This window comes from Malus domestica, chromosome 12 (genome assembly GCF_042453785.1).
Source record: "Malus domestica chromosome 12, GDT2T_hap1".
Lineage (NCBI taxonomy): Eukaryota > Viridiplantae > Streptophyta > Magnoliopsida > Rosales > Rosaceae > Malus > Malus domestica.
Window position 1 is genome coordinate 20,186,831 of NC_091672.1, and position 72,089 is coordinate 20,258,919.

The 72,089-nt window shown below is 38.0% G+C and overlaps 4 protein-coding genes, 1 long non-coding RNA gene and 1 pseudogene across 5 annotated transcripts; 1 reads left to right on the forward strand and 5 right to left on the reverse strand.

Annotated features, from left to right (window-relative positions):
- Positions 1 to 8,154: 8,154 nt before the first annotated feature.
- Positions 8,155 to 9,108, reverse strand: LOC139189866 (uncharacterized). Its single transcript, XM_070809113.1, has 2 exons — positions 8,628 to 9,108; positions 8,155 to 8,435 (listed from the first exon to the last, which is right to left on the reverse strand). Exons 1-2 carry the CDS (start codon positions 9,106 to 9,108, stop codon positions 8,155 to 8,157), a joined length of 762 nt encoding a protein of 253 aa, XP_070665214.1.
- Positions 9,109 to 9,812: 704 nt separating this feature from the next.
- On the reverse strand, positions 9,813 to 13,132 carry LOC103423414 (serine/threonine-protein kinase AFC1-like). Its single transcript, XM_029089568.2, has 12 exons — positions 12,757 to 13,132; positions 12,320 to 12,491; positions 12,145 to 12,171; positions 11,914 to 12,067; positions 11,782 to 11,830; positions 11,548 to 11,662; positions 11,297 to 11,388; positions 10,933 to 11,089; positions 10,782 to 10,846; positions 10,541 to 10,638; positions 10,357 to 10,462; positions 9,813 to 10,230 (listed from the first exon to the last, which is right to left on the reverse strand). The coding sequence occupies exons 1-12, from the start codon at positions 12,862 to 12,864 to the stop codon at positions 10,072 to 10,074; spliced, it is 1,302 nt and encodes a 433-aa protein (XP_028945401.2). The 5' UTR covers positions 12,865 to 13,132; the 3' UTR covers positions 9,813 to 10,071.
- A 2,285-nt stretch (positions 13,133 to 15,417) lies between these two features.
- On the reverse strand, positions 15,418 to 17,763 carry LOC103423412 (pentatricopeptide repeat-containing protein At5g42450, mitochondrial). Its single transcript, XM_008361485.4, has one exon. The coding sequence runs from the start codon at positions 17,464 to 17,466 to the stop codon at positions 15,877 to 15,879; it is 1,590 nt and encodes a 529-aa protein (XP_008359707.2). The 5' UTR covers positions 17,467 to 17,763; the 3' UTR covers positions 15,418 to 15,876.
- A 611-nt stretch (positions 17,764 to 18,374) lies between these two features.
- Positions 18,375 to 19,694, reverse strand: LOC114820006 (uncharacterized). The gene is made up of 2 exons (XM_070809835.1): positions 19,533 to 19,694; positions 18,375 to 19,420 (listed from the first exon to the last, which is right to left on the reverse strand). Exons 1-2 carry the CDS (start codon positions 19,557 to 19,559, stop codon positions 18,515 to 18,517), a joined length of 933 nt encoding a protein of 310 aa, XP_070665936.1. The 5' UTR covers positions 19,560 to 19,694; the 3' UTR covers positions 18,375 to 18,514.
- Positions 19,695 to 32,525: 12,831 nt separating this feature from the next.
- On the forward strand, positions 32,526 to 35,920 carry LOC139189765 (uncharacterized). The gene is made up of 3 exons (XR_011573643.1): positions 32,526 to 32,832; positions 32,947 to 35,349; positions 35,660 to 35,920. It is a non-coding gene; the product is annotated as an uncharacterized lncRNA (long non-coding RNA).
- Positions 35,921 to 70,454: 34,534 nt separating this feature from the next.
- Positions 70,455 to 72,089, reverse strand: part of LOC139189867 (uncharacterized) — a 5,079-nt pseudogene continuing 3,444 nt past the window's right edge.

Consider the following 72,089-nt stretch of genomic DNA (forward strand, 5'->3'; position numbering starts at 1 on the left):
AGAAGCTTCTCCTCCTCACCTGGTTCGTAAGTCAAAGCTCCCCCGGCCTCATTTAACTATTAGAAGTGCCGGAATTTCCCATCCTGGAATTGAGAAGGCCAGGGAGACAGAAACTGCCCCATCAGTAGGTACTACTTCATTAGAGGAAACTAGGGTGCAAAATCCTCCTCCTGCTTCTCCATTTTCAAAAACTGCTAAGTTGCCCGAACTTTTTGAAGAATTCGGGCAGCTTGAGACAAGGTTGAAATCTTCAAAGCATTCTTCACCTTCCGGCTTTCCAAAACAGCAACGAGTTTTCCAAGAATAGGCAAGGAAGGACTTCTCAGCTTCATTTAGCCTTAAGGCTCTTTGTGATCTGGAAAAAGGTTACGAGTGAGCTTTTCAAAGCCGATCAACTGTCAAAAACCCAGCATGATTCCTTTATTTCTTTCTTTGAGAATTTGAGGGCTCTCCGGGATCAACATAAGAGAGCTGAAAGACAAGCCAATCGTGTAAGATGTTTCCAGGAGAAAGAATCAAGTACTTCTGCTCAGGTAGAAAGGTTGATGAATGACGGTTCACTGACAAAAGCAAGGATCGGAGTGGTGACTTCTGAAATCCAGAAGCTAGAGGAACAACTGGTTGCTCTCAAAGCCGAGCAAGCAACTCTTCTTGACACCCTCGAAAATCAAATCGAAGAAGTGAAGAAGTCAAACTCGGAGTTAGAGCATTCTAGGTCTCAACTTGCAAATAGCCACACTGTTTTGGCCGAACCTAGTAGGATTTTTGCAATCATGCAGACATATCATTCTCGAATAATCACCCTGAGTGAAGATGTAAAATTATTAGACTAGGATTACTTGTAACCCCTCTTTTAGCATAATGAACATGTATTTTGTCTTTTGCTTGCTTTGCTTCTGGCTCTTGTCTGAACTTATTTCGGGCCACTCTTTGCCCCCTTGTTTATTTTCTTCTTTCTTCTGCTCCCCTCACCAATACCAATTTTGGGACATGATCATGATCCCTTGGTCCCCCTTATGGCACTTTTATTTGAGCGAGGGTGTTGTGACAACTTGGGATCCATCTTTCTCCTCTGTCGTAACAACTGATGACGCTGGCTTCCCCACCCAAATTAGATTGATCGCGTTGATAGGGGCTTCCGAGAAAGGATTGGTATCAACCATCATACCAGCTTGGGGCTTATCAAGTAACAGTTTTCCCTTCACTATAAGGTCTTGTATCCAGTCTCTGAACTGGACACAATTAGTTATAAAATGGTTGAAGGTATAGTGTAACTTACAATACTTTTTTCCCCTCAGCTCTTCTGGTTTGGGCATCTTTTTAGTACTGTCGAGCACAATTACTCTTGCCCCACCAGCTCTTCATAAATCTCAAGTGCTTTGGCCAGATCGAATGAATAGCTCTGGTACTTGGGAGGTTTCATAGGGACAAAGCCTTCATCATTCATCACAATTTTCTGGTCCTTGATGGGTTGAACTAATCCTTTCACCATCAATGGTTTGAAAGGCGTAGTCATCTCAGCAGCACACACCTCAACTTCCTCTCTGTCATAGCCATCTTCATGCTCTGGCCCGATTTCTCCTACCTCCACACAATGAATTGCAGCTTTGTTTTTGTAGAAGGGATGAGCTTTGGAAGTATGCTTCACTTGCTGCTCTTCTAGCAATAACCTTTCATATTTTGTGGCAGCAATTACCAATTCATGTAGCTCGTTAAATTGTGTATCATAAAATCTTTTCTTCAAAGGTAATCTCAGAGCCCTTTGAGCAATTGATATGAGCTGAGCTTGGTTAACAGGGAATTGGCATCTCATCCTTGTCTTCCTGAACCTTATCATGAAGTCCTCTGTGGACTCATGTTCGTATTGTTTGACTTCAACCAGATCATTAATAGTCATTTCTGGTTCTATTCTGTAAAATTGTTCATGGAAGGCCATCTCCATCTGCCCCCAATTGGCAATAGAGTTAGAGGGTAATAGAGAATACCAGTGAGATGCTAGTCCCGCCAATGAATTCCCAAACAACCTTAACTTGTAGTTTGGGTTGTCTTCATATGCCACACAATGATTGGAGAATTTGAAAATATGGTCTCTGGATGACACACTGCTATCTTCACCTGTGAACATTGGGAATGCGGGCATCTTGAAGTTGAGAGGAAATGGATTTTGCTCATCAATGTATTCAGGATAAGGTTTTTGATAAGTAACCCTGAACACTGGGCAAGCCCGTGGTTGAGCATTTTGAACCACTGCCCCCCTTAATTCAGCCAACTCATCCCTTAGTTGTTGAGTAGCTGTATTATTATTCTGGAAGAGAAAGGCAGACTCGTTCTTTGGGCTTCGGTCATTGCCTGTGAATGCTTCTTTCTTTGATTCAGGCTTTCTCCAGTTGGCTCCTCCTCCCTTATGAGCCATCGGGGGTGGCCTATAAGGAAGGGGTTTATCCGAAGTAGTGGAACTTTCTTTTCTGTTGAACTCTCCTGTTGTTATGGGCATCCCATACTTTGTCCTTTCTTGCTCGCTTTGCTTCATATTATTAAATGATAATAATGGGAAGCTAGGAAATTCTTTCTCCAGGACTGGTTCTATCACAGGCTGACTTCCTTCAAGAACTATTTTCTTTTTTCCCCTATCCTTTTCTTCTTCTAACAGTGGAAATAAGGGAATAACTGGTTCACTTCTGATGGTAACCTGGCTCATCCCACTTCCCTAAGCATTTTTTGGAGTGGAAAACTCCAGATCTAACCTTCTTTGTAGATTCCCTGTTAAGGTACACAGTCTACTGACTTCCCCCTTGGTTTCCAAAGAGATTTTTTCCATACTTCTTAATACTTGTATCATAGTGGCCTGTAATTCCTCATTAGTTCCTCTCCCTTCCGACTTTCCGGATGAAGATGGGCTTTCCTGGACCACATGTCCTGATGGGGAAGAAGGATTTCCTGATTGATCTGCCATTTGTAGCAAAGGTTGAGAAGGACCGTCCTTCGTATTTTTTTTCTGCAAAGTTTATGGCTTTTCTTCTTGGACATGCAAGATCAACACAAATGATATCCCACCAGGCGTGCCAAAACTATGTTCGTGGCTAGAATTTCCGTCGAGGATGTCTCCTAGCCGACGAGCACACAGCTCCCCGAGAGGTTGGCGCCGGTTGATGCTTTCTGTCGGGCTTCTGCTTTACTGATGGGCTTGTCGGGCAAAGCTTGTCGGGCAAGGCTTGTCCGGCAAGGCCGAAAGAGAAGGACATAGTTAACTTTAAAAGGTGCCTTTGTGGGGCCTTAGGTGTAGGCCTTGAAACTCACAATCAAGATTAACTTTTAAGTGCTCAGGCATGCCACTGCCATCTTTAGCATGGCAGATGTAAAATGGATGTTGAGTTTAGTTGCACATATACCCGAGAGGCCGTGTTAGTTATGACAGGTGCCTTTGTGGGGCCTTAGGTGTAGGCCTTGAGGCTTCCGATCACGAACTAACCCAGTACCCGAATATACGATGTTTGTTTTATTGTCTGCAGAAGTGTTATAACCATTATACTTCTGATTATCCGAGCCCGCAGAGCAAAATGAACCCAAATAGGTGCCTTTGTAGGGCCTTAGATATAGGCCTTGAGGCTTCCCATCAGAATCCCTTCTATACTCGAACGTTCTACTATAATCATAATATAATAGAAATAAAATTAAGAAATAGATCGATTACTTGCGCCCCAAGTAACTTCGGACTTCTTGTTATCAAAGCTTGTCGTGGATGGGTTAAGTCCATATAAGGTTCTTTTTTATGCCTTGAGGCCAAGGACTTTTAAATGATCAATCTTACATGCCCGAGAGCTTAGAACTTAGATCTGGTTTGAACTATGAAGACATATTCAAATCGAATTCAAGAGCTGAGAGAGTCTTATAATAGTCATCTTACTAGAAATAACTTGAATACAACTTGAAGTATAAAACATATTGCTAGGCTAATGAATGAAAAGACAAAAACAAAGAGAGTCGGGCAAGGCTGATCGTCTTGCAACTTCCTATCTTTGTGGTTTATCAAGGGGTTTGAGAGCTTTTAGAAAGGGGGGGGTAGGGAGATGAGTTTACATAAAGAAATTGATACTACAGCAAGCTTAGGACAAGGTAGCAGAGCTATTACAAAGGGTTTTGGTGAGGGTTTATCCCGAAAGGGATGAAGGCTTGGGCTGACTACAGCTTCGTTTGAAGGCAAATCTAGCTTTGAGCAGAGTTTGTGCTTGTATTTGTTTGTTTGATTGAGTGTGTCCAACTCTGATTTCTCTTTCTTCTTTTATAGACACTTTGGCTTGGCCTTCTGTAGCAGTAATCTTGCCCGAATGCAGTTTGAAGGATAGTGACTCATCAGCTATTTACTTGTACTGCCACTGTAAAGTACTTTTAGGCTGATTAGCTGGCTGGTCTATACCACTTGGTCTTTGGGTAGGTGAGCAAGTGGTGCAAATGATCTGCACCTAGTCGGGAAAGGCCTTTTCTGCCTTCTGGGCTTCGGCTGGGCTTCGGGTTTCTCTCCTCCTTTTGGGCCAACTCCCTTTTGAGCCCAAAGTTTAAGTTTTAACCCAAACAACTGTTCACTTTAATGAAAAACTACATTTTTACATTAAAAAGTTAAACCTGCTACTATTCACTTTACCTTTTATTTTGTCCTTATCGTTAAAACTTAAAGTTTTCAAACTCTTTTCATTAGTTTTCCTTTAATTCTATTATTTCAAATTTAGGTAATTTTTACGAAAATGATAGAGATAAAGACATAAAGCCTAGACTTAAAAGAGTGTACACCACAAGGACAAGCTCTAGACAACAAATTTAAAGAGCAACTATTCATTTACTATTATAGAGAAAACGAAGAGAGAGTAACTGTTCTTTTTCCATTTTAACAACTTTAAGTCACTAGATACTACTGTCTAATAGTATTTCTTTTTACTTGTAAGTGAGAAATTTTAGCTTTGATTCTCGTCAAATGCGAATTTAAACCATATTATTACTAACTCATTATGAAGTTAAAACATCCCTTTCCCATGTAGAAACTTTGAATATTTTATTACTCATTAAAAATTCAAACCAAATCCGCTCTTTATCTAAAACACCTTCTCTCTCTTCCTTTTTTCCATGGTTTACGGGTTTACCATTTAGCATATAACAGTTACTCTATAATTGAAAGAGCTTAACTGTTGCAAAAGATTCATCATGTTTTTTTGCTGAAAAAAAACAATAATCATCGTATTTTATATGCAAAATTTAATCATAATTTTTCGAACTCAAAAATACGTACCATATGTCTTCAATCTGTATATATATTGAACATCAAAAATAAAATGAGTATAATATATTGATAATCCTTATCCCAAAATCGTTTGATATAACTTGGGCAAGAAATTCCTCCTTGTCCCAACAGTGTAAATAATCATCCTTACATGCATAGCACGCCAAACGAAATAATTTTGGCTTTTTATTTAAAATGATTGCTAAACTCATTACTTTGATTTTTTGAGATTTTAAATTGATATAAGTGGTCTATGAAATTGTCGATCATCAAACATTTTAATATGTGAGACATCTCCGTTAAAGGGTATTTTTGTCAAATTAACTTCTCCCATTGAATTGGTGATTTGTTCAATTTAACAGAGATTTTTTAACAGAATAATCAAAATGATTGATGGTGAACATTCTCAGATACGGTTTCTATCGATTTTAAATCTCCAGACCAAACGGGACTATTTTAGCTAAAAATGCAATTATTTTTATCAAATCCCTTCTAAGTCTTATCTTAGAATATGATCCAATATTCCAATGGCATTGTCACATGAGTCGACTTTAATCTTCTATTACAGGATTAATATATCATTTAAGCTACACCGACCTAGTACGATATGATATATTTGTTAGGGCAATTATGATGTTGATTCACGGTTTCTCACTACCAACTCCCTTTTTGTATTTTATTTTATTTTTCTATTATAAACGATATTACTTTTTAAAGTTATTACGATGACAAAAAGTAAATTGAAAACGAAACATTAGAAGCCTACTAATAACCTATTCACAAGTACAATCTACCACTTGTCACTATCAGAATGCAACAAGAGCATATGACGGAATTAAACAAGGATCAAATCATCAAACAATAGGGAAGAGGATCCTCTCCAGATCCACTCTGCGAGGATCCTTTCCAGATCCACTCTGTGAGGATCCTTTCCAGATCCATTTTATGAGGATCCTAAGGATTCTCACATCTTAACTCTTAACTGTTCATCGTATATCATACGGTCAGTTTCGTCAGATACTATTTATGTTAATTTTAAATAAAAAAAGTCAAATAATTTCTGACCGCATGATACATGATGAATAGTTAAGATGTAAAGATCCTTAGGATTCCCACAAAGTGGATCCAGATGGAATCCAATTCGAAACAATAGTTCAATGTGAATTTTTTAATATTCTTTATAATACTGCTACGAAACTATTTATAAGACTATATCGTAGATGTTTGAAAGAGATTAAGGTCATCTCCAACCGAATGATCCAGAGGCCCAAATGGTCGAAAATAGCTAGAAAACCGTCTCCCAAGGGCTAGGCCAAAGGGCTTGTGGGCCCCACTGGACCAAAAAAATGCCAAAGGGCCAACCGGCTAGCCCAAAGCAGCTAGCCAGCCAACCCCGGTTTGGGCCAAAATTTTCACTATTCCTGTCGATTATATCCGACAGCATTGTACTTATTCCTGTCAGTTATATCTGATAGGAATGGTAGGCCAAAATTTCAAATAAAACTGTTAGTTATTGTTGGATTCAATTTTTTTTTTGGGCCAAATTTGTTTTTAAAATTTAATTTGTAGTTTTTAAATTTAAGTTGTAGTTTTTAAATTTAAATTGTTTTTAAATTTAAGTTGTTTTAGTTTTTAAATTTAAATAATAAATTATGTTTGGCCCTATAGCCCTCGACTGGAGACGGTTTTTTATGACAAGGCTAAAACAAACCCTATAACCCTTTGACCCTCGACTAGAGAGGAAGACAAATATGGTCATGTATTGTTTATTAAAATATTAATATCTTAGAGGACCAGAGGGCTTTTAGCCCTTTGGCCAGCCTTCGATTGGAGATGGCCTAAGGGTTTAGGCCATCTCCAACTAAAGGGTCCAGAGGGCCGAAAATTGCCCGAAAATCATCTCCAACTGAGGGCTAGGCCAGAGGGCTCTGGAATCTAGGACAGCCCCACGGAATCGGAGAGGGCTAGCTGCATGCAGCCAGCCCAGGGCTAGCCATTTTTTTTTTAATGTTTTGTTATTTCTGTCGGTTATAGCCAACAGAAATAATATATACTATATTATTAGCGTCGGTTATAACCAACACTAATAGCAATGTTAATATAATAGCAGTTTGAACGGTGTCGGTTTAAACCGTCACTAATTCTAATTTGAATTCCAATTGTGTCGGTTATAACTGACACTAATTTGAATTCTAATTTGAATTCCAACGGCTAGCCAGTCACTAGCCATTATATTCAATTTTTTTTTTATGAATTTAAACCTTTTTTTTTCTATAACTTATATTTTACAAATTTTGGTTCATATTTTTTTTCGTATAACTTCTATTTTACAAAATGTGTTTCATATTTTTTTTAAATTCCATTTTTTTCTATAACTTCTATTTCACAAAATTTGTTTCATGGTTTTTTTAAATTCTATTTTTTTTCCTATAACTTCCTAAGTCATTATACAACATTAAATTAAATAACATTAAACAACATTAAACAATATGAAACAACATTAAATAACATTAACCAACATAAAAATTATACAACATGAAACTTAAACAACATTTTTAAGAACATTTAAAAATATAAAATGTAAATGCCTACTCCATGCTTCTTTGGGCCCGAAGATGTGCAACAAGATCTTGTTGTAGGTATTTGTTTGTGGCACGAGAGCGTATCATTCTATAGCGCCTCATGTACTCATCTATAGAGATACTACCAGTTCTTGGATTGAAAGGCAAATTAGGCTCATCATATATTTTTGCACGAGCCCTTCTTGACCTATTTGGATCTTCTTGGTCATCATCGGACTCTCCATCAATATACCCATCTCGCTCATATTCCACTATCATATTGTGTAATATGATGCAAGACATCATGATGGAGTCCAAATTTTCTCAACTCCACCCTCTTGCCAGTTCGCTAATGATCTTCCACCGTGCTTGTAAAATACCAAAAGCTCTTTCAACATCTTTCTGATATGCCTCTTGGTGTAAGGTAAACAACTTTTCCGCGTCATTCCTAGGGTTTGGAATTGCTTGAACAAGTGTTGCCCACTTGGGGTAGATTTCATCTACCAAGTAATACCCAATATTGTATTGACGATCGTTGATGTAGTAGTCAAGTTGAGGTGCTTTACCTTCCGTCAAGTTATTGAAGAGGGGCGAACGCCCAAGAACTGTAATGTCATTTTGGGATCCAGGGACTCCAAAGAAAGCATGCCAGATCCATGTGTCATATGAGGCAACCGCCTCTAACACAACAGTTGGCTTTCTCGACCTTCCGCTAAAGCCTTCTTGCCATTCGGTGGGACAGTTCTTCCAATCCCAATGCATGCAATCTAATGACCCTATCATGCTTGGAAACCCACGGTCTTCAGCTTTGCAAAGGAGCCGATTCAGATCTTCTTGATTTAGCTCGCGGAGGTACTCGTCTTTGTAAACCTGAACAATTGTGTCACAAAATTCTTCAATAGTATCAAGGCATGTAGACTCAGACATACCATGGGTTTCATCCATCGAATCAGCTAGGGAGCCATAGGCCATCATTCGGAGTGCAACAGTAACCTTCTGATGAGGTGAGAAACTAGGGCGGCCTGCTCTGTCCCGCTTTTGTCGAAAGTACGGATTGACCTGCTGGACATCACGAAGTAAACGCTCGAAGACATGACGCCTCATCTGGAAACAACGTCTAAAATCCTCTTCTGTGTACACCGAGTTAGGGTCGAAGTAGTTGTTTATCAAATTGGCATGCGTTATCGCTCTGTTTCGTGGTTTGTAAGAGCGACTAGCAATAGAACCACCCCGTTGAGGTTGTTCCCCAGTTAGCTGACACACCATGGCCACAGCCATAGCTGCTGCTCTATTTTGTTTGTTGCACCTTACTTGAACTTTTTCATCAGACTCCTCATCTTATCGTCTCATTTGCGCCCATTTTGCTTCTCTTTTGGAATTGGATGAGGACCCCCAGTTGGAATCTGAAGATCCAAAGTTGGAATTCATTGCAAACTTGAATTGAAAGAGACTGAATTGAAATAGATTGAATTCAAAGTTATGTGAATTATATCCCAATATCCACCCTATTTATAGCAAAAAAAAAATTCAAATCCAACGGCTAGCTGACGTCACTTAGCCGTTGGATTTGAATTTAAGTTGTAGTTTTTAAATAATAAATTATATTTAGCCCTATGACCCCTCTGGCCCTCTGGGCCTCGGTTGGAGACGAAGGCTAATATGACCATGTACTGTTCATTAAAATATTAATATCTTGGAGGATCTTGGAGGGCCAAATGGCTAAAACGAGCTCTCTAGCCAACCATCGGTTGGAGATGACCTTACAGCCTAGGAGCTGGTCAGCAACTTGAAAGTCTACATTAGTAAATTTAAATACCAAACCTGCTATCCAAATAGACAGTTTGCCACTGTAACATGTCAAGTAATTACGCATAGCAACAAGTAATTGACTTAATATACCGTCAAATGTTCGTTTATCTCCCAACTGAGAATCCCACTTTTACCGTGAATTTGGGTAAGAATGGCACATCGAACAAAACACAAAAACAACATGCAAGTTATATTTATGTTTTCTGGTCAAGCTGAAAATCATGAAAATGTAAACCAGAAGCGATCGCTTTAGAACAAGCAACCAGTATAAGAAATCGTAGGGAGACAGGTATGGGGTAAGCTTTACTATACATTAACAATCGTAAAAAATCAAAAACTCACAACTGGTTTTTCAACTCATTTGACTCGTTCATATCTTTCAATCTTTTTTGGTAAGCTCGTGCTCATGATCGATATAGATGAGGGCGTTGATTACAAGGGGTAGCCACCCCTTCTCATATCTCTAGTGAAGAAGGGATGTCTTAGAGCTTCCCTAGCCTTGAGGCGCTCTGCCGGGTCGTATCTTAGGAGCCCTTGCAAGAGCTCGATCAAATCACCAGCAGAGTGGTCCACATGCTGCATTATTAGGTTCTGCAACCGATGGGTCAAAACAATGGCAAAGTCAGAAGACTTCATTAACCATCCTACGCAATATGCCTAGCGGCGTTATAATTGGCAGAAATAAGATAAGAGACTTTTCAACTTCTTCAACATTACCGGAAGCCGGGGCAACTTGCAAACTGCTCTCATGCTTTCTCTAGAAGTTGCACCGTCAGGCCAATCTAGTCGTGCTCCCCTTCTAAAATATTTGTCAGCACGACGGCTGCAAAAATCAAGAACAGTTTATGAGCTCCACACAACATACAAAACGATAGGGGACTGTGTGCAGTATGAATCTTACTCGGCTCTGACCACCATATGTTGTGGTAGTGGGCCCAAAACCCTCTCCATCATGGCAAGATGCTCCAAGTTTTCATGTGTTTGAAAAAGGGCCTCACCCTGTTAAACGACAATATTGGAGGAAAAACAAGTGTAAAGAAAAAAGCTCTGGCACTCCATAGGCAGTAAAAACTTATTTTGAACTATAAATAAAACCGACTGAACTATAGATTATCGGCCCATATGAACTCAATGGTACTTACCGAGCAAAGTTCAACAAGTATGCAGCCAATGCTCCATATATCACAAGGATAATTCCATCCAAGTCCTGCAGGTAACATCAGATGACTGTCATCTAAAAGAGTAAAAATATGAAATCAAGATATCGCTTGAGTAGCCTAGAACTGTATTTACCCAAAATGACCTCTGGTGCACGATAATGGCGTGTTGACACCACATAGCTGTGATCCTGATGTTCAAATGTTGTACTCCCAAAATCAATGAGCTTAATGGCACTTGACTTGGGCAGATTCTTGAAATAGGAACCCTCTTTAGTCCAACGTGATAGAAACTTGATTGAAATTAAGGAAAGAAATTAAAGTGTCAGGATTTTGAGCTTTACTAAATTACCAGGCTAAGAGGTACAAGATCTGTAGATGGCTTGGGATGAAAAAATATAACGTAAAATGATGCTGCCAACTTACCAATTAATGTAATGAGGAACAAAAGTAAAATATAGAGAGATGAGAAACAAAAAGCAAGATTTAGGAAATGATACCTTATAGTCTGGCACTTTAATGTAGTCGGAGGACACAAGCAGAATATTCTCTGGCTTCAAATCAGTATGAATAAGGCGTAAATCATGCATAACTGCAAAAACAAACCAGCAACCCATTATTATCATCAAATACATGATATAGATGCATGTCATGCAATAATCTATCATGCCTAGAATTCAGCTTTTATACTTAAATGTTTGAGTAACATGTTGCAAAAATTTAGATAAAATGGCAAGAATTGTCCACACACATGCTACAGACTCCAAAAGTTGTCTGCCAAGCTCCCGAACAAGATCAATGGGAAATGAACGATAGCTGTTTTTGCGAAGAAAATCGTATAAGCTAGGTCCAAGCTTCTCAAACACCTGTTGAAACCATTTCAACCCATCCGCAAGTTTTTTTTAACTCACAGAAAATTCAGGCATAAAGGGACATATACTGCCCCTCCAAACTAATTAAATCAGAAGTATCAATAAATACTTACAATACAAATATGATTACGATAGTCAAACCAATTCCGTATTTGCACACAACTGCAAAGAATAAAACCGCTTATACCACCATCACTTTAAACTTCTACAACCAATAAGGGTGACAGAAATAAAAATATCCTTACCGAGTGCCACCAATATCATGCCTTGCAAGCCTTTGTAGGACATCAATTTCAATCATCGCAGCTTCACGATACTTATGTATGGAGCGGACAATTTTGATTGCCACAAGTTCTTTCTTTTCGTTGTCAATACACTCTAACACTTGCCCAAAAGTCCCTGGAAATTCATAGCCAAAATATTAAAATTTTATTCTGAGTGTAGATTTTTCACCCAAGAAAGCAAGAAATACCAACCCTCTCCCATTTTGCTGAGAATTCTATCTGCAAGTATGATGAGGAAATTGTATCAATACGTGTAATTGATAAGAAAAAAATAAAACTAACCCTATTCAATTCATGATGAGGTAAGGAAAAATCACCTCCTTACATATAACAAGACCTACATTACACAACGGTTAAAGGGACTTACATCGAGGGGTTAGATTTTCTCCGATGCCAAACACGTAATGACCATCTTTATCATCAGGTCTCCATGGAGGGGAAGCATTTCGAGGCACTCCCCCATAAAACATAGACGTATATGTGTAATTCGGGATCGGCCCATTCCCAAACTCCTGCCCGCAATAAAATGCCGGGAGCAGCTGCAAAACATATTAAGCATAATCAGATAACTGCATTACAGATACATATACATAATTCAACAATCTCAATTCTAGAACCTAATTACCCAATTCCTAAAATTCAAATTAATTCCGTCCCTAAAGCACAAAAATATCAAACAATCCCGAATTGAAAATTGCGATTACGTAACAAATTTAATAAAAACTGAAAATTGTGACTACAAAAATTAAAATTTAAAAAAATAAAAAATAAAAAATAAAAAATAAAAGACTACGAGAGACAAACCTCGGGAGGAGGAAGAGGAGGGGGCATATCCCATGCTAATCGAGGTCTCTTTCTCGGCCGCTTATCCATATTCTTGTGAGGAAATTCCATTATCCTCTGCGTTTCCATAATTCCCCTAATTTTTTCGCTTCCTCAGCGAAACACAAATTCTCTCTTGAGAGAGCAAAAATTTCAACGAATAAGAAATTCAGGACCTAATTAGGGTTCCGCGAATTTGAAATTTGAAAATTTGAGATAGGATTTGGGAGAAATTGATATAAGATTTGGGGGAAATTGAGAGGGGATTTTTTTGAGCTCTGAAAACCCTAATCTTGGATCTGAAAGCTCTAAACCATGAGATGGGGACGGAAACTAACCCTGGTTAAGGGGTTGGGCTTCGGGTTAACTGGGGAACCAAGACGATAAGTTAACGCTCCGATTTTCCAACTATGGTTAGATAAATGGGCCCCGCAAATTTTGATTTGCTTAGGCGCGTGCGGTCCCCGCCCGACTGGTTTTATGTGTCGTGCGCGCCTTTCTGTTGCGTTTTTTGACACGTGTCGATAAGTGGTCCCGTGAGAAGTCGCGCATATTCGAATTTTATTGATTTGGGCTTTGTAATTTTTGAACGGCCCGGCATACAATTTGTACCAAGAAGCTCAAATGGGTTTTTTTTTTTTTTTTGAACTTTAACGAAAAAATTTCTAGTATTGTTCATTTTAACGAAAAATTATATTTTTACATTAAAAAGTCAATCTTGGTACTATTTATTTTACCTTTTATTTTATTCTTATCCTTAAAGCTCAAAGTTTTCAAGTCATTTTCATTAGTTTTTTTTTTTTTTTTTTTTGGTTTTTATCACAAATGGTCCCTGAAATTGACTCACCCAATCAAGATGATCTCTGAAATTGAAAATCGATAAATGTAGTCCCTGAAAATGACTATCACAAATCAATGTGATCCTTCAATTAAAAATCTGTCAAATTTTTGTTATGTGCTAATGTGATACATAATTAAGTCTCACAAGTCTAATTAAATATTTTTATAAGAATTACATATATTTAAATAAAAATAATAAATTTTGTTTTTATATAATAAAAAACTTGAAAAATAAAAATGGAAAAACAGAAGAAGAAGATGTATACCTACCCACTCGCAAAAATCAGCTGCATCAAGTGCATAAATTCATGAATACATTTCATCAAGAACACACACAAAACAGACATTAGAACAAAAGCCATTGCAACCTTGTGTCATAAATATAGAAATTTGTGTTCACTCCAAAATTCAAGGTGAATCAAAAATACAAAGGATGATTTTCTAAAACATACAAATTTGAAGAGTTTGTTGAACATTTTGCATTTAGCGTGCATCTTTCATTAGATCTGAATTATGAAACATGGAAGAAGAAGCATGAACAGTTCATCTTCTTTTTTTTAGCTTTTTTTAAGTTTTTAATTGTACAAAAAGAAAATTTGTTTTTTATTAATTAAATATTTTTAATTCTTATAATAATAGTTAATTATACTTAGTGGATGTCACATCAGCATATAATAGACTTTTGGACAGATTTTTAACGGATGGACCACGTTGATTTGCGATGCACATTTTCAGAGACTACATTAATCGATTTCCAATTTCATGAACTATATTGATTGGGTGGGTCAATTTCAAAGACCATTTGTGATAAAAACTTTTCTTTTTTTTTTTGAAGAAACCTAAAGCCTTCAATTGGTGACCTCAAAGTCCAATATGACTGCTTGCAACTTCATGTACCTACATAGGCATTAACATCAATTAGATAACGTTGCAATCTTCAGCTAAGAAATTGCAAAGCCAATCCGGCACATGAAAAACACCCCAGCTATAGGAAGAACCCCCCAAACGGTTAACCAAGGGAAGTGAAAAGGTGAGCAACACGGTTACCAGCTCTCGGGACATAGACATGTAGAGATCGCATCGCCAAAAGCTGAATGTCATACACAATACATGCGATAGCGCCATCTGATCTCCGTGCTTGCCACAATGTATCGACTAGCACCTTCGAATCACTCTCAACCTCGAGTTGTTTCATCTTCTATGATGAAAGAAGTGTTGACACGTGTTCATAAGTGGACCCGTGAGAAGTCACGAGCATATTCGAATTTTATTGATTTGGGCTTTGTAATTTTTGAACGGCTCGACATACCAGTTGTACCAAGAAGCCCAAATGGGCACACCAAAATAGTTGAGTTTTCAATATTATCAAAATACCGTTCCTTTATTTGTCTATTTGCCCATGAACTTCAACAGAGATGTCAATTTCTCCTGAACTTAAATTTTAGCCAGTTATCCCTTGAACTTTAACAATTAGCCAATTTTTCTCTTGAACTTTAATTTTAGTTAATTACCCAATAGCCAAGTTCCCTCTTGACGCTAAATTTTTAAAAATTTCATCCAATTTTTTTATCCATTCTGACCATGCAGACAACATACGATAACTATATGGGCAAAAAGAATGGAATTTTGGATGGATGAAAAATTTAAAATCTAATGCTATAGGGGGAAATTGGCTATTTATAAAATTTTAGGGATAAGTTCCCCTGGGGGGAATTGACTAGTTATAAAAGTTGAAGAGGGTAATCGGCTAAAATTACAGTTCATCGGGGAAATTGGCATCTCTATACAAGTTCAGGGGACAAATCGATAAATACCTCCCCTTTATAAAGATATAGATTGCAAATATATTGTAACATGGGAATCTAGTAATATACATGTTTGCAATATTTACAATTGGATTTATTGATTTGAATCATTGATTGCATTTCTTTACGGTTGTTTTCGAAACGCCAATGCCTCTAATTGTTCGTTGATGGAATCCATGATTTATGACTGATGTGGAAGAATCTGTCCACAAACACACAGATGACCCATCAGGTTACATGTGCGACGGGGTGGGTGGGTCATCTGTGTTTGCTTCAATATAACGATACCACCATCTGGAATCCGTGCTTGGTTCAATATATCGACCAGCACCTTCGAGTCACTCTCAACCTCGAGTTGTTTGCATCCGGCAACACACATGCTTGGATTCAAAAAACCAAAACATGAAAGCATTGTTGAGCATCTTCTATGATGAATTGGATCTATCAATCTGTTGTTTCATTGCAAGAGCTTAGAAGCCTTGTGGCAATTTGACATATCGATTGGAGATGCTGGAGCCTGTCTACATACTTCTCCCTTAAATGCTCTATACAAAATTTTTAACATGGTAAAAATTTCATTCAATTGCGGATGATTCTTATCCCCAGTAACAAATACATGAACTTTGTTCCTAACTTCTATCCAACTGCAGCCTGGAACCCTCTTTAGTCCTTTTTCTTTCATTTCTCTCCGTACTGTTGAGACACTCTGCCATCTCCCAGCTGCAGAATGTGCATTGGATACCATAACATACGATGACACATCTTCTGGATCCAAATCCAGGATTTTCCTAGCCGCAAACTCCCCCAATTCCGTATTCGAGTGGATTTGGCAGCCACCAAGCAATGCCTTCCAAAATCCAATACCCGGTTCAAAAGGTAGATTGCAGATGAACTCCTCAGCTTGTGTGAAACACCCCGAGCGCGAGAGTAAATCAACCATACAAGCATAGTGCTCAGGCTTTAGAATGCTAGAGTCCTCAGTTCTTGCCTGATTGAAATATGAGTAACCTTCATCGACAAGACCAGCATGATTACAAGCCCACAATAAGCCAAGAAGTGTAACGCTATTCGGTCTGCAACCAGAAACCCTCATCCTTTCGAAAAATCCAATGGCTTCCTCTCCTTTACCATTTTGAGCATAACCACATATCACAGCATTCCAAGAAACAATGTTTTTTCCCTCAAGTTTAACGAAAACTAAGAGACTATCTTCCATGCTTCCACACTTTGCATAAAAGCTAATTAATGAATTGCCAATGAAAACATCAAGCTTACCCAAGAACTTGACAGCACAGGCATGAAAGCTCCTGCCCATTCCTAGTGCTGCTATGTTGGCAGCTGCAATGATGGCACATGGAAAAGTAGAATGGGTAGGCACCAATCCATCTCTAAGCATCTCGGCGAAAAGATTTACAGCCTCTTCATTGTGGCCTGTTTGGCTGTAGCCTCCAATCATTGCATTCCACGAAACAACATTCCTCACCGGCATCCCTCGGAAAAGAAGCAGGGCATCTTCAAGCTTCTCCTTTTTCAGGTATGCGCATATCAACGTCGTGTAAGAAACCACATTCGGGTACTGGGTATCTTCGAAAGCTCTTTGAGCATCTTGGCTAACGCTCAACTTGGAATAAAGATCCAAAATTGCACTCCCCACAAAGACGTTCGAACGCAAACCCGTTTTTGTTGCACAGGCATGAAGCTGCTTGCCTATTGATAGGTCTCCGAGTGCGGTCGACGAGTGAATGACAGTGCCGAATGTGAATTCGTTGGGGATAATACTTAAAACAAGCATCCTAGAAAAGAGATAAATAGCTTCTTCGTGACGGTGCTGCCGAGCAAATTGGCCTATTATTGTTGTGGCCGATACCACGCTCAAGGCAGGCGTTTCGTCGAACAGTTGGCGTGCATGCCAGAACGCATCCGAGTTTCTTGCTTGCAGAGAATGGGTATGTGCTTTCTGGGTTTCAGTAAAAAGGGAACAAGCTGAAGTGTGAGATTTCCTCGGTATCAAGTGAGAGAAAGGGGACCTGCAAATTAGGGATTTCATGTGTTTGTGTTTTGGTGGGTAATTTTGGGGATCAAATAGCCATGCGGGAAGGGCATGCTGGATAGCCTCAGAAATGTAACTTCATGCGTTTGAACGCGTTAAAAATTGGCGGGTTCGGTGCAATTTTTGGCCTAATTGTGGGTGCAACACGTAAAAACATACCGTTAAAGAATAGTAAGTGTGCCTCTTGCACTAGAGAAATTCTTGTGTGCGACATCCGTATGCGGACATCCATATAATTTATTTTTACATGGCCATATGTATGTGCAATATCATATTAGACTATTAGTGGGATTACGCATGGGCTTAGGTGTTGAAAATGGTAACGGATATCCTATTTTGTGTATGTGGCCGCATAAACACGTTGTCCATCATTCGTATCTTAAAATTTATGCATGTAAAGGGTACCAAACTCAAACAAAAGAAGGATCCCTCTTTTGTGAGGAGGGTTGGACGACTGATGTGATATGGGTGTCAAGACCAAAGAACTTATCTCTATAACACTCAGGGGATTAATAAGATAGATCGATTGTGAATATTACACACATGATGAGTCAAACAGAAATTATTAAGAGACATGAAAATTTTCCTACTTGTAATGCAACATAGAAGAAATTACATGTTTTCCTTCGAGAAATTATAAGTGAATAAAAAAAAAAAAAAAAAAAAAAGGAAAATCCAATGTTTTAAGCCTAATGATTCCCATTAAAAGAATTTTTTTAAAAACTAAATAGAAATTGATTACAGCTTGAAAAAAAAGTTACTTTTGGTACATAAATTGAAAATTTTAAATTACATTAATGTATGACATACATTGCTAAATATAACGATTAAATACAACCATTTCAACTAACCGTAAAAATAGTCAATAACTGATTGTACTGGAATTCAAACCAAATCCAAAAAGCTACACAGTAATTTATTTTATTCAGAAACCAAGATTTGATTTACAACATTCTCCAAACCCATTATTTTATTCAGAAATTCATATACACTAGTCACAAAAGTCCATCTACAAAAAAGATTGTAGTCTCCTACCACTTCATGTTCAAAACCTTCTTCTTTTACCAGTTGCAACCTGAAACTGCATGGCATCCGCATTGTTGTTCCCAAATTGCAATTCCATCCCATTGCTCAAACATGCCGAACCACGAGCGAAATTCAACACAGAAGAAGATGGTATCTGAGAAAATCCAGGTGAACTCTCAAGGAATGAAGCAGACCCACTTGACGAAATCCACGCCGCAAGAAACGAATCAAACTCCTCTTTCTGATCTACTAATGAGGCACAATGATCACCTCCATTAACGAGCGCTGGCGGATTCTTAAAAGAGGGGAGAGGAGGAGGGTTTCTCCACTTGGGAAGAGGTGCAACAAGAAGTGTTTGTAGTATAGGGCCAGCTTCCATCACAGCCTGCATTAGTCTTCCTTTTTTGGGCAGTGGTCTCACTCTAGCAATGTTGTCAATAAGAACTGAACCAAAATCGATCTTCGAACCCACGGGAACAACATTTTTCGTAAACCCCAAGTTGTCCGAATCCAGAAAGTTTGGATTAGGCTGTAGGCCTGGGAAGGAGATAGGAGAACCCAAGTTGCTCTTTGTGGGATATGAACCAAGGGCATGAAAGTTGTAAGATTGGGAGGGCACAAAATTACTATCTGATTCCTTGAGCATAGGAGGGTCTAGGGTTTTTTGGGGGATCGGGTTTTTGATATTGAGTTGTGGTGAGAGGATTGAAGTTTGATCATCTGGTATGGATGATGGCACTAACTTATTCACAAGTTTCTGCAACTGGGTTCTTGCTTCATCTCTTTCTTGGCAAGTAATCTGCCAGAGTTGAAATAACTGCTTCATGATTTCTTCGTTCTTGCTCACCTCCTCTTTCGCCATCATTTTCACTGTATCTAGTTCGTATATTTTGCAGAGAAGCTTGTGTTTCAGTTCATCAACGCTCTGTCAGACATCAAAAGAGATTGAAGTTCAGAAATATGTAAAAACCCTAATAAACATGCAACCAGATGAAAAAGACCTGAAATCATTGTAAATTTTGAATAAAATCACTCACATTTTGATCACTCGAAATGTAAACCATGCTCCCTCTCTCTCTCTCTCTCTACACACAGACACAATAAGAGAAACAGACTCGCAGAATAATTAAATAGAAGAGGGAAATGCAGAGACACAAAAAGGGTAAAAAATGAAGAGGCAGCAAATGATAGGAAGAGTATATGGTACGTTTAAAACCTTGTTAAAATTAACCATATTTGGATTTGATCAAAAAATTACCAACTGCATTATAATAACATTCTTTGTCTCACTAAAAAAAGCTCACCGTAGTTAAAGGGATTCTGTCTGATCTCAAAACATTAATCTCTCAATCTCTCACTGTCAATCCAATATATGATTTGCTGTTCTAATTAGTGATTAGGTCAAAAAATAGACCCAGTTCTGCTAATGCACCTTGATTAGTGGTATCTTGACACTACTATGTATCAATCTTTTAGCTAGCATTTCTTTAATTTTGGTAAGTTGTATCTCTTTATAATTAACGACAAAATAAAATAGTTGAAAAGGATTACTTTTACAGCAAACAAACTAACCATAACATTTTATATTCAAAATTCTTGTATTCGAGCGGTTGTAATTAGTAATCTAATCCAAATTATGAAGAGCAGAATTCAAACTTAAGTGTATGAGAGAACATGTTGCTCTAACCAATATGGTTGCGCCAAAGCATGTTGCTCTAATTGGTATGACTATGCCTTAACACAACACATCTTAAGGGGTAGCGGCCATGATTAAAAAAAAAGAATTCTCTTATGCGCGCGACCACGTATGGAGATGCTAGTATTCAATAAACTTACCACAGGGTCATGTGGTCAAGTACATTCAGTTTCTCCAACCTTGTTGAATGAAGTTATGGCATGTTTACTTAAAAAAATGGGGGAAGGAAGAAAATGGAGAACCTAGAAATACCAGGAAAGTAAGGAAAAAGAATCAGATCAACTAGAACCCTAGTTGGTCTGATTTTTAAGTAATTAATTATGGATTTTCAGGGAGAGCTCACCAATTTTCGAGTCCGGATGTGTTAATATAAACGCGAAGAATCCAAAAACCAAGATGTTTCAATTATTATTCCATGTTCTTAAACATGTACCATCCATGAAAAACCATTACACTGCTGCATAATTTAGCCATTCCTTGAAGTTGATAGATTGTGATCGCACCAAAATCTAGAAATACCAGAAACCATGAGAATCTAGTTCATGTAATTTAAGGAGTAATACATGAAACATTTGCAGACCAAAAGGTAAGTCTTTCATCATCAGATAAGATATTGTCCCTTGATCACAATTCATAAAGCAAAGCTTAGATTTGAGAAGCAATTGATGTTCTTTCTTTCTAACAAGTAAAACAAAACAGAGTGAATTAATTAATAACTCATCATATGGTTTAGACATATACAGTAAATTTTTATGCAGACTAATACGTATTGCTTTCTGATTCAAGAAATGGACGTTATTGTTATCTTGTTTCAACTGCCATGTGCCACCTAGGCACCTAAGGCAGATAAGGAAGTTGAAAGTCGGTGAGAAATTCATGCATGAAAGGAAAAGTGCCAACTGAAAGTATGACATGGTTGAAAGATTAAATGCTTTGTCATGGCTGATCCATGCCTAAGGTAAAGCGCTATACTTAATTAGCCTATTTCGGCTAAGAAAGTTGCGTTGTGTTAATGGAAAAAGTTGAGCTTTCACCTCAAAATTAATTAGTAATAGGAGGATTGAATCAGCTGCTTATAAATTTTTACAAGGTTTTTTAACTTTTTGATATAAGACAATTTTTTACATCTTCAAAAGCCCCTCACGTGCGGCAAATTTGTAGCATAACACATGAACAATTGATGAAGAAAGTTGATATTTCACCTTAAAACCAATTGTCATTAGACTCATTACAAAGAGTGTGCAACTTCTTATAAACCTTTACAAAATTTCTTAACCTTCCGACCTGAGATTATTTTTCACATTCACCCAATTAGTTCATTTTTCAATTGGAGATACACACACACACACACACATTACAGAGAGTGTGCAACTTCTTATAAACCCTTACATAATTTCTTAACCTTCCGACCTGAGATTATTTTTCACATTCACCCAATTAGGTCATTTTTCAATTATTGGAGATACACACACACACACTAAAATGAGGTTTTAGATCACTTTTCAATTATTGATTTTATCCCTGTTTTACTGTCTTATCCTTTATTTTTTAGAAAAAATAATAAAAATAACTTTAAAACTTTGAAAAACTAATGAAAAGAGATTCAAAACTTTGAATCTTAAAACTTGAATCTTAAAAAATACTTTAATAACTTTATTTTGTGATTAGGATAAAAATAAATAATAAAATATTAACAAAAATACAAATGATTCTGTCTTGGGTTCCCACTTGGTTGGCTGCCTGCTTTGTAATACCAAAAAATAGGTTGTTGCGCTCCTTTTTCAAACCTAATGCCCCCTCTCTTTTCTCTCTCCTCCTCTTCATCCGTATGTGGCGAAGGCTTACCTAATTATCTCTTATCTCTCCTCCTTCACTATATATATTGCATAAATTTTATTATGGAAAACAATTAAGGTTTAAGTACCTAAAACCCCCCAATCTTTTACTGATATTTCAAATTTGTCTCAACTTTTTTATACATTCCAAACAAGTACCCACTTATTGAAAATCTCACATCCGTAAGTCCTAATTCAATTTCTCTTAAATTAACTAGGGCTTACTTTATCTCAAACATCAATAAAATGTCATGGAAGCATGGCCTCCACCAAGTAACAGTCACACCACCCCATTTAGGCCATCACCTCGAAACCCAACGCATAACCATGGATTCCACCCTACAACTCAAGCTGCCAACATCGAGAAGAAGGTCCTAAGGTTGCTGAAATGTTATGGGCTACCATGATACGGGCACAACCATTTTCACCGCCCACAAAGAAGAATTGGAAGTTTTACTATTCAAAAATCGGCGAATGAGGAAATCAATATGAGTAGAAACAAGCTCCTTGAAACCCTATGGCGAATTCTTAACCCTCTTTTTTGTTAGGAGATTTCCGAATCTTCATTTTTGTTTTCCATTTTATTCGTGAATTTATTTATTTATTTTTTTCATCTTTCTATCTTTTTTGGAGTTATTTTATTATTATTTTAGTGCCCAAGTAAAAAATAAGTGTGACCCATTGTTGCCACATGTACATTTCATGAAAAATTAACAGGGAGTTAACGAATCTGACATTTTCAATAGGTTGGGTACTTGCTTGAAATGCTTAACAAGGTTGAGACCAATTTAGAATGACACTAAAATGTTAGGGGGTTTTTGGTACTTAATCCTGTTGGATATTTGATTGCATATTTCAAAATACAACTCATTAGTCAAAGCAATTCATTAGTCATGTTAATATCATTCTTAATGATTTCTTTTAATCTTAATTGCAATTTTATTAATTGACGCATTAAAGGAGTTATAATGTTGAAGCTCTTAAATCACATTTTATGTTTGAAGATTCCAACTTGATTAACCCATTGTGGAGCCAAAAATAATCACAGGCAACACGTGGATTTTGGGTTAAAATGACAAAATTACCCTCGAGGCACACTGGGATTCCTACACACTTACAGTGGGCAATCATCCCTCAACCAAGTCAAAAGTGTCCAAAATAGGTAATAATTCAAAACCTATTTCATTCATCCTCATCAAATCCTCTCCACAAGGTAACTCCCAAATCATTCCTCTTTTTTAATATTAATTAGCTAATCAATTAGGAAATTATTCTATTAATTAGCTAATTAATTGATTTATTATTCAATTATTCCTAATTAGCTACAAATCATGAACCTCACCCAAAATACCAACCAAGTGGCCGGTCATCCTCCTCCTAAAGGGGTCGGCCACACCTCTATAAATACTACATCATTCTATCCAAAACTTAATTCCAATTTTCTTAAACGAGACGTAGCCCCACCGCGACAATCCACAAGGCTCAACACGGTGGCAAGAGGAGCAACTTTACCATCAATGAGCACCACCACCATGGCAGCCACGGGGACTACCATGGTAGTGGGGAGTGGGCCAGCTCCATGGCAGTGAGCCCATGGTGAGCAGAGGGCAGCAAGGCAACCACCAGCTCAGGCCCATGCCATTTTGCAGCAGCAAGCCCAAGCCGTTGCCCTAGCAACGCAAACTCTAGCCTCATATCCACGTGCGCCACACGCTAAGCAGCCCACTCCTGTGGCCTAGCTTGCTTCTATGGTTTAGTCTGCTTCCGTGGCCCAACCATTTCTGGTGGCCCAGCCTGCCCCCGCGGTCCAGCTTTCTCCAGTAGCCTTCTAAGTAGCCCAAATCGGTCCAAGATTAGTTCAACCATCTCGGCTTCAAATTTCTGGGCTGACAATTGAACCGAGGGCATTTTCACCTTATTTCTTTGCGGATTTGACATTTCCCAACTCAAATCTCGCACCCAAAGTCCATTACACTTCCGCTACTCAAGGAGACGCATTCTGCCCCAGCTTTTCTAAGCCATATGAAGAACAACACTTGTCTTGACAAGTTATAGAGTTGACGAGCGCCATAGTACAACAAACGACCTTGGTGAATTAGCTCTTGTAATGCACTGAGATGCAACGTGCCCCTAACGAGGTGTCCCGAAGTAGGACAAGGGCAGACAAATAACCTCTCTAGCAGCATCCTGGCAAGCAGCCACTCGACCAACCACGAACCGAGTGTTCCGGCAATGTACACTTTCGACCTGGCCCCCGAGATAGCGTATACTCTCGTCTTAGCGCGCGGAGGAGCGTGAACTCTCGGTTAAGCCCATGGACGAGCATACACTCATGGTTAGCGTCACACTCTGATAATCAACATGAGCAACCTTCCAAGCGAAGTGTTCATTCGCGGCAATGCCCACAAATGAGCATCCTCCATTTCACATCAGAGTAGGTAGCACAGCGGACGAAAAGAAGCAATCATTCAATCCTGCTCAAGTTCAACCAGCAGCTTGCGAGTTACCCGCTCGCCTGCTAGGAACATACCACATGCACCGTAGCCGCGACATAGAGGAGCCAAACATATAGAAGAGCAACCTATACCAGTAGGTCACGACCGGGGGCAGCCGAAAGTTCCGCTACCCAACAAAGACAACTTCAGGAAGAAGTTGAAAGGCTTCTGACCGAACGATTGCACGATTTCCAACGTAACGAAGCTACTAATGAGATGCTTCGACGAGACATGACCAACATAAGCGAGTCATCTTTCCATGACAAGATCTAGCAGACGGGACTATCCCACATAGATTGTCGAATACAAAGATTATTTTTGTTTTTACAAAGGTAGCAACTTAGCCTAATGGCGTGCCGGGGGTAAACGAGTACCAGAATGACACACTAGCCCAACTACTAAGAACCAGAGGCAGTCATGTTCTCAACACTCCAGACGATTTAATACTAAAGTAGCACATCATTAGTAGCCAAGCATTACGGACCTAGTGGTCCAATTCTTATTGCTACACACAACCTGGCCCAAGCTAGCCTCAACTTTGCTTTCACAGCTGTGCCTACCTATTCCACGACTCCCGACATCCATTGATCTATCACCATAGCTCATAACTGTGCCAATCTTACACCATGACTCCCAGCCATGCCGATCTTGCCTTGTGGCTCGCGCTAACCAAGCTTCAAAATGACACACAACGAAACATCTAATGATGGCATAATAATTCTGGGAGCAGCTCACTGCACGTACACCCTTATGTGGGTTCTACAAGAAGTTTGAAGTCTCAAACAGATCACCAAACAAGACCTCACAGGCTGAGGATTACTTCAGTTATCCAGCAGTCCAGCTTTCTTTAACTATACTCACGACAACGACTTCCAATCTCTCCAGTGCGAGAGGGTAAACTAATAGCTCTCCAGTGCGAAAAGGTAAACTAATTGCTCTTCAGTGCGAGAAGGTAAACTAATTGCTCTTCAGTGCGAGAAGGTAAACTAATAGCTCTCTAGTGTGAGAGGGTAAACTAATTATTCTTTAGTGCGAGAGGGTAAACTAATTACTCTCAAATGTGAAAGGGTAAACTAATAGATCTCCAGTGCGAGAAGGTAAACTAATTGCTCTTCATTATGATAGGGTAAACTAATTGTTCTCAAGTGCAAGAGGGTAAACTAATTCCTTGACACCCATCTGGGTAAGCTCTTCAGTGCGAGAAGGCCACATAGCTCAAAAGATCGAATGCTTAAAGACTAACTAGGTAGCGAATGATCAAGGGGCAGCAACCACTTTGCACTCAACAGTTCGCTCAGCCGACACTTTATCTTTAGCAGCTCCATCCTTGATTAGTCCATCTACGGCATCTGAGAAATCAAACTCAAGCAGTTTCCTCATTTTTAGCAAGTAGCCCAAACAGTGGCCCATGCCATGCCACTTCCTCGGGCCACGCTGGGCCAATCCTTGGCTTCAGTCAAGCCAAGTAGTACAAGCAATGGCCCCTGCCACACCACCTCCTTGGCCCATGCCAAGCCGACTCCTAGCCCATGCCAAACCGACTCCTGGCCTCTACCAGCCGACGTGCTGCACCACTCCGACGGCTACCCCGTGGCAACACCACCCAAGAAGAAGATAAGGAAAATTAAGTTTTTTCTTACATCGGTGCGGCACAGAGAAGACAAAGAAATTAATGGAAGAAAGTTCTTTCCACGGGAAAGCAAAGAAGAATACCAAGGGAGGGGGAACAAATATCCTCTAGTTTTCTCTCTTTCTTGTAAGGATAAATAATTGCCTTCCAAAGTTGATTTAATCCCCTACTTAAGGTAGTCTTCAATAAGTTTTGGAAGAAATTTATTTCCCTTTCCTATAAGAATCTAATTCCAAGTCCACCTAAGAATCTACATCAAAATTGAAGATCTCTACACCTGTTGCCCTTTCTTGCAAGTAGCCTAATAGGTGTGGGGGTATTTGTGGAGCAAAAAATAATCATAAAGCGACACGTGGATTTTTGTGTAAAAAGGGACAAAATTACCCTCGAGGCACACATGGATTCCTACGCGTAAGCAGTGGGCAATCATCCCTCAACCAAGTCAAAAGTGCCCAAAATATGTAATAATTCAAAACCTATTTCATCCATCCTTATCAAATCCTCTCCACAAGATAACTCCCAAATCATTCATCTTTTATTATATTAATTAGCTAATCAATTAGGAAATTATTCTATTAATTAGCTAATTAATTGATTTATTATTCAATTATTCTTAATTAGCTACAAATCATGAACCTCAACTAAAATACCAACCAAGTGGCCGGCCCTTCTCCTCCTAAAGGAGCCAGCCACACACCTATAAATACTACCTCATTCTCTCCAAAACTCAATTCCAATTCTCTTGCTAAATTCTCTAAACTCTCCAAACAATTTTCCCTCAAAATTCTAACTTTGGCATCGGAGGTTCTTCGGCCAAAGCCCCTTATTCATCATGGGCGCGTGAGGCTCTTACCCATGACCTAAGGTGTTATTTATTTTGTAGGTGCAATTTTGTCCAAGAACAAGGAGGAAGAAATTTTCATCCACACCCATTATGTGACAACCCGTCCCTAATTTTACAATTTTATAAATCTTAAAATGTGAATTCACTAGAATACCCTAAAGGCGAGGGTATTGATTTTCGTTGATCGCTAGCTCATGAAGAGTATGAACTATTACCTTACTGTATTTCAAAAGTACTTGGCGGTGTGAATGTGTAGATGCATGAAAAAAAATTGAATTCGGAACTACGACAGAAGTTTTACGGAACTATAAATTTGAAAGTACGTTGGTAAGGGTTGTTATTCATTATTCTATTCCTTTCTTATAGTTATTGTTATTTTTATTATTTGAGGTGGTTAGAAATATGAAGGGAAAGAAGAGGAAAAAGAAAGGAGAGAAGAAAATGAAGAAGGCTGCTTGATGGCAGCGAAGAAGAGGGAGAGAAGAAGACGGGCACTGCCCAATCAGGAAATAAGGAGAGAGAGAGTGACGAATGGGAAAGAAGAACCAGGAGGGAAAGGAGGGAGGTGTGGAGCACCCAACCCAGCTGACCCGTGCACCCACAACAAAACCGGTTTCAACTCGGTTCTAATTCCGACTAGATTCCACCACTTTTTTCTGACGAAAGTCGCCCATTCTTCCCTTGGAAATCATCCATTGACCTCCTCTCTTCCATTTCCACCCAAATTTGGAAAGGATTTGGGTGTAAATCATTGAATAACCCACGGGGGTGCCGTGAGACCCTTGCTTGGGATCCATCAATTATGAAACCATCTCCTTCAATTACCATCACTAGAACACTCCTCTAGAACCCAGGAATAAATCTCAGGCAATGGTGGAGGCGTCGGAGCAAGTTTGGAGGTCGAATCGAGCACACCTAAGTATAGGGTTTCCGACGGGTTTTAATGAAATTGAAGCTTTTCCCGGCCTATTTGGCCTTGGTCATAGGTATGAAAGTTACTCTACTCATTGAGATCTTCATTCCTGTAAATTTTGGTAATTTTTAGAAATAGTTAGATTTTCCGGCGAGTCGGGGCGGCCGACCGCCACCCGCGGCGACGTGGGTCCAGGGGACCGTCGATGTTATTCTTAGGCTAAATTAGATGTTTTGAGTTCAGTTTTGGTAATTATATAACGTAGGTTGATCGTTTGGACCTAAATTCATTAAGATACGTCACTTGGTAAAGATGTGAATCGATAATACGACCGTTGGATCGTCACCAAAATTTAATACATTATAGTACATAATATCTGAGAACCATAGAAACTTACGGATCGGGAATCCGACATACGGATCTTCCCGAATTGGATTTGTAAGTTCATAAAATAAAATGTTGACCACCACTTGATTTTGGCAATTGGCGGATATCTGACCGTTGAATCGTAATGAAACATTTGAATGTTATTCTAGGAACATAATGTGAATCTTTGGAAGTAACGGATTTGAATTTTGTGATGCTGATCTTCCGGATTGAATTTCGTAGGGATGTGTTTTATATAAATTATGTATTCTATCGTTAAGAGCTCTGAGACGTGATTTGATAATTATTCTAGACGACGATGGTTCGTGATGTCTCGATATTCGTGCTAGGGAGTCATAGCGCGGACCTTAGGTAAGTGAGTCTTTTCCTTTCTATTGTACATATATACATACATACATACATACATACATATATATATATATGATTGATAATTCCACAAACGGTTACAAATTGATTATTGCATATAATTACTGTGAATGCCTTGAAATATTAATGCGAACTACGAATGACTTGATCCTTGTTTAGGGTACGTAGGCAGTCTAACGAGACGTTAGATGTAGCCATACCATAAATGAGACTAAATAATTGAGACGATAGCCTTGTTTGGGAAATTGTGCAAAGAACATTGGTGGAAAATGTGAGGGTTAACCTTATGACTTTGTGATTGGATGTTGGTCATAAATCATTGTGTGAAGGATCGAGAAATTGAAGTAAAGAATCATAAGTATTGATAGTTAGTCAAATTAGTGTTTAGTTGAGCTTGTCACTGATAATTATTCTCGACAATTAATAGTTTGGGAGTAGGGCGTTATAGATTATGCGTTTTACGCCACATTATTAATATATATATTTGGAAGCACTACGATATGGTTAAGCTTTGGATTGCATCAGGGCATGTCCATAAGTATATTATTGCGCATAATTTGTGTGAATGCCTTAAAGTACGAAGGTGAACGCAGGATGCACAGATAAGTTCAGGTGAGTATATGTTGTGAAATGTGGGATGCATGGTTATGATTATATTTTATTTGGAACAATTGAGTGATGGCATGACTATATTTATGTTTTAAGCAAACTCATACATGGTTGTACAAGTTGTCTATAAGTCGTATATGCCATATTAGATACATTTAGAGCTCATAACCCTGCACCCCGGTGTTATTGCTCTCGCCCGAAGACAAGGCCTAGCCTTCACGTGATTGTTCACCTCCCGCACCACACGCTTACTTTGGATTCAAGGTAGGTGCCAACTTGTCGTACAAACCACATTAGGTGGTTCCGACTCATAGGTGACTTGCGATACTTCGCACAACCTTCACATGATTGTAGTACTTGAGTGTAATTATTTACACCCAGCCTATCGTACAGACTGCAAGAGGTGGTTCCGACTCGTGTGCAGGGATATGTAATAAGCTATGTGTTCAGCCGTACAGGCCAAAAGAGGTGGATCCGGCTGACATATTACTGGGATATTGATTGATGAGATATGGATAAGTTTTACAGGTCACTATAGGTGTCTCCAACTTATGTGCTAGCGCTGATTGATGAGGTATGGATAAGTGGTACAGGTCGCTAGAGGTGACTCCGACTTATGTGCTAGAGTTGATTGAAGAGATATGGGTGTAGTCGTACAGGTCACATTTGGTGACTTCGACTTGCGTGCTAATATAGATTGTTTAGCACATGATTATTTATATGACTGATGAGTTGTTGTGTCGTGGTATATTTATGGAATTACAGTTGATATATTTTTTTAATTTCACATTGATACGTGATATGATTTTCTGGAACTATACAGGTGTTGCATCGAGGGGTTATAACGTTTTAGAAGGCTTCTATTAAAAAATTTATTTCTAGGGCCACTTACCCTTGTTTTGTTTTCACCCTCCAGGTTTTATTAGCTGAGCTTTCTTATCGTCGGGGATTCGTGGCAAATCTTAGTATTGGAGATTTCTTTCGAGGGTATGATTCTTAATCCACCCTACTGTACTTACTTATGCTTTAATGTCACGTGTGAAGTGGGTTTATTCCCGCTCACCAGCGCACTTTGGTTTTTAGGCACTCCTAGGTTTAAATTATTCACATTTTTCCACATCATCATACTTTATGGCTTCGTCACCTTCCAGATGTCGGCCAACATAACTCGATTCGAAGTCTTAGTAGACATCCCGGGTCGGGTGTGTCACATTAATTGGGGCAATTATTTAGTATATTGTTTTACACCATTTTGATTGCTTATAAATATGCTCTTCTATTCCTTTTTTAAATATGAGCTCCTAGTTTGCCATCTATCCATTATTGATTCTTCATTCTTCCAAGTGATATCTTTCAAGTTTTATATACCAAAGGAAAATTGAGTTGTTCACCCGATCCAAGTATTGCAAGTGTACGCTTACAAGGATCATAAATTGTTGTATCTTGGAGGGTAGGGGGCCATAACCTGCTACACCAAGACATTGTATTAGAGGGGCAAAATCTAATTTTAAGGACAGTGATTACATGCCTTAACCTAAATCTTATTCTAATCAAGCATGGACGAAGAGCATTTCTACCCTACAAAAGATAAGTATTTTATTGCATTTGGTTTATTTTATTTGATAAATTGTGGTAATCATATTGTGATATACTAATATTATTTATATATATTTGTTGTAGGAGAAGTAGCATCCGTATAGCCAATATTTCCAACAAATCCAACAATTAAGGCTTATTATATTAACACCCCACATTCTTAATAAACCCCACATTTGCTTTTTCAGTTAAAATTTGTCTTAATACACCCTACATACTTTTTCATAAACACCCTCACACTCCACACTCTCAACATAACCTTACATTTTCTCCATTCACCCCACTTTTCTTCATACACCCCCACACTCTTCACAATCATTTTGTTTTTTTATTTTTATTTGTTTGTGCTATGTACCGTTTGATACAAAATCATTCATTTCATACAAGTATTTTCTTACTGCTATAGAGGATTCAAATAGAGGAAAGTAAAAGCTGCTTGGGGAACCTTACAAAAGTGAATGGGCAGAAGTTTCGACACGATTGAGAGGGTTAAGAGCATAAATGGTGAGAGCAATATGTTTGAATTTTTGTCCTTAACCTTTTTCCATCCAATCAACATTGATTTGCAAGGGGGTGTATCTGAAAAATGATAATTTAGGAACTAAGATGATGATGTGGGGAGCCTAGGCTCTCTATGTCCATTTGGTAGTTAAATTCAGAAGTATAAAGTATTGGCCTTGGCTGAGATGCACACTAAATAATATTTTATGCATCACATATCATACTTAAACACCATGCTGTAAATGCAAAAATTGTCTTTTGAAGGCACAAATGCAATTTAGTATTATCTAATCAGTAGATTATTTTTAGAACATGGCTTTTGTGAAACAACATCACCATTATCTTCTTTGCGAAAGAAGGGAAGGACTGTAATCTGATACCAATGAAGTTTAACCTTCATCCACCTGTGATAGTACATTTTGAACAAGGTGAAGCTTTCGAAATGTCAATTTCATGTTTCGTTCGTCAAAAATAATTTTTCTCAATCAATGTGTTTGTAGTTTCATCGGTTAGGTTTTTGTTATACAATGGAGAGTGGTTTAGAGAGTTGAAGAAGATAAATAATCTTGTGATATACATGTTAAAAGTGATTTGGGGTGTATTTAGTAATTTTAATTTTTTTTAAACCTTATAAGGTTGAAATTGTCATTGCATAATAGAGTATATGAATCATTTAATATTAAATTTTAATGTGAGGTGTATTCAACATTATGTGGGGTGTTAATAAAAAAAAGCCACAATTAATTGTTTGTTAATTTTTTTTAAATAGTACAATTTTCTAAAATATTTTTATAGATATAGTGTCACTATTTCTAAAAATATGTCAGTTTTTTTTTTTTTAAATAGTATTACTGTCTAGAAATTGTGACCATTTATTTCTAGAAACAATGGGCATTATTTCTAGAAATCGTGACACTACTTTTAGAAATGGTGACAATATTTCTAGAAACGGTGTCACTATTTCTAGAAATAATGTCATTGTTTCTAGAAATAGTGTCATTGTCTTAGAAATGGTGACCACTATTTCTAAAAATAGTGAAACTGTTTCTAGAAATAGTGTCACTATTTGTAGAAATAATGTTTGCTGTTTCTAATAATTATTATTTTTAAGAAATTTTCTTATTCATAAAATTTTATTAAGTGTTTTTTATTAAAAATTTGTGGATAATAATTTTGTTGAATTTTGACATGTGATAAGTAATTCATATTATTATGTCCTTAAAAATATGACTAATTTTTTGTATGATTGTTTGTTTTTGAGATTAGGATTTGGGATTAATTTGTGTGGTTTTTTCTTGGCAGCAAACAAGCTGATGACCTCCAAGGACCGCAAGTATGTTCAAATTAACATTGGGCATTTGGATGAGCATGGCTCCTACCAAGTTAAATCTGGAAAAAGCTTGCAATTGATTTCTCTGCTGGATTGTCATGGATGAAGAAAATGACGTCATAGTTATGGGGATAGGTTTATTTCTTGCATTTCTTTCACTTAATTTTATATCAAGTATAATTTTACTTTTTCTAGGTGATTGTCTATGTAATTTTTATTTGATTGTTAATTGGCACTATATGTGCTCAGCTCTAGCTCCATTGGCTGGAACCAGTCCGAGAACTTGGACGTCGTTCGGTTTCTCTGAACCGGTCTGGAACCAGTGAAGAACTGGACCGCTGGAGCTGGTCTGGTCATGGTATGGGAGTGCGAGAGCTCGACCGGGTTAGCGTGGCCCACCTGGCCTTGGGCTACGCTGGACTTAGACCCTGGTTGCTTTTGGCGCTGTTTGGGCCGGCTCATCAAGGCCTAGGTTCGGTATTGAGTTGTGGTTCTAGCTGCTTCTGTAGTGGCTTGGGCATGCTTTAGCTCGGTGGTGCGGGCTTGGCTCGCTACTGCTCTACAGCGTGGACCTGGGCTTGACCTTAGACCCCAACTGCTACAACAGCTTCTTGGACTAGGCTCAGGAGGGGCTGGGTTAGTGCTGCATAGGCCACGATCTGGGCTCTATCTTGAGCTGTCCCACAGGCCACTATAGTGGCGGCTGCCGCTGCTGTCATGGTCGCGATGGTGCTCCACGGTGGCAAGGTTGCTCTGGCCGCCATGTTAAGTCTCGAAAATCCTCGCATGAGGCCATGTCACGATCTTCATAGTCTGGTACATATCCTTGAACATAAGGTGTTTCGTTCATCATGATTTCAGAATTTTTCAACATTGTATCTTTTCCCCAGGGCTATTTAAAGAACTTTAAAAAATTCTCGGAATAGAAACATGTGGGAAAATCTACGCAATAGGAAATTCGAATAGTAAATGCGAGAGCCTTTTTCGATCAATCAGGCTCTCAATGAAATCACTAATTTGTGGAAGCAAAATTCTGCCGTCTTCGGTCTTGACGAAATTGTAAATACAAAACAAATAAATACCTTTGATCAAGGTCAAAGCCTCACGCGCTCAATTTCTTTGAAAATAGTGAGTGTTTAAATCTTGTATGCGTAGCAAAAAGCTTACCATAATTTGGAGGACATGAGGTATTTATAGGGACGTGGCAGTCTTACGTGTAGGGTTTTGCCCTACACGTGGTGGCTTCCCATTAGTCAAGGTGAGTCATTCATAGTATGGATGAGGAAAGAATTTTCTCAAGATAGTAAATAGGAGATAATATCTTGGGGGGATGATGGAAGTATCCCTGATTGATTGTGATGAGGATTTCTTATTTGTTTGAGTTGATCTTCAATTAGGAGAGTATTAAAGATAGGACTTGCCAAATAATCATATCTTTATAGTCTTTGACTATTCTTCATTTCCACGAGCAGGGGAACTTGGTAGTGTCATAGTCTGCTGCTCAAGCCTCTAAGGAGGTTCGACTGTGCATGAGAATATTTGTGGGCCCTGCTCATTTAATGAAGGCATTCTTGTTTTCTTCAGAAAAAAAGTCCATGTGTCGTCTCTAGTACTTTTTCCTCCACAAAGTAGATCTAGCAAATCAAACAACTCCACCCTTCACACATAGATCTAGAAGAGGTAGCACACCAAAATGAAAATTAAAATCAAACAACTCTCATATGGAGAGCAATCAAACTAGCAAACTCTCTTACGAGAGAAATCAAAACCAAACTCCAAGGCAATTCTTGGAAACTATTATACAGAAACAAAATAAAAAGATAACCTCATGTCACCGCTCCACATCATCTGGACATTCGAGAGCCATATTACTGCACCGGGTAAACTTATAGTGTCATTATGGCTAAACCCAATCCCAACGCAATCCGAAATCCCATGGTTTCCAACTTCAACCCTATGATAGCTGGAACCAAATCTTGTGTTTACTATGTGTGTGGGCCAAAAGATGACACTATTACGGCGATAATTCTATACAAAACAAAATAAACGGAAAGAGAGCAGGAAGAAACCAAGAATAAATTGCAAGAAGATTGTCGCCGACCCCAAAGCCAAAGCAGGGGTCAGCAGCAGATAAGTTTGTTTGGTTTTTTATTTATACGGTTGGCTAGGATTTCTTTTTCATTTTTCCCATTTGTAAGAGATGTGAAAACACCCATGTGGAGCCTAAAATAATCCCAAATATTCTAGAGGTGACAAGTGAACTTTTATTTAAGAAGGACAAAATTGCCCTCAATAAATAGGCAGGTTTCTCAGATGCTCCCACGCGCAACTCACATCCTTGGAGGTCTCAGCAGCTGAACACAACTGCTCACTTGCCTTTGGCAAGGTTAGAGATGTGAAAACACCCATGTGGAGCCTAAAATAATCCCAAATATTCTAGAGGTGACACGTGAACTTTTATTCAAGAAGGACAAAATTGCCCTCAATAAATAGGCAGGTTTCTCAGATGCTCCCACGCGCAACTCACATCACTGGAGGTCTCAGCAGCTGAACACAACTGCTCACTTGCCCTTGGCAAGGAATTAAAGATGAGGATTAATTACCCAAATCCTATCATTAATTCATTCCTAATTGAAGATTGACTCCAGCCAAGTAAGTAATCCTAATTTAAATCAATTAGGGATAATTACCCCATTATCTCAAGATATTATTTCCTATTAAATATCTTGGGAATATTTAGAGAATATCTCTCCATTAAACACTATATGGCCAGCCCTAGCCCTATAAATACCCCACATTCTACCAATTTTTGAGAGCTTTTACAACCCTAAAAAAGCCCTAAACACTTTACTCTCTCAGATAAACTAACTTAGGCATCGGAGATTCGTTGACCTAACCCCCCCCCCACCTTGTGGGCGCGTAAGGCTTTGGTCTCTGATCAAAGGTGTTGATTGTTTTGCAGGTACATTTTCGTCAAGACTGAAGACGGTAGAAATTTGCATCGACAACCTACATATGAGAAGAAAGAAGAAGGAAGTTCTTAAGTGCCAATTAGTAAAGAAAGTTCTACCACCGATTAGTATATATGTACCTAGAGTATTTTGGACAATAAGTAATTCAACATTGCTCTAACTTTCAAAACGTTCTGAACCCAGCCCTTGGACACCTATTTTGTACCTTATTGTAAATAGAGGTGTACATGCATATCATATATATATTTAGAACTTTCTACATGTTTTATACAGTTTGAAAATCCATAGCATTGTGCTGGCACCCTCGCTAGATTTCTTTAAAATAAGGAAAGAAGTAGTGAATAATAAAAATGCAAAGAGAAAACAATAACTTTTGTTATGAGCTATTCAGTTTTTATTTTGTTGAATGTCTTAAGTTCATACAAGTTGATTAAAAAAGATATTTCTTTTCAAATCTCACTTAATTAAAAAGTCTAAAAAAAATACTTCATTTATCTTTCCAAACTTATTGAATCAATGAAATACATCATGGGCTTAACTCACAAGAACTTCCTTGCAATTAGGATGCTACGATGGTAATATCTCATGTCAATAACACCATAATGCCTGTTCAGATAAGAATGTTAGAACACATGACAATGCTTAATTCAACTTGAAATACCATCACCAATACATATGAAGTGTGGGTAAATTTTTCTCAATCACCTTAACCCTTTTTCCTTAATTCCCAAGCACGTTCCGATGAAAGTTAACACTCTTAATAAATTATTGCCTCTCGTGCCACTTTGCATGACAATAGTTATTGTTGCCTCTCAATTGTTTTTTTTTTATTTTTTTTTATTTTTGTAAGTTCTTATTGCCTCCACTTAATTTAATCAAAACAATTCTCATGTTTGACATAGCTTAGATTATGTTTTTGTGGAACTGTAATATTTAAATTATATTAGCATAAGTTGTATTACTTTAATTTAAGCAAAACGTTTCTCAGTGAAGCTCTATTAAAAGATTTGGTGTCATCCTTTTCCTCCAGTCAAAGTCGATGTCTTTGCTTTGAATAATATATCAACATTATATAACAAAATAGTAAAACCACGTTTGTTTTGAAGTATTATAATCAACCTGGGCTGCTGTTGCCATGGGCGAAGCTGAGATAAAGAGGGCGACCGCCCCTTTGGTAGCCGGAAATCGTCATTTAGAGTGAGGATTTCACCTCTTAGGTTCTCTGAATTGCCGCTGAAATCTGTTGCGTTACTTCGCTAGTTCTATGTTTTATGCTTTGCAACTTCTTATTAGGGATGGGCAAACGGATCTTGGATCTGCGGGTCGGGATGGGTGATAGGAGATGCGACTTAGTTAGCTTGTTTTTGTGCATTTGTGTTGTTATTTCTTAGTTAATTATGTATTTTAAGCTATTTTCGTGTGTTTGTAGATTCAAATAACAAAGTTGGCAACAAAGTGCTATTTGGAGCACTTTGGAACATTTTTGGGCCAATATTGGATAGTGCAAGCATGGAGACATGAGGATGGACGTTTTTGAAGATTAGAAGGCTAGAAATCAGCATGTGTGTGTGCAAGTGTGTTGACCTACAACTACAGACACTCACCCACTACACCCATTACATCCACTCATTACCAAACACTCATCCACTACACCCATTACATCCACTCATTACCAAACATCCACCCACTACAACCATTACGTCCACTCATTACCAAACATTCATCCACCACACCCATTACATCCACCAAACATTCATCCACCACACCCATTACATCCACTCATTACCACAACACTCATCACTACCACCTTAATTAGATGGTGGTCCTTTCCCTAGCCTATAAATACATCCACCCTTCACTATAACAAATGGGAGAACACAATCCTCCCATCCACCCATCCACCCTTCACCATAACTCACCTATATCCATCCACCACCATAATTTACCACTCATCCATCAAACCACACCTTGTACCGCAACAAAGAGAAGAAGGAGGACCCTTGGACGTGCTTGCCATTCAAGTTGGATTGTTTGAGTGTTTTTAGGTGTTTTCATTCTTTTGTTTTCAATGTCTAAATTTGTTTATCTTTGCTTTGTGAGTATGAGGAACTAAACCCCCCTTAGCTAGGGGGAATTTGAAACCATGTTCATGCTTGCAATATGATTTGATTACCTTCAGTTGTGATTTCATAAGTTGTGAATTCAATTTGTTTAACTGCTTGATTGATAACTTATTCGTGTATGTTTATTAAGAGTGCACACTTAGTTTGCATGCATGAATATGATGCTAGAGTATAAGGGAGTTTCACCTAATAGTTACAAACTTATATTCACAAGTAGTGGAGGTCGCTTATAAACGATTGCGTTAAATAAATTCTTGGCAGGAGTTTCATGCTCATCATAGTAATGAGTGCCTCGTCAATACTTATAGTTTTCATAATACTTAATGATCTTTGATTGTATCTTTATTGTGCTGTTCACGTAAAGAACTTTTGAAGAATGCTTGAATTGTTGTATGCACTTTCCCATCCAATTCAATAACTTAAGGAGAACTTGAAGGTTAATTTAAGCGGACTTAATTAACCTGGGGTGTTGAGTTTCATGATTGATCGAAAGAACAACTGAAAATTGGTTTATGTGCAAGTATGTCATGTGTGGAGAAGAACCTCCTAGCTAGCCTTCCATCCATTCAATTTACTCAAATTCGAGCAGATTTCATTAGTTCTTTAATTTACTTGTTTTGTTTTCAAATTCGTCAAAACCAAAACCCCCTTTACTTTAAAGTGTTTTATTAGTCAAAATCTGTTTTGATTTGTGTTTTTAGGTGTCCCAAAAGTGTGTTAGAGTCCAAATCTACTCAGTTTGTGTTTTTAGGCAGATTTGAGCGTTTTTAGCTTGTTTTGAGTCCTTTGAGTTTGTTTTAAGTTCTTTGAGTCTAGTTTAGTGTTTTTAACTTTGTTTATATGTTTTTAACTCAGTTTAGAGGTTTTAGCAAGCCCTCCTAATCCCCGGTTTAGAACGATCACTACTTGCATTTATACTACAATTTGACAACAAAAGGGTTTAATTTGTGTGTTAAGTTAATTTTCGCATCAAATTTTTGGCGCCGTTGCTGGGGATTAGCAACTTTTCTAATCCTCCATTGTTTCTTTTTCATGTTTTTTGTTTTAGTTACTGACTTTGTTTCTATTTGTGTCTTTTATTTTTACTTATGATATTTGATTTAGTTTTGTTTCCTTGATTTCAAGTACTAGAGAAGTAAGACATGGATTTTGCTACCATTCAAGCTCAATTGGTGAAACTTACTTCTCAATTGTCACAATATGCCGAAAGGACCACAATGCAAAGTGTCTCTACAGATGGTGTGTCTTATGGGCAAGGATATCCAACTCATCAATGTTCTCAATTCGCTACGAATGAAGATGCTTGGGGTTATCAAGGCCATAGCCAATTAGGGGACAACATGTTTTCCAACGCTTACAATTAGGATTGGAGAGATAATTCAGATTACATGTGGGGAGAACCTCAACAATTCCAACAAGGTGGGTATTGGCAGCAAGAAGAGGAATTCTATTCAAGACCTATGCAACCACCACAACAATCTGCCTAATTCAATTCAGGTACGTCTTTGGATAATGATATGTTTAATAAGTTACTCACCTATTTGAACCAAGAAGTAGAAAATGGAAACAAAGAAATGCAAAATCCAGCCAAGAAGACGGGAGAATTGGATAAGCAAATTGGGCATATTATGGAGTTCATGGCACAAATTCAAGAGCAAAGTGAACTCTCCAACTCAACTAATGAAAATTTGAAGGAAGATTTTGAAATCCATGATGCTATCACTTTAGGAAGTGCTATAGAGGTTGGAGGTGAACCGAAGACATCCAAACCAAGCCAAAACATGGATAAACAGTTGCTGCTCAAAGAATAGGAGAATAACAAGGCCACGGCAAGGGAAGAACCACCCTTGCCGCAGCCTCATATGCCTTTTATGCCATCCATTACAACCAAGGTAAGCCTAAATTCAATTTGTCCTGACCCCGTTTCACCAAATGTCCTTATTCCTTGCAGGATCATGCAATCCAAGGAAGAAGAGGGTGAAAAAGGCATATTCGAAACCTTTCCAAAGAATCAAGAGCAAGAAGTGGATGGGGAATGTCTAGAATTCATCAAAGAAGATACATTTGAGAAAAAAATTCCCAAAGAAGTTGGATTTTATAACACGGGACAAGTTATAACTATTAAAACACCAAATCTGGCTAAGTCCCATATCCCTGTAACCTTCAAAGATGTGGTGTTCGTAATTGAGTCTGTGTTGGAGCAAGCAAGTAATCTATCTTCTCCAACTTCGATTTTATTATATACTAACTTGCTGATTTTGATGATTCAGGCACCTACACTAGAATTTAAACCATTGCCGGATCACGTCAAGTATCACTGTCCATTCAAGGATCAATTCCATGCTATGGGCCCTATCCAAGTTTAGAAGGAAGTTTTGTCCGGCTGGAAGACGTTAAAGCAAACGCTTCTTGGGAGGCAACCCATGTATTCGAATAAGGAAGATTTTTGAATTGCTCCACGATTGGTTTTACATTCCTAAAAACCTTCCCTTTTCTGTAGTTTTATTTTGCCATGATTGTCTTTTTTATTTGTTGCTTGTTTAATTATTTTTGGTGTGGGTTTATTTTTAAAACACTGACAGTTATGCAAGGTATTTTTACATTCATTTTCATAAAATAAAAAAGGAACATTAAGCAGAAAAAAGCTACAAGAGGGAGCCTTCACAAAGGCTGCTTAGGAGAAGTTTTAGTAGTCGGCGGAGCCTCAGCAGCCGACGGAGCCCCATAAGGAGGAAGCATCGGAGATTGATCATTTAGAGCTTCATTACGCGGTACAGCCTCAGAAGACGAAGGCAAATGCTGTTGGAACAAACCCACAAACCTCTGATGATCAAGTAAAATCTGACCATCAGATTCCTGCATCTGGTTAATCTTCCTCTTCATGTTTGTAGCATAGTTATGTGCGAGCCTGTGCAACTGTTTATTCTCATGCTTGAGCCCTCTAATCTCCTGTTTGAGACTCATCACTTCAGCCGCCAATGATTTAACTTGACGTGTTCGAGCCAATAGGCATTGGGCCATATTAGACACAAAACCTGCACATTGCACACTGAGAGCCAGAAAATCCTTAATAGCCAACTCATCAGACCGTTTGGCAAGTAGTCTGTTATCTTTGGGAGTGACAAGGTTCCTGGCCACCACCGCAGCTGTCATATCATTCTTCATCACCGAATCCCCAACGATAAGGGGACCAGTAGGGGATATGAAGGATGGGTTCCATATGTTGTTTAGAGAAGGCGGGACTGCCTCTTCACCAAGGTTCAAGTCAAAATGACGGTCAGAGGGGCTGGACATTTTCAGAGGTGTTAAAGAAAGAAGAGGTGGGACAAGTCAAGATTATAGAAGTGCAAGAAGGGAGTTTCTACATGCAGAAATTTTAGTGTGCTTTGAACGTCCTGCGTACCTCTATAAAAATCAACACTCGACGGGATTTCAGAGATCGAAGAGGCGAGCTCAGAAATCGAAGAGGCCAACTCAAAAATCGAAGAGGCGCTAGCTTTCTCAAAAACTGGGCTTGCTCAGAAACCACAGCCAATCTTCTTTTCCAGATTTGTCCGCACTTGTCACATGCAACCTCTGCACTTGACGGGATTTCAGAGATCGAAGAGGCAAGCTCAAATATCGGAGAGGCATCTACTTTTCTAGACGTGTCAGCATCTGTCACATGCAGAGTTAGCTTTACGGAAATCATAGGCAGTTTGTTGAAGCGCCGATTCCAGATATCGAAGAGGCACTTGCTTTTCCAAACGTGTCAGTGCCTGTCACATGCACACTCAGCCTTGCTGAAATTACAGGCAATCTGTCGAAGATCTCTTATGAAGTAGAAAGCACGTGAAGTTTACTATTAAATCATCCAACGGTTGCTGACAAGAGTGAAATAATAGTACCGGTTATTAATTCCTATAAATGTCACCCTTCACCTTCCATTGCAAGGCAAACATACATAACCCTTCTTCTTCTCCGAGAATACCTTTCCAACAAACCCTTTTGAGTCACTCAATGTTCCTTATTCCTTGGGGTACCTCTGCAAATAACTCATCCAAAGCAAAAGTATTTCATATCATGAAGGTTGAAAGCAAGAGTATCTCATATTATGCTTTCTCCATGTCATTCTCCTTGTCGTTGATTTGGGACAAGGAGAAAGAGAGCAATCAGCCAGCACTTGGTATCAATCTTCCGATCTGGAACCGACTGCCTGGAACCCCTTCCTGATTGCTTACTTAGCCTTGCTCTCGAGTATTCATCTTCATTATCTTATGCTTCCTCTTCGTCTACCACATCTGCCTGGGGAATAGATAAGGGAAGTGAAAATGATACCTCGAAGCATGTGGAGACAATGTGCTAATTCATCTGTAGCTAGGGACAAGGAGAAAGAAAGCAAGAGGTGGGCACTTGGAAAGATTAAAGAAAGAAACAAACCAACACCTCTACCTCGTGTCTGCCTGCCGTGCAGAAGAAACAAGCAGAGAAGAATGCAGACTGCACAATCAAATCAACCCAGCAGAATGAGACTCATTTGAAACCAAGGAACTCTCATATTCCTCGCTCAGAATTCCAAACCAGTTCGAGATCAAAGTTGTGGAAAGACAACAAGATCATCTATCTCCAAAACCAGATTTGCGTTCTTAAACTCTACTCTGTCTGGTTTTTACTTTGCCATACTTGTCATGTTTATTTGTTGTTTGTTTGTTTGCTTGCTTGTTTTTTGTGTGAGTTTATGCTTGAAACATTGAGGACAATGTTTCATTTAAGTGTGAGGGGGGGTAACCATTGTTTTGCATGAAATTCTTTGGAGTTTATCACCCATTACTTCTAGTGTTGTTCCTTGATGTTTTAAGTGTTTTTAAGCTGTTTTGGAGTGTTTCAGCGTGTTTTGACATAAAAATCCGAAAATCTCATTAAAAATTTGAAAAACTGTTTTGAAAAACCCAAAAAGAGTTGTTTTTGTATGTTTATTTGTGTCTTAGGGTACCTTCCAACACAATGATGAGGATTTGGTTTTTAATTACATGACTGTTAAAGAGAGTTATAAATATGGATGAAAATTTGATTTACTCTTTGGTGTATGCTTGGTTGTGGTTATAATTTATGAATTCACATGCAATCATAAAGGAAAAATCATTTTTTTAACATGCTTGAAAGAAGGAACTCAAATGTACGCTACAACCTTGTGAGACTTGAGCCTAAACGTTTATTTGGAGAGTTAATAATCTGTGCGTCATTGTTTTCTAAAGTCGTTGCATGATCTCATTATTCTTTGCTTGGTTGCTACTTAGAAGGCGTTTCATCATTTAGTTCCAAATGCTAGAACTCATGCCTATTTCATTCAAAGCATGCTATTGATTTGCATAACACATTTTCAAGATGAAGTTGTGTAGTGACCACCAAAGCCAAATTGCCGTGCCCCTATTTCATTATGTGTTTAAGTTTAACCCCGTTGAGCCTTGTTAAACCTATGTTCTTTGTTAAACCACACTATCCTTACCTAGCCTAGTTTTAGGACCATTCATACCCTTGTTCTTGAAGCATAGTAAAGCATGACTTAAAATGAACTCCTTTTTTATCAATGTATTGCAGAAAGTAAGTGTGGGGGAAGTGATTCTTGTGTGTGTGTGTGTGTGTGCCAAAGTCCTTAATAAGCCACGGGTAAAAAAAAAAAAAAAAAGAGTGAAAAGAAAAAAAAGTTTGTTAAAAAAGGGTCCAAAACATTGAATTCGGCCCTAAGTGTTGCATGAATCTTCCCTTTGTATTTAAAAGTTGATTCTGCATTCTAAAATGAATTCCAAGTGTCTATTTCATTGCTTTGCTTGCTATCGCTTTAAGAACGTTTGTTATTCCTATCATTTCTTTGTTAGCCATTACCCCCAAGCCTTGTTACAACCCTTGACTTCAATCTTGAGTGTTGTGTGTTTCAATATGTGGAGTTCGAAATTGGTATGAGCATATGGTGTCATTGGTACTCGCATCTAAGTAGTAGCATACAATTCATGAGATCATATCTAAACATGCTTATTAACTCCAGAAATTGCTTTCTTTGTTATAACATATGTGAGTACTAGTCTTCCATGTTTACATCAATCTTCTCACATATAACTAGTGTAGGGTGTGTAGTCAGAAAATATGTGTGAAAATAGAGAGTATCTAGTAAGGAATTGAGGGAATTCTCTAAGGCATGTTACTACCTTCAAAATGTTGTTTTAATTAATTAAATGTGAGCTAGTGAATGGTGACTATGATTAAGTATGTTCGAGGGTAAGGATTGCTTAAATCTATGTAAGTGGTGATCTTTGGCATGTCATGTTTCATTGAAAATCCCTAAGGCAAATGTTGGAAGGTTAGGTTGTGTTTTGTTTGTTTTGTTTCGTTTTGTTTCTTTTGTTTTGCTCGATGACTAGCAAAAGCTAAGTGTCGGGGAATTTGATAGGAGCATATTTATGCGACTTAGTTAGCTTGTTCTTGTGCATTTGTGTTGTTATTTCTTAGTTAATTATGTATTTTAAGCTATTTTCGTGTGTTTGTAGGTTCAAATAACAAAGTTGGCAACAAAGTGCTATTTGGAGCACTATGGAGCATTTTTGGGCCAAGATTGGATAGTACAAGCATGGAGACATGAGGATGGACGTTTTTGAAGATTAGAAGGCTAGAAATCAGCATGTGTGTGTGCAAGTGTGTTGACCTACAACTACAAACACTCCACCACTACACCCATTACATCCACTCATTACCAAACATCCACCCACTACACCCATTACATCCACTCATTACCAAACATCCATCCACTACACCCATTACATCCACTCATTACCACAACATACACCACTTCCACCTTAATTAGATGGTGGTCATCTCCCTAACCTATAAATACATCCACCTTTCACCATAACAAGGGAAGAAAACCAAGAGAGAACACAATCTACCCATCCACCCTTCACCATAACTCACTATATCCATCCACCACCATAATTTACCACTCATCCATCAAACCACACCTTGTACCGCAACAAAGAGAAGAAGGAGGACCCTTGGACGTGCTTGCCATTCAAGTTGGATTGTTTGAGCGTTTTTAGGTGTTTTCATTCTTTTGTTTTCAATGTCTAAATTTGTTTATCTTTGCTTTGTGAGTATGAGGAACTAAACCCCCCTTAGCTAGGGGGAATTCGAAACCATGTTCATGCTTGCAATATGATTTGATTACCTTCAGTTGTGATTTCATAAGTTGTGAATTCAATTTGTTTAACTGCTTGATTGATAACTTATTCGTGTATGTTTATTAAGAATGCACACTTAGTTTGCATGCATGAATATGATGCTAGAGTATAAGGGAGTTTCACCTAATAGTTACAAACTTATATTCACAAGTAGTGAATGTCGCTTATAAACGATCGCGTTAAATAAATTCTTGGCAGGAGTTTCATGCTCATCATAGTAACGAGTGCCTCGTCAATACTTATAGTTTTCATAATGCTTAATGATCTTTGATTGTATCTTTATTGTGCTGTTCACGTAAAGAACTTTTGAAGAATGCTTGAATTGTTGTATACGCTTTCCCATCCAATTCAATAACTTAAAGAGAACTTGAAGGTTAATTTAAGCGGACTTAATTAACCTGGGGTGTTGAGTTTCATGATTGATCGAAAGAACAACTGAAAATTGGTTTATGTGCAAGTATGTCATATGTGGAGAAGAACCTCCTAGCTAGCCTTCCATCCATTCAATTTACTCAAATTCGTGCAGATTTCATTAGTTCTTTAATTTACTTGTTTTGTTTTCAAATTCGTCAAAACCAAAACCCCCTTTACTTTAAAGTGTTTTATTAGTCAAAATCTGTTTTGATTTATGTTTTTAGGTGTCCCAAAAGTGTGAGTCCAAATCTACCCAGTTTGTGTTTTTAGGTAGATTTGAGCGTTTTTAGCTTGTTTTGAGTCATTTGAGTTTGTTTTAAGTTCTTTAAGTCTAGTTTAGTGTTTTTAACTTTGTTTATATGTTTTAAGTCAGTTTAGAGGTTTTAGCAAGCCCTCATAATCCCCGGTTTAGAACGATCCATACTTGCATTTATACTACAATTTGACAATAAGAGGGTTTAATTTGTGTGTTAAGTTAATTTTCGCATTAATGGGTTCAGCCGAGTATGGGATGGGTACAATTATTCTAAATCTGAAAAGAGAAGGGACGGCGGGGGTCTGTGCTAATGGCGGGGCCGGGCGGGTCTAAATATCTTAAAAATCGGGTACACGTTCTGGACCATAACCATAGTTTGCATTTCACAAGTCAGTCATTCTCGCTCACTTTCTCGATCTTTCCACACTTCCAGAGTCAGACTCTCCTCTCAACTTTCGGACTTATTTTTCGATCGTGCTCCCAGTCCAGCTCTATCTGTTCTTCTTTGTCGTCGTCGTGAGATTGTGGCTTATGCAGTTGTGCTGCTCGTGGTCGACTCTGACTCGATAGCTCCATCCCTCAGCTCTTCTCAACTCGACTTTGACCACCACCATCAGTTTCTCTCAATTGTATTGGATATCTTCCTCCTTCCCACTACCTGACTATCCTGAGTCTACTTACCAGTCTATCTATGTTTAAAATCTTCAAAAAAAGGTATTTAATTTTAGGGATTTAGAATTGAAATAAATTAGGGTTTTCCAGATTTAGGGAATTTGGGTAATGAAGCAGTTGATAAATTTTGAGGGAATTGCTCCTCGATTTGATATCTCAATCTGTAAGACCTGAATTAAAATTGTTTCTCTGCCTATTGTCTATTTTCATTGATTTTTCACTTGCACTTTTCATTTGTGCTATGCGAATTTGAGAAAAGCTTTTTGGGTTTTGTGTATGGTGTTTGCAACAATAACCAATTTAACTTTTTTTTTTTTAAATTTTCCATTGTCTCATAACTATAAGTCAATTTTCATAACCCAACATTTTGTTTTTAAGTATTCAAAAACCAAACTTGAATTGCAGCCAATAAACTTGATCAATTTTGTGAGTAACCCAGATCTGGAATTTGCTTCGATTTGATCCATGTGTCAGGGTCAGCAGCTTCAACTGAAGCTGCTGGTGTGGCTGGGCTCAAGCACGAATTGCAGACTCAACAAGGTCATCCCTTTTGTGGCTGACAAAAAAAAAAGATATTGGACCCGTGTACGCGGCCCATTTCAAACGAGCCGGGTTAGATTCGGTTTCAAATTCTGAAATCCCGTTATTTGGCTTGGCCCGCCGCGTTACTATTTACAACAGGTAATGTCCGATTCCTCTAGGTTTGGGCGGCCTGACCTGTGCCCACCCCTACTTCTCGTGTGTTATATTTTTTTTAAATACCTAGGTTAAAACGACGTTATTTAGGTCCTGGGATAAAAAAAATAGAAAAATGTTGTTAAGGAAGGCTACGGTAAGATTGTGGTTATTCAAGGGTCCTATGCCGTTCTATTTAAGGCCGTTATGCGCCACAACCAGAAAATGATGGACGCAGGGTTTTTTTTAATGCAATGATGAGTAAGGGAATAGAGCCCAAGGCATACTTATAAGTTATATGACTTACTTAGTCATACCCACAAGGTGTCAAGCACCCTATTTAACTATCTCTCTCTTGAATGCCACACTCAGGAGCTAACCTAGAGAGAATCGATGGGAAAATACCTTGTACGTCTTCCATAACATGATATTTGAGTCAAGAAGCAATAATGAAAAGCCCAATGATTTCACCATTCTCATTTCGCCTCTCTCCCAAACAATTCCTAGCTTTGCCACTTGATGTTACCACAGATGTTGACCAAAAACAACTTCCAAAAGCAAAAGGCTTATTTTTGGCCACACCCTCTGAAACTCCATTTTTATCTGACTTTGCTCTTTGTAACTTAAAAGTCACCACTTTACTCCATGAAACTCAATATTAGTTTCACTTTGATTTGTGGACTCTCTATTCTCCCTGAAACTTATAGGTCACCTTCTGAAATATATGTGGGACCCAACACCCGATAAGACTATATACCTTTGATTATAAATCTCCGTTATGTTAACTCCATTATGTGTTAACATTTAACAACCATAGGATATTAAGTTTAAAAGAAATTGAAGAGATGAAAGAAAAAAATTTAATTAGTTTGGTGCACCCAAATCAAACCTATGTAAGAAATTAACATATCTAAGGTAACGTGTAGCAAATTTGAGAGGGGGATAAATGAAATCAAAATCAAGTTCCAGGGAGCAAAGTGGAGCGAACAATGAGTTTGAGGGAGTAAAGTGACGACTTTTGAATTAAAAAGAACAAAGTAAAATAAAAATCGAGTTCCAAGGGCATTAGCTTTAAATAAGCCAAAACAAAATCAAGGACTTTAATTCCTCATCAATCAAATTGTTGTCATTTGCATCCAAATCCATCTTCTTCTTACTTTATGATTAACTGCGTAACTGCATTCCACGTTCAAATCATTTCTCTCTCCTTACTCAAATTTCTAATAGTAAATTATTTATAATAAAAAATAATAATCATATATTATTATTCCTGCATCAAATGTATCAGAATTGAATCTCCCCTTCCCCACAATTGTTTATACAAGAAAAAAATAATAATCTTATTGTTGTGACATATGGTCTAATACATATTGTGATTGTGTAAATCCTAACTAGAGATAGATTAGGAATCCTTTGAGATCTACAAGATCTTTCCTAATAGACTTTGTATTACTTGGAGAGCAAGTTTCTCTCATCCTTATTACTATAAATAAAGGCACAAGGACTAGAAATTAACATACGATTCCTCTAGTCTATTCTCCATCTCTCCATGACGTACCCCTCAGTTAAATATAGGCCACAACACGTTATCAGCATGCTTCTCTACTGCGCTAAGGAATCTGACGTGGTTATTCTTCAATCAGGGGAGTATTACATTTCAATTATTTTAATTGATTAAATTTTGACTTTATTGAATTCATATACTTTTATTGATTCAATTTACAATTTTTTTTCTTGAACGTTATACAAGCTTTGGAGATGGAAAGCCGAAATTAAAGAAATAATTTTATGCATCAAACCAGTTCATCGATATAATCACTCAATCAGGTTCTTCCAAAACAATGGTTTTTATCTTGATATTTTTGTAGCCCTGATAGCATGAACATTCACCATAATGGATGATCCAACTTTACGTTTTTCGAATTTTAGATTCTACGTAAATTGTGTATGCTTTATACTCATAATTTTAAATTATGTGAATTGATATTGCTATGAATTATATTGAATATACATGAATTGAATGATATATTGTTATATATGCATATAATTGAATTGAAAAAAAAAATATTAATTAAAAATTAGGGTTTTGAGAACCCAACCCAGCGAGCTACAAGCTTTGATCTGCATCGCCACATGAGACATGGAGCTGCGATGCACCGCTGCGCTGAGAACCCAAGAAAACGATGCCATGTTGGCATCATTCCTAACCCAGAAAACCTAGCGTCGCCGGAAGCCAAGACCACGACTTTGTCGTTTTTTTTCTAGACATCACAACCTACAGTCGTGTCTCTTTTGGGGTTTGCACCGTTGGCTTTGACGATATCCCTTGAATTTCTTATTGAAATTCATTGAAATCAAAGATTCCTTGAACCAAATCCTCTTGGTTCTACCCTTTCCCGACGTCGAGGGTCCTTCTCTGTCGTTGAGATTGGTTATTCGATAAACCACCATGCATCACGACTCACTCCCGAGGTTTCCCGACCAAGACACCGTCGCCATAAACGACGGCTTTGGTTTTCTTCCCTGGTGAACCCACCCAGCACGACTGGGATTCTTGATTGGATCAAACCATGGCCATTTGGGCCTGGACCACCTGGGCCTGCAGTAGGGCCTATACTCGCAGGCTGATACCCCTCGTATTCAGCCCACACGACACCAACCCAATTGGGCTCTAGTGTTCCTGTGTCCAGCATCACAGTGGAACTCAGCCCGCGTGACTGTTGTGGATTCCCTACACCGCACCACACTAGATCACAGCATTTGTGATGGTGCATCCGTGCACGCGATGCACATGATTACGCCCTATTTTGGGCTTTAACCATCTGGGCCTACATTTGAAACCCTTCTGTGCATATGGGCTTATTGCCCCTAGCTCGACCCGCCTCATGTCCAACCAAGATTTGGGCCTGGGCCCCACGACAACAATTTTTAAGCCACTCGTGGGTTTTGGTCCACTATTTTAGGCCTCGAATTTTAAACACCTATTTTTTTAGGCCTTATGGGTTTTATAATTTTTCACCCAACCTTTAATTTTGGCCTGAAGTCCAAATAATTAAATTCAATTATAATCCTAGGCCCCGAAGATCTATTCGCATATATGTATATATTGCGTTTGTTTGCAGGTATTATGAACTTGAAGTTCATACTTCCGAACCCAAAGTTTCGAAAAAAGTGCCATAAAAACCTAAAGTTTCTTAATGCACAACACTCATGTTGAGACCCAAAATTCTCCTTGCTCAAATCCGTTTAAATCAAACAATGTCTTAGAACCTGAATGTTCTAACTTTGATGTTTATGGAAATTTTATTTTTTGAAACACCGATCACATTCTTGTTTCCACCATTCAGCGTATTGTCCAACCGTAACAAGTTTGATTTCCTTAATTTGGAAGTTTCGAATAAGAAACTACTTTATGTTGATACAAGACGTGACACCCTGCTTGACTACAACTAGTTGCAAAATCTTTGTAGCCAGTTATGGTATGGAAGAGTTGAATAAGCCTCTGCCATGATCTTCATTCGAAGACTTATGCCTGAAGCATATCAAATGGAAGTACCTCCCTATCGAGGATTCTATGGCTATTTGACTCCCTATGGATTGTTTCAAATCATGCAAAGATGAATTCTTACCCAAAGCAAAACATGATTGAAACCTTTACGCCCATGAATAGGTACAATTCTGAAGTTTATATCCGATTAAATTTTGACTGAAAGAAAATCTTTCTCATCCTTGTATATCTAAATTGCTCCCGAAGTAGCAATATAGAGAGTGGAAGTTTACCAAATTCTCATATCTGATTGCTACCACACTTGTGAGAGAATGGTACCCCAACAATTCAGCTAGGAGCTACCGAACAATATTGACCCAATTTCAACTAGAGTCTACCGAATGATGGTGTCCTGCTTCGGCAGGGATGCACCACAGGGCATGCTTTGATTCGGTATAGGTGCACCATATAATAATGTCTGCTTCGGTAGAGGCCTACCGAACAAGACCCTTCCAGCTTCGGCTGGAGCCTACCGAACCCAAGTCTGGGTTTATTTATCTCTCACAATCTAATTTCGAGTTTGTTTTACAACCTACGGTAGAATCTGGGCCTGCCAAGAGGTGGTATCATGCCTGAAGCATGATTGTTGGCACCTAAGACCTAAAAACCTCAACAATAAGGGATAGTATTCCTGAACCTCAACCCTGCAGAAACTAATTCTGTTTTGCTGAAATAGATCATTGGTTCTGCACTTGTTTGTGCCTTTACCAATGTTGTTGAGGAGTATCATTTTCGTAATCACTCTATGAGACTAATTTTGCTCTACCTATCACATTTGGCAAGCGAAATTTGACATGGAAGACCGTATTGGCCGAACCCCCTTGTATATTTGGTTTACTTTGTGAATACTTTATTTTGTTTTCAGATTTAAGATTGGTATTTTGATGTCACTATTATTCTCAAATAAAAGTTAATTAACGAAAATTACCACATGTGGCTACAATTAACTCATGCTTAAGTATGTTTTGTGGAGAAGTTAGCTGTCAGGTTCTATGCTAACTTCATACCTAATCACCCCCTGACAACCATTCAAGCTTATCCAACCTGATTGTAGGGCATGGCACTGCCCTATATTCTTCAGTGGTACTAATTTTACCATAAAAGGAAGCCTTGTACTCACTTCATTCTGGAAGAATGCCTTTTTTGAGTTTTAAGGATATTTGAGAGCATTATTACCATATTGAAACCAATGTAGAAAATGGAGAAAATTCCTTAGCATATTACTATATTGCACTTCCTACGAATATAGCCAGAAGTGTATTCTAGAGAAAATTGAATGCTTAATGAGTGGATTACACCCATTCAAGCCCATTATGTGGTCGGCTAGAAGCTCGAGATTCCAAAGGAATTTTTGCTATGGATGTATGTTTAGGATATCTAGGATGATCTGTGATGCGCCGTTTTGGGCATCTTCTTACCAGAAGTAAAGACATCATACCTGGAGGCGTATCATGCCTTAGCACCCTTCATCTTTTCTACAAAGGATTCAAGAGGACATGTGTGGACTAATTCAACCACCATGCATACTATTTAGATACTTTATAGTATTGGTTGATGCTTCTACACGTTGGTCACACGTGTGGCTGTTGTCCTCAAGCTGCCTTCTCTACACTGGTGGCTCAGATTAACAAGCTCAGGGCTCACTACCCTGATTAATTGATCAAATCTATTTGACTGGATAAGTTGAAGAATTTACATCGAAAACTTTCAATGCATATTGCATGTCGGTTGGGTTTTGAAGTTGAACATCCAGTACCTAATTTTCATACCCAGCACAACCCAACAGAAGCATTCATTAAACACATTCAAATGATTGCGCAATCGATTGGTCATACATACCAAGTTTCTGATCTCTGTTTGAGGCCATGCAATATTGCAAGCAACCATGTTGGTTTGCCTGAAGCCCGTTATGACCTAACCTTATAAAGCGTGTGTTAGTTGGTAACCAGATACAAACCCAACATATCATATCTACGCGTCTTTAGTTGTGTGGTCTATGTGCCATTTGTGTCACCCTTACATATAAATAAAATGGGTCCTCAGGGAATGATGAAAATCTATGTCGGTTATGATTCTCCTTCTAATATTCATTACTTAGAACCTTTGACAAACAATCTCTTTACTGCTCGTTTTGTGGATTGTCACTTTTTTGAGACAGTCTTCCTGCTATTAGGGGGAGATAAGAACGTCTAGGTTCCTAAAAGAACAATGTGAATTATCATGGACGTCCCACTATGTCTCATCTCGATCCTAATCTAGATCGTTAGAGTATAACAAGACACTTTCTTTGATCTAGCAAAAGTGACGAGATCACATATACCAACTACAAATGTGCATGCAAAGATATGTATCAAATGTATGACGAACCTTTGTCCCAAAAATAGGAACGCCACTATTGTGGCCGATCCTTGTACATTGGTGGCTAGCCAATCAATTTGTCATGTGCCAGAGTGTGGCAAATCATTCAGTTCGAAGGATTCACCTCTCCAAAAGTGGAGAAACGTGGCAAGAACGAATTCGTCCCTCGATCGCTATCTCAATCCTTTCATCTCATGAGATTAAATCCAGATTACTCTCGAGACCTAAAGTTTTTGGTCCAGTATACTAGTTTGGATGAGATATGGAATTAGAAAGAAATTATCATATATGGTGTTTCATTTATATGGTTACTATCGATATAAATGAAAAGCGACGATAACGAATTGTGTTCCATTGATTAATGTCAACATAGAACTGATTGGTCAACTAGAAGAATCAATCTATGACGAATTAGATGAATGAAATAGTGCGATATGACGCCTTGTGGCGCAAGGTTTCTCTTATGAGTCATGTGATTGATTGCAGCATTACAAACATGGTTGTAATATCTCTGGGATCCTGATACGAAGCTGACATAGAGCTTCCAAAGGACTTACATGTACTGATTCAAATAGTTATAGACCACAAGAACACCCTTTCGGTTCTTATTAGGCTTTCACTATGCTGATGCAGAACTATCCGGGGGATGAGGTATACTCGTCTAAGTGAATATTTGTTCAATTAGGGATATATGCCTCTGCGTGTTCAAAATCCAAAATGGCTAGAGTTGAGAAAACTAACTCGCACCTAAAGTCGAACAAGACCCATAAGGTGTTACATCCGAGTATATCCTGATCGTCTGTACCCTAGATGCAAATGAGACCTTTATGGAGGATAAGGAGCATAAGGTTCTATATTGGAACATGAGGCAACCATATCTAAATACAATTGGAGTTTGTTGTACTTAGCTCAATGAACTTGATCATACATCTTATATGCTAATAATCTTTTGGCATAAAGCAACACTGCGCCTACACGCCACCACCAAATTTAGTGTTCAAGACGTTTTTCCATTACTACATATTTGGTTTTATCTATCCCTATGCATCTCAGAATAGATCACATCCCCTTGATCTTTAAAATGATGCCTACCTTGTGGGATTTACTGAATCAGACTATCTATCTGACCGCACAAGGTACGTTCCTGAATGGTTATGTCTTTACCATTAAAGAACACTGCAATATCTTTGAGGTCCTTAATATAGACCTTTAGTTGTGAAACCTTTGAATTGTTCAAGACTCACTATATCTTATCACATGAGAGATATGTTTAAGAACTCTTGTTGAGCATATTCAAACTCCCTACAATTTTCATCCATCGTTAAGTCCCAACAACGATCCATGAAGACAACACCGCATGTATCAACCAGATCATGATACATCCAATAAGTCAATGCCAAGCATATTGTGTATACATCAGCACGAGCATCAGAAGATTGAAGTCAAGCAGTCTGATCCCAGACAATCTTGCTGACCTCTACATAAAGTCACTTTTGAAGTCTACCTTCCAGAAGCTTGTTCAAGGAATTGGTATGCATAACTTTCTCATTTGCAATGCTTATAGTTTCATTTGGAAGTTCTGTCAAACTTAGGGAGAATATCCAGAAGTATACTCACTTTACCTTAATGTACTATTGTTCTCTACGCTTAGGAGCATTTTTCCCACTGAGTTTTTGCTACCTGACTAGGTTTTGACGAGGCACCCATCCTAGGTTGGTCATACCATTGTATACGTCATACTTGTGTCTTAAAGACGTATAGTTTGGACTGAATGCAACTTCTCACTTTTCTCCTTTGACTATGGGCTTTTGTCTCACCTTGGGTTTTGTCATAGCAAGGTTTTGTGAGTTTTACTACCCATGCATTCTTCCATTTGTTTTGAGACTTTCATTCACTACTTGTGCCGACTAGACGAGATGACTTCATCAACTGCTTCTAGGGAGTGTTGTGACATATGTTCTAATACATATTGTGATTGTGTAAATCCGAAGTAGAGATAGATTAGGAATCCTTTGAGATCGAGAAGATCTTTCCTAATAGACTTTGTATTACTTGGAGAGCAAGTTTTTCTCCTCATTACTATAAATAAAGGCACAAGGATTAGGGAATTAACACACAAATCCTCAAGTCTATTCTCCAATCTCTTTTCTCTCCATGTCGTACCCCTCAGTTAAATATAGGCCACAACATTTCTATCCATTATTCTCTTTAACTAAATTATTATATATTATCCATTAGTCTTTTTATATCTTCAAGTTTTATTGTCCATGTAAGTCAATGGTAGTAACCCAGCTCTCTATACAAACACTAGGATAAAGAAGTTGTTTTTGCATTCACAACTGAGGTATTAACTTTACATTTTTTTCATGATAAATTTTCATATTCATTTCTTGTTTCTGATTTTACATTATTTTGTAATTTTTGTTGATCTAAATTTTGACAGTTAGGATTTAGCAGGGAAAAAAGATAGAACTCATGGAGGAGGAAAATCTTGATTTGATCAGCAGCTTACCACTTGAAAATCCGACATAAAATTATTTCATTTCTCCCACTACTTAAAGAGGCAGTAAGAACAAGTGCTCTTTCAGCTCATTGGAACGGCCTTTGGTCCCCAATTGAAGCAAGTTTGAATTTTGATGCAAACCCAGCAAATCTTGAAGGAAACCCAATAAAACATGAAGAGATGTACCAAGTACTGTTCTAAAAACCCCCGCCTAACGCCGTCTAGGCCTACTGCCTAGGCGATTAATGCCTAGACGTTTGAAAATTAAAAAAGGGTGCCTAGACTTACTAAGGTGCCAACCTAGCCCGCTCAGACCCTTCTAGGCACCTACCTAGGCTGCAACTCACTTAGACAGAAAACAAATAACTTTCATTTTGCATTTTATTTTTTTCAATAAATTGTAAGAGACTTGTTGAATACTTAAATGAACACACATTACATGCTTGTTCCCCATAGTTTCATTATGTTCCAATACTTCATAATATATATGTCAATCTATTTTGTAGTTTATGATGAAATTATATATATTTTAAGTATAAACAGACACTTATTTACACGAAATATAATAGATTTACTTAAATCCGCTTAGGCCCCGCCTAGCCGCCTAGGCGCTAGGTGAAAGTCCTAGGATGGGTACTAATTTAATCTAGTAATATAAATAAACCTCAACTTAACACTAATTCAATTTATGGTTTAAATTAATCAGATATGCAAATTTAATCCTACACAAATATTCAGCACAAATATAAAGAGTACGCACATGATGTAGGATTTAACGAGGCAAAACCCACCACTGGGAAAATCCTCGGGCTACCAAGCCAGGAAGCACTAAGAAAGAAAGAATACATAAAGACTTACAAGAACTCTTCAACTAGACACACATACTAGTTGGCAGCTTTGTCTTCGCGCTTTGCTACTCGATTTTTCGTCAGCCTTCGAGTTGAAGTGGCATGGCACTAACACAGCCGTCAATCACCTTTTCCTCGAACTTTGCAAGATACTAACTCGATCATGCAGAATGTTTATATGATGAAGTGTTTGTTTGAAAAAACAATCAATTACGAAAATCACAAGGCACATTTCCATAATTGATATTCAATTTAAAACCTCAAAGAAATCAGCATGAAAAATAATATTTTCTCTTAAAAACCCATGCTGTTGGAACCACAAGATAACAGCAGTATTCAAATTATTTTTCCACACACAAAAAACCAAAGCTGGTGCTTCTAAAAATTCTTTTCAATGAAATCAGTTTTCATGCATAAATGGCTCAACTTGAGCACGTTCTGGACTTCCCATATAAATACAAAAAGCACCGACTCAAATTTCTTATTTGATAAGAACTATAATGCAATCCATGTAGTTGAATAACTCTACCAACATGCAATCAGATAAATCCCATGCAAACAGATAAGTCCTACCAACATGCAAACACCTAAGTTTGAAAACACGGTTTGATAGACGGGATAATTCATTCTAGAGAAATATAACCCACACGGATAAAAGTCCTATCCCTAATACAATAACATGTGATATAGATGAATGTAGTTGGATGCATGCATGAAAACGTACCTGAATGAGTATCGCGTTTCGGTAACATCTTCGTATCGAAAGTGTGAGAAACCTCCCTAGACTTAAACTATTACAATTGAAAATATGTAACAAGTCTAAGCTATTACAGACTCAGGCATTTTGTCAGGGATTGCCAATTTTACCCTAACAATCTTCCCCTTTGGCATTTCCTTGACAAAACCCTCAATAACGACATTTTAGAAATCTTAAAACTTATGCACTAGAGTCTGTAATCTGCACACAGTTAAACAAAATACCCGTTCTGTACAAAAGATAGATGTTGCAAGAATATTAAGATAATCATTCAAACATATCAACATCTCTCATCATCCAACAATTAAAAAGAGACTTTATTAAGAAATATAGAGAATCATCCAAACATCATGTAACATCCAAATAAGAACATCTCACAACTAAAATACTCTCCTAACTAAAATAAAATAAAACTCTTCTAGCTAAAATCTATCCCCCTAACTATAGTCTCTCCCCCTTTTTGGCACAGGAAAAGCCAAAGAAGATAGAAAATCAATCATGCTTGGCTAAACCGTCGTCATCAGAAACCCAATAGAGATCTTCCTCTGGATCCTCTTCGGGATCCTCTTTGGGATCCTCTTCTGGATCATCGTCTGGAGTAAGAGTAGGCAGGGGCGAGTGGTCCAGAATAGGTGGACAAGGAGTACGAGCAGACGGTGGAACACGATCAGAACGGACGTCAACCTCGTCATCAGATGATGAAATATGGATAAGATGAGCAAACAAGTGGTTGGGAAGACGAGGAAGACATTGCTCCAATTTAGAACTCGATGACTGAGATCAGTTGTAGAAATCTGAATAAAATGTTCCAGCAAAGAAAATTTCTTGCTCAGATCAAGAATTTGTTGGAAGACCGCTTGTGAAAAATCAATATTAGGAAAAGCGAAACAATCAGAGGAGGAAGAAAACAATTGACGTTTTGCAGAGTACGAGGAGAAGAGAAGGAAGGAGTAATAACAGGAGTCTTGCCTATCAGAGCATGAGGGCATGCAGACTTACGGGAGGATGCCATGACAAAAAGATGTTTGTGTACAACGTGCAATGAACAATTGAAAAACCCGACAATATATAAGAGAGAAACACAAATTGAGTCCAATTGCAAAGCAACTAAAATACCAAACAGATAAAAAATAAAACAAATAATATTACCTAGAATTAAAAAGGATATAGCAAAGAAAATATATAAATTTTTATTTTTATTTTATATTTTTAATTTTTAAAACAAAATTCATATGATATTTAACTAGCACTCAAATTAACCCTCTTTTTATCAATTGTAGTAAGTATGTAAGTAGGGATCGTTCTAGGCCGGGGATTATGAGGGATTGCTAAATCACTTGAAAACTGACTCAAAAACGTAAAAACAAAGTTTAAAACACTAAACTAGACTCAAAGAATGTAAAACTATAACTTAAAACACCAAAACAAACCAAAAGACTCAAAATAACACAAAAACACTCAAAACTACCTTAAAACCACTTTCTGGGTAGTTTTGAACTCTAAACAAGATTTTGACGAAAATAGGTTTTAACTTGACTCAAAACACTTAAAAACACAAACTAACACACTCTCTAACTAATTGGACACTTGAAAACAAAGGGGGATTTGGTTTTTACGAAATTGAAAAAAAAACATAAACTTGTAAATCAAAACAGATTTTAAAACGAATTTGATTGAATTGAATGGATAGAAAGCTAGCTAAGGGGTTCATCTCCACACATGTTATACTTGCATTCAAAACGATTTCCAATTGCTTTTCAATAACCCATGAATTCTCAACGCCCCAAGTTAATTAGGTCCGCTTAAATTAACCTTCAGATTTTCCTAACGTTATTGAATTGGATGATTGCATATGATAACCCAAAGCATTCCCCATAAGTCCCCTACATGATTGCATAATAGAGATACAAGCAAGAATCATTAAGTTCTATGAAAACCATAAGCATTGACGAAGCACTTGTTACTATGATTGCATCAACCTTTACTACTTATGAATATAAGTCCATAACGATTAGGTGAAATTTCCTTATATCCTAGCATCAAATTCATGCATGCAAATTAAGTGTCGACCCTCAACCAACATACACAAATCAGTTTTAATTCTTGTAGATAAGTAAATTGAATTCACAACTTATGAAACGCAATTAGAAGTAATCAAATCATATAGCAAGCATAAACATGGTTTCGAATCCCCCCCTAGCCAAGGGGGGGGTTTAGTTCCTCATACTCGCAAAGCAAAGATACATAAATTTAGAAATTAAAATCCAAAGAAAGAAAACACCTAGAACGCTCCAACTTGGCAGCAAGCGCATCCAAGAATTCTCCTTCCTCCTTGCTACGGCAGAGAACTTTAGAACAGGTTTTGGGTGGTATTTATGGTGTAGAATGGATGGGGAATAGTATGGAAAGGTGTAGGGTTGATGGGTGGTGCGGCTAAGGATGATTTTGGGCAGAAAATATGGAATATGGTGGTGGAAAGGTGTGGCAAAGAGAGCCTATTTGTTTCTGACGTGAATGATGTATATGGGAGGTGATATCTTCGGCCAAAAGGGTTTAATGAGTATATATAGGCACTTCAAAACCCTAGCAATCAGATTAGGGTTTCTAGAAGCCCAAATCCACCAAAAATTAGGTTAAAACAATCAGATTTTTAGTGGGAATAAGGCCTAAGGTGCGGCTAGGGTTAGGGTTTAGAGATGGGCCTTCAAGAATGCCTTGCAAGGCAAGGAAATCAGATATTCTAGAGGCCTAGGTGCGGCTAGGGTTAGGGTCCACAAGGAATTAGGGTTTAGGTCATCTAAAAGCCCAAAGCCAAGAATAGAAACTCTCGAAAATGGAAACCTCCAAGAATAGAAACTTCCAACTTTAGAAACTTTGGTTTCCAAATCTGAATTCTTTGTTCTTCACTTTCATTTCTTCATTTCTTAAGCTCCTTTGACCTTCAAACTCGTCCATTCCTTGTGCTCCATTAGCATACACTCCATTCTAGCTCAATTTTGCTCTAAAATGCTCCATTTTGCACTTCTTTGCATACTTCGTCTCTAAACCTGAAATTGCACGAAAATGACTTTAAACACTAAAATAACTAAAGAAAAACAACATAAATGCTTAAGAACAAGCCAACTAAGTCGCATAAATATGCTCCTATCAAATTCCCCCACACTTAGCTTTTGCTAGTCCTCAAGCAAAACAAAGAAACAAAACAAAACAAAAACACAATCTAAACCTTCCAACATTTGCCTCAGGGATTTCCAATGCACATGACATGTTAAAAATCATCACTCCCACAAATTTTAGTCATCTTCACACTTAAGCACATACTTAATCATAGTCACCACATACTAGTTCACATTTAACCAATTAAAACATGATTTTGAATGTAGTAACATGCCTTAGAGAATGTGCTCAATTCCTTACTAGATATGCACTCAATTTTCACTCAGATTTTCTGACTACACACCCTATACTAGTTATATGTGAGAAGATTGATGTAACTATGAAAATGAATGCTCACATATATGTATAACAAAGAAAGCACTTTTCGGAGTTAATAAGCATGTTTAGATATAATCTCATGAATGGAATGCTACTACTTAGATGCGAGAACCAGTGACACCATATGCTCATACCAATTTTAAACTCCACAAATTGAAACACATAACACTCAAGATTAAAGTCAAGGGTTGTAACGGGGCTAGGGGAGTTGGCTAACAACGAAAGGATAGGGAAAACAAACGTTCTTTAAGCAATAGTAAGCAAAACAATGAAATCGTACTCAGAATTCCCATTAGCATGCAGAAATTAACTTTTAAACACAAAGGGAAGATTCAACAACAATTAGGGCCGAATTCACTGTTTTGGACCCTTCCTTCAACAAACAACACTTAAGAACTCTTTTTCACATCTTTTCAACTCCTTTTCATTCTTTTCACAACTTTTTCGTTCTTTTTTTTTCTTTTTATTTTCCACGAAATTTTTCTTTTTCTTTTCCTTTTCGTGCCTCATTCAAGACTTTGGCACACCCACAACAAAACTCACTTCCCCCACACTTGTTTTCTGCCAACAATGACCAAAAGGAATTCATTTTGAGTCATTCATTACTATGCTTCAAGAACGAAGGTATGGATGGTCCTAATCTAGGCTAGGTGAGGATAATGTGGGTTAACGAAGAAAACATAGGCTAAACAAGGCTCAACGGGGTTAAAACCTACAAAAACGACTGCATGGAATGAAGGCTTTTTGGCTATGGTGGTAACTACTAACTTCATCTTGAATATGTGTTATGTAATTCAATAACATGTTTTGAATGAAATTGGCATGAGTTCTAGCATTTGGAACTAAATGATGAAACGCCTTCTAAGTAATAACCAAGCAAAGAATAATGAGATCATGCAACGACTTTAGAAAACAACAATGCACAGATTTTAACTCTCCAAATAAACGTTTAGGCTCAAGTCTCACAAGGTTGTAGCGTTTGTTTGAGTTCCTTCCTTCAAGCATGTTACAAAAACTAATTTTTTTTTCTTTATGATTACATGTGAATTCATAAGTTATAACCACAACCAAGCATAAACCAAAGAGTAAATCAAACTTTTATCCATGTTTATAACTCGCTTTAACAATCATGCAATTACAAACCGAATCCTCATCATTGTGTTGGAAGGTACCCTAAGACACAAACAAACACACAAAAACAACTCTTTTTGGGTTTTTAAAACAATTTTTTCAAATTTTTATGGGATTTTCGGATTTTTGAATCAAAACACACTAAAACAGCTTAAAAACACTTAAAAACAGCAAGGAACAACATTTAGAAGTTATGAGTGATAAACCCTACGAATTTGCATCAAAACACTTTGGTTACCCCCCCACACTTAAATCAAACATTGTCCTCAATGTTTCAAGCATAGATGCACACAAATAACAAACAAACAAACCAACCAACATCTAAACAACCTAATATGGCAGAAACGAAATAGCAACAAAGAGAAGGGTTTAGGAACGTAAATCTAGAATTGGAGTGCTTTTTCGGTCTTCCTTTGTTGAATGCATGGGTTGCCTCCCAAGTAGCGCTTTCTTTAACGTCTTGCAGCCGGACGATGCTCCATTGAAGGTTTATGGAACCCCACGGCATGGAGGGGTGTTTCCACAACCTGTCCTACGAAATACTTCATTCTTTGGGTCCTTGAATGGGATGGGATAATGATCCTTTCTTATTGTCATGTTTTGCTTCTCTAAATCAACACGAACTCTCCCACCACGTTGTCTTCGATTAGGTACCTGCACCATACAAGGTAACAACCTATTAGTTGAAATGAGAATCAAATTTGGAATAGGTGGCTTACCTTTGTACGGCAAAGAAGTGGTAACACTATGGACATATGCACAAGGGGTGCACTCGGCCAGATTTGGTGATTTCAAGGTTGGGGCCGTGCACTCTTTGTTGTTCACTTCAATTCCTTCCTCGATGGTGGGTTGTGGTACATTCTTGTTGACTAGTGTTGAACATTCCTGCCCTATATTTTCAATTACATTAATAGCACAACAAGAACGAACATCATTAGTATTCTCAACCGATTCAGAAATCTTAAAGTTAATCATATCACCACCAAAGGCCATAGTTACTGCTCCCTTGGCCACGTCAATCTTGGTTTGAGCCGTTTTCATGAATGGTCGTCCAAGTAAGAGTGGTGATGGTGGAGAGTGGGTTGAGTCCTCCATATCAAGCACATAGAAATCTGCAGGAAAAATCAAATGGTCTACCTGCACCAAAACATCTTCCAACACTCCTTTAGGATATGCATTAGATAGATCGGCTAATTGAATAATAACACCATCATTTTTAAGCTTTCCTAGATTCATAGATGCATAAACAGAATATGGCATGACATTTATAGATGCACCTAAATCTAACATAGCATGATCAAACCTCGTATTGCCAATAACACAAGGGATAGTGAAACTACCTGGATCTTTGCATTTAGGTGGTAACTTTCTTTGCAACAATGCAGATACATTCTCACTTACGTGTACCACCTCCTTCTCCCATATCCGTTTCCTTGTTGTACAAAGCTTCTTCAAAAACTTGGCATACTTCGGGATTTGCTTTATAGCATCAAAGAGTGGGATATTGACATGCACCTTCCTAAACGTCTCGAGAACATCTTTCTCCTCTTCTTCATTCTTAGCTTGCAAAAATCTGCTAGGAAACGGTACATTCGGAGGAATGACATTAGAATTAACTTGAATTGGACCTTCCTTACCTATGGTGGCCGAATTGGAATGCTTGGGTGGTTGCGGCATTGTTGGTTCCACCTTGGCCGTGAGTGGCCTTTGCTCCTTCTCTTCAATTCTCAACTCTTCCTCATCGTTGGAACGTGACTTGGATGGTTTGAGGTCAGATCCAACTTGCTTTCCACTTCGCAAATGCATAGTTTTTGCAGATTCGAATCCACCTTTCGGATTGACCACCGTTGAGCTAGGCAACCTTCCTTGCTCATGAAATTGCCCCATGAACTCGGCAATTTGTCCCACTTGCTTCTCCAAGTTGTCCACCCTCTTGTCTTGGATTTGCCTCTCTTTGTTTTGAGTTTGGACTTCCTGCGTCAAAGTAGTAAGTAATTGAAAAATCTTATCATTATCACTTGAATCACCTGCATTGCTTTGGGCAGGTTGTGCTTGGGCTTGTGGTGGTGCCAACGGCTTTTGATAGAAACCCGGGGGTTGTTGCCTAAATCCGCTTTGTTGTTGGCCTTGTTGGGGGTCTCGCCATTTGAAATTCGGATGATCACGCCAACCGGGATTGTAAGTATTGGAAAACGGATCACCACGTGATTGGTATTGGTTGCCATATCCCACGGCATTGAGTGTCTCCCACCCTCCATTCTCGATCAATTGTGGGCACTTGTTCGTATTGTGGTTTTGCATGGAGCATACGCCACAAGAAGCTACGGGTTTGACTTTTGGACCTTCCACCACCTGAGAAAGCAACGTAATAAGGTTAGCCATTTGATTTTGAAGTTCGGTTATGGCACTTACCTTTGACTTGATGTTGCCGTGACATGCTCCTTTGTCCAACACCTTCGTATTGTTGAGCGTTCAACGCTCGATTAGCAATCAACATCTTTGCAGCCGTAGGGGTCTTGTCCACCAATGCTCCTCCCGCTGAGGCATCTAGCATTTGACGTTCAATTGGTAGAAGTCCCTCGTAGAAGTATTGTAGAAGTAGTTCCTCCTTCATTTGATGCTGTGGACATGAAGCAACAAGAGATTTAAAATGTTCATAATAAGTAGGAAAGGATTCACCTTCATCTTGTTGAATGCCACTTATCCTTTTACGTAGGAGGATGACTCGAGAAGTGATGCGTAAAATAACTAAACACACAAATTAAACCCTCTTTTTATCAATTGTAGTAAAGTATGTAAGTAGGGATCGTTCTAGGCCGGGGATTAGGAGGGATTGCTAAATCACTTGGAAACTGACTTGAAAACGTAAAAACAAAGTTTAAAACACTAACTAGACTCAAAGAATGCAAAACTATACTTTAAAACACTAAAACAAACCAAAAGACTCAAAACAGCCCCTAAACACTCAAAACTACCTTAAAAACACAATCTGGGCAATTTTGGGACTCTCACACAAACTTGGACAAATTTTGGTTTTCTAATGAACTAAAACACTTAAAAACATAATCTAAAACAAGTTCTAATTAATATGACTCAAAGAAATAAGATGGGGTTGATTTTCGACAAAAATAATTAAATTAAGACAAGAACAAAGTAAACAAATTCTTAGACAAATTTGGGTGAATCAAAACACTCTAACACACAACCAAAACAGAAATTAAACACTTTGAAACAATAAAGTAAAAGGGGGATTTTGGTTTTAATGAATTTGAAAACAAAACAACTTTGTAAAACAAAACAGATTGTAAGTGAATTTGAATGAAACTTATGGATGGAAGATTAGCTAGGAGGTTCTTCTCCACATATGTCACACTTGCATACAAAACGATTTCCAGTTGCTTTTCGATAAGCTATGAATACTCAACGCCCCAAATTAACCGTGAATTGCACTAATTAACCCTCAGTTTTTTCCACAAGTTTTTAGGTTGGATGATTGCATACGACAACCCAAAACATTCCCTACAAGTTCCCTACATGAATTGCATAATAGAGATACAAGCAAGAATCATTAAGTTCTATGAAAAACATAAGCATTGACGAGGCACTCGTTACTATGATTTGCATGAAACTTATGCCAAGAGTTTACTTAACGTGATTGTGACTAGCAACCTTCACTACTTGTGAATATAAGTTTATAACGATTAGGTGAAACTCCCTTATATTCTAGCGTCAAATTCATGCATGAAAATTAAGCGTGCACTCTTAACCAACATACACAAATTAGTTTTTATATGAACGGATAAGTAAATTGAATTCACAACTTATGAATCACAACTGGATGTAATCAAATCATATTGCAAATATGAACATAGTTTCGAATCACCCCCTAACTAAGAGGGGTTTAGTTCCTCATACTCACAAAGCAAAGATACATAAAATTAGACATTAAAATCAAAGGAAAGAAAACACCTAAAATGCTCCAACTTGGTAGCAAGTGCATCCAAGATTCCTCATTTCCCTTGCTTGCGGCAGATTGGGTTATGGACAGATTTTGGGTAGTTTTATGATGTAGAATGGATGGGGAATGGTATGGAAAGGTTTAGGGTGAGTGTGGAGGAGTGTTTGATGGTTGGAGGGTGGTGGAGAACTAGGCAAAGAGGGTGGAAGAAGGTGGAGTGGCTGTTATGTTTTCTAGGCACTAGAATGGTGTTTTTGGGGTGTTTTGCTTCCTAGGGTGTGTATGGACGAATTTTTGTGATAAAATGATGAATATGGGGGATTGTCCTCTGGCCAAGGGGTGTAAACATGTATTTATAGGCCCCAAAAACCTTAGAAAATCAGGTTAGGTTAAGGATGAAATGCATGGCAATTTGTGTGTGTGGTGTGCAATGGTCCAAGGGTGAAAATGAAGTAATGATGCAAAGTGTGAAGGGTAAAATGGAGTGGTGTTGTAGCTAGAGAGCATGAATGATTGTGTACATTGCATAGAGATGGAAATGGAGGTGAAATGTGTCAACAAATGGGTCAAAGGTGCAACAACATGTGTTGCACATGGCATTGGATTCCAAATGTGAATGATGGAGCATCAATTGGTGCATGTAATGGATGTAAATGTTGTCTAAAATCTAATGAGTGAAGGGAACAAGAGGTATCAAGCAATTGAGTGTAATAATTAAATGAATTGAAGCATGAAATTAGAAATTATGTAGGGGACAAGAGTGATCAAGCATGGCATGGAATCCAAATGGAATTCTATGTGGTTTGCATGGCAAGGAATGCAAGTTGGGGTGACAGATTTTTGGGCTGTTTTCTTCATCTTTTGGACCATAATTCTTCATATTCTTGGCCTCTTTAGTTCTCAAATTCGTCCATCCACTTTGGCCCATGCATTTGCTATCCATTCCAAGCCCCATTTTGCTCCAAAATGCTCCAAAATGCATCTTCTTGCCTACTTTGTCCATAAAATCTGAAAACACACGAAAATGACTTTAAACATTAAAATAACTAAGGAAACACGACATAAATGCACAAGAACAAGCCAACTAAGTCGCATAAATATGCTCCTATCAAGAAGTTGGGAAAAACTTCTCCTAGAAAGCTCGTTTCATGCTCTCCCATGATGTGACAGTTTCGGGAGCCAATTCGTACAACCAATCTTTCGCCTTCTCTAGGAGAGAAAAGGGAAAGGCCTTCATCTTCAAGATGCTCTCATCCACGTTCACCGGAGTCATGCTTGAGCAAACGACTTCAAACTCCTTCAAGTGCTTGTTCGGATCTTCCATGGACAGCCCATGGTACTTCGGAATGTGATGTAACAAGCTTGACTTCAATTCGAACTCGGCAGTTTTGTCCGGAGCCGCCCTAGGGTATTGGATACATAGAGGTGCGGCATTATCCAATCCCGAAGCGGAAAGCTCCTTGATCGTTCGGTTGTCCACTGCCATGTCTTCCACTTCCTCTTCAAATTCAGAAACGGACTCGGAACTTGCACTTGATTCACTAGGTTCCGGGTTCTTCCTCTTTCGTCTCAACTCACGCTCAAAATCGTCGTCAAAGTCTAAAATATGTTCGTGAACCGGATTAGAACTCCGAGTCATAAACAAGTACCTAAAACAAGAAACAAAATAACATAAGAATCTGATCTAATAAGAAAAACGAAAATAACAATCCAAGGGATTAGCAAAGTTGCTAATCCCCGGCAACGGCGCCAAAATTTGGTGTGAAAATTTAACTAGCACTCAAATTAACCCTCTTTTTATCAATTGTAGTAAGTATGTAAGTAGGGATCGTTCTAGGCCGGGGATTATGAGGGATTGCTAAATCACTTGAAAACTGACTCAAAAACGTAAAAACAAAGTTTAAAACACTAAACTAGACTCAAAGAATGTAAAACTATAACTTAAAACACCAACACAAACCAAAAGACTCAAAATAACACAAAAACACTCAAAACTGCCTTAAAACCACTTTCTGGGCAGTTTTGAACTCTAAACAAGATTTTGACGAAAATAGGTTTTAACTTGACTCAAAACACTTAAAAACACAAACTAACACACTCTCTAACTAATTTGACACTTGAAAACAAAGGGGGATTTGGTTTTTACGAAATTAAAAACAAAACATAAACTTGTAAATCAAAACAGATTTTAAAACGAATTTGATTGAATTGAATGGATAGAAAGCTAGCTAAGGGGTTCATCTCCACACATGTTATACTTGCATTCAAAACGATTTCCAATTGCTTTTCAATAACCCATGAATTCTCAACGCCCCAAGTTAATTAGGTCCGCTTAAATTAACCTTCAGATTTTCCTAACGTTATTGAATTGGATGATTGCATATGATAACCCAAAGCATTCCCCATAAGTCCCCTACATGATTGCATAATAGAGATACAAGCAAGAATCATTAAGTTCTATGAAAACCATAAGCATTGACGAAGCACTTGTTACTATGATTGCATCAACCTTTACTACTTATGAATATAAGTCCATAACGATTAGGTGAAATTTCCTTATATCCTAGCATCAAATTCATGCATGCAAATTAAGTGTCGACCCTCAACCAACATACACAAATCAGTTTTAATTCTTGTAGATAAGTAAATTGAATTCACAACTTATGAAACGCAATTAGAAGTAATCAAATCATATAGCAAGCATAAACATGGTTTCGAATCCCCCTCTAGCCAAGGGGGGGTTTAGTTCCTCATACTCGCAAAGCAAAGATACATAAATTTAGAAATTAAAATCCAAAGAAAGAAAACACCTAGAAACGCTCCAACTTGGCAGCAAGCGCATCCAAGAATTCTCCTTCCTCCTTGCTACGGCAGAGAACTTTAGAACAAGTTTTGGGTGGTATTTATGGTGTAGAATGGATGGGGAATGGTGTGGAAAGGTGTAGGGTTGATGGGTGGTGCGGCTAGGGATGATTTTGGGCAGAAAATATGGAATATGGTGGTGGAAAGGTGCGGCAAAGAGAGCCTCTTTGTTTCTGACGTGAATGATGTATATGGGAGGTGATATCTCCGGCCAAAAGGGCTTAATGAGTATATATAGGCACTTCAAAACCCTAGCAATCAGATTAGGGTTTCTAGAATCCCAAATCCACCAGAAATTAGGTTAAAACAATCAGATTTTTAGTGGGAATAAGGCCTAAGGTGCAGCTAGGGTTAAGGTTTAGAGATGGGCCTTCTAGAATGCCTTGCAAGGCAAGGAAATCAGATATTCTAGAGGCCTAGGTGCGGCTAGGGTTAGGGTCCACAAGGAATTAGGGTTTAGGTCATCTAAAAGCCCAAAGCCAAGAATAGAAACTCTCGAAAATGGAAACCTCCAAGAATAGAAACTTCCAACTTTAGAAACTTTGGTTTCCAAATCTGAATTCTTTGTTCTTCACTTTCATTTCTTCATTTCTTAAGCTCCTTTGACCTTCAAACTCGTCCATTCCTTGTGCTCCATTAGCATACACTCCATTCCAGCTCAATTTTGCTTTAAAATGCTCCATTTTGCACTTCTTTGCATACTTCGTCTCTAAACCTGAAATTGCACGAAAATGACTTTAAACACTAAAATAACTAAAGAAAAACAACATAAATGCTTAAGAACAAGCCAACTAAGTCGCATAAATATGCTCCTATAAAAAATACACGATGTAATGTCCACAGAAACATAATACGAACGAGAGACAGCCAAAACAATCGAAACCATAGACATGCAATATGATTAAACAAGCCAACTCAACATCAACCCTTAAACTTACAAGGAATATTCTCAAATATCACTCAAGGTGTTTGGGTTGAAGTGTTTACACTAAAAAAAGATCATTAAGTGAATGCTTTACCATAGGCTTGCAGATCAATCTCATCTCCACACATCAACAACCTACCCTCAAGAGATGAAGTAAGTTCTTACGAAGGGTTGTAACAGGGCTTAGGCACTAGGTAAAGTTAAAGGAGAATAAGGAGAACATAAGTCCGAGAAGCTATAGAGTCATTGAGACATAAAACTGGAGAGAGTTTGAGACAGAGAGAACCACTGGAGCAATAGAGAGTGCTTTGGACATTTGATATATTCGTGGTCTTCATGTACAACTGTACCTTTGAGTATCTTCCGAGATAAACAACCACCATATGTGTCATACATACGACTCTTGATTCCCTTTTTTTTTTCGGATATCTTTTCTTGACTTGGAAGGTTGCTATCGGTACAATATTTTTGTCTTCAGTACTGAAACAATCTTGAACTCTTCACCTTAAAAAAAACGATTGACGCAACTGGCTTTGATTTTGCAACGGAGGTGAGAATCAGTATAAAAAAAATGGAAGAAGGTAATATATACTGAAGGAGAGGCTCAATAATGAGGATAGAGAACAATAATAAGGCACTGGCTTATAGGATAATGATGAAGAACGTAAGTCCTACTTTCATCTCAAGAGGAGAGTAAGGAGTGATACAAAGCCTTGAGATATCTCAAGGCAAGTTCTAGAGAGTCAAATCACATAAGATAGAACACACATAAACAATTAAAGGTGTATGAAAAATGCATACACTAACTGGAGGCTCAAAAGCTCACAGGGTGCGGAGTTTCTGGCAAGTAGTCATGTTTAATCAGAAAACATACATATAGTATCAACCACCAAGGCAAAATATATCATGTGTAGCACAAAGCAGAGAATTTTGTGGACAAAAGTTGTGTATAAAAAAAAATGGAAATCCTCTTTTTCGGTATTTTTATGAAGAAACAACTAGAAAAATGAAAAGAGAGAAAAAAAAAACATGAAAAATGAAAACAAACAGAAGTTAAGAAACACGACAGATTCCTAATGCCTTTCGAAGGGTTTCAAAACGATGAGTGTCTAAAGGCTTAGTAAACAAGTCTGCAAGTTGATGTTCAGTGGCAATGTATTCCAATACTAAAACCTTCTCTTCAACCAAAACACGAATAAAGTGATGACTAATGTCAATATGTTTGGTACGAGAATGTTGAACAGGATTCTTGGAAATGTTTATAGCACTAGTGTTGTCACAGAAAATAGAGAAAGCATTTTGATGAATGCCATAATCACTAAGCATTTGCTTCATCCAAACAATTGTGTACAACAACTACCAGCAGCTATGTATTCGGCTTTGGCAGTGGATAAAGAAACACAGTTTTGTTTCTTACTATGCCAAGCGACAAGATTATTTCCAACATAGAAACAACCGCCAGAAGTACTTTTCCGATCATCAGCATTTCCTGCCCACTCGGCATTGGAAAATCCAACAATTTCATAATTAGTTTCAAAGGAATAATGTAATCCAAAATCAACTGTACCACTCACATACCTGATGATTCTTTTGACAGCTTCTAGATGCGACTCTTTTGGATCAGCTTGATATCGTGCACAAACACCAACGCTGAAAGAGATATCAGGCCTACTAGCAATAAGGTACAACAAACTGCCAATCATACTCCTGTAAAGTGTTTGATCAACACTTTTTCTATTTAGATCCTTGTGAAGTTTTGTGGTTGTTGCCATGGGATTTGAGACTGGTTTTGCTGAAGTCAAGCCAAACTTCTTAACTAGGTCACTTGCATATTTTGTCTGAAAGACAAAAATACCATCTTCAACTTGTTTGACTTGTAATCCTAAGAAAAAATTTAGTTCCTCACACATGCTCATTTTGAATTCACTTTGCATGACCTCAGTAAATTCTTTTACAAGTGTGACAGATGTGGAACCAAACACTATATTATCCACATATACTTGTGTTATCATCATGTCCTTCTTGATTCTTTTAACAAACAAAGTCTTGTCAACAGCTCCTCGAGTATATCCTTTCTTTAATAAGTATGTTGAGAGTTTGTCGTACCATGCTCTAGGAGCTTGTTTCAAACCGTACAAAGCTTTCTTCAATCGATACACATGATCAGGATGCTTTGGATCAACAAACCCCTTTGGCTGCTCCACGTAGACTTCTTCTTGAAGTATTCCGTTTAAGAAAGCACTTTTGACATCCATTTGATATAATTTAAAACGCAGATGACAAGCAAAAGCAAGTAACAACCTAATGGACTCCAATCTCGCAACGGGAGCAAATGTCTCATCAAAATCCAAACCTTCTACCTGAGTGTATCCTTGAGCAATGAGATGAGCTTTATTTCTCGTGATGATACCATGTTCATCAGTTTTGTTCCGAAACACCCACTTTGTTCCTATAATATTTGTTTCTTTGGGTCTGGGAACAAGGTACCATACATCATTTCTAACAAATTGATTGAGTTCCTCTTCCATGGCCATTATCCAGTCATCATCTAAAAGAGCTTCCTTGGAATTTTTTGGCTCAATCTTTTGATATGTAGCATGTGAAGTTTACTACAGCAGTAGTTTTATTTCGTGTCAACATTTGATCTTCTACGTCGCCAATGATGTCGGACTTGGAATGATCTTTTTG

Excerpts from the sequence above, each read along its gene's own strand:
- LOC139189866 (XM_070809113.1), bottom strand. The coding sequence starts at position 9,108 with ATGGCTGTGGCCATGGTGTGTCAGCTAACTGGGGAACAACCTCAACGG. Across the intron at positions 8,436-8,627 it reads CCTTTGCAAAGCTGAAGACC|TTCTTGGGCGTTCGCCCCTC; the intron begins GTGGGTTTCCAA and ends ATGACATTACAG.
- LOC103423414 (XM_029089568.2), bottom strand. The coding sequence starts at position 12,864 with ATGGAAACGCAGAGGATAATGGAATTTCCTCACAAGAATATGGATAAG. Across the intron at positions 12,068-12,144 it reads TCTCAGCAAAATGGGAGAGG|GGACTTTTGGGCAAGTGTTA; the intron begins GTTGGTATTTCT and ends ATGAATTTCCAG. Across the intron at positions 10,847-10,932 it reads TGCACCAGAGGTCATTTTGG|GACTTGGATGGAATTATCCT; the intron begins GTAAATACAGTT and ends TGTTACCTGCAG.
- LOC103423412 (XM_008361485.4), bottom strand. The coding sequence starts at position 17,466 with ATGAAATCCCTAATTTGCAGGTCCCCTTTCTCTCACTTGATACCGAGG.
- LOC114820006 (XM_070809835.1), bottom strand. The coding sequence starts at position 19,559 with ATGGTTTACATTTCGAGTGATCAAAAT. Across the intron at positions 19,421-19,532 it reads ACATTTCGAGTGATCAAAAT|AGCGTTGATGAACTGAAACA; the intron begins GTGAGTGATTTT and ends GATGTCTGACAG.